Raw genomic sequence first — 72,089 nt, forward strand, 5'->3', positions numbered from 1 at the left:
CGAATAGGCGATAAACCTGGACTAGAGACTTGAGTGTTTAGGCAGGCCGTGGCCGACACCCACGTTGGGCTTCCGCTTGAAGGTTGCCGAGTACATGTCGTGTAAACGGCGGTAAGTGGTGAGAGCGTGTGTGAAGAAGTACACCCCTGCAGGGTTAACCTAATCTATTCGAATAGCCGTGTCCACGGAAAAGGACTTCTGGGTTGCTTATATCAGTTCATAGACAAGTGAAAGTGGATACTCTAAAATACGCAAGATAAGCGTGAGTGCTATGGATGGCGTTCTCGTAGGGGAACGGGAGCGGATCCATAGTGGTGTATTGCTATGGTGAATATGTGGACTCGTGTGCGCCACCTCAAAAGAGTTACATTGCAGTAGTAGTTTAGGATAGCCACCGAGTCAAAGCTGGCTTGCTGCAGTTAAACCCCACCATCCCCTTGTTGAAAATGATGCATATGTAGTTAGTTCTGATGTAAGTCTTGCTGGGTACATTTGTACTCACGTTTGCCTATTTTATGTTTTGCAGAGAGACTTCAGTCTCGCTAGTAGTTCCGCGTGGACTTCGACGTTTAGCTTGATACCTCAGCTACGATCTTGTGCCCTCGGCAGGATCTGATAGATAGTCAGGCTTCTCAGCCTTTTTCATTTATAGATGTCTGTACTCAGACATGATAGCTTCCGTTTGTGCTTTGACTTGTATGCTCTGATTGTTGGGTCGTGAGACCCATGTTTGTAATGTCTCGCTCCTCGGAGCCTAATGAATAATTACTTGAGTCGTAGAGACATGTTGTGATGCCATGTTGTATTTGCACATATCGAGCATATTGTGTGTATGTTATTGAAATGCTTGGTATGTGTGGGATCTGACCATCTAGTTGTTTATCTTTAGTAGCCTCTCTTACCGGGAAATGTCTCCTAGTGTTTCCACTGAGCCATGGTAGCTTGCTACTGCTCCGGAACACTTAGGCTGGCCGGCATGTGTCCTTCTTCGTTCCTGTGTCTGTCCCTTCGGGGAAATGTCACGCTTTGAGTACCGGAGTCCTGTTAGCCCGCTACAGCCCGGTTTACCGGAGTCCTGCTAGCCCAGTGCTACAGCCCGGACCCACTTGCTGATGACCGACACGTTCGAAGCTGGGTCATGGATGCCTGTCCCTGTAAGTCTGTGCCACTTTGGGTTTACGACTAGTCATGTCAGCCCGGGCTCCTTATCATATGGATGCTAGCGACACTATCATATACGTGAGCCAAAAGGCGCAAACGGTCCCGGGCAAAGGTAAGGTGACACCCGTGGGGATACCGTGCGTGAGGCCGCAAAGTGATATGAGGTGTTACCGGCTAGATCGATGTGACATCGAGTCGGGGTCCTGACATTTTGCTACCTTACGTTCCACTATATCGGCTAAGGCGGCACAGGGAGAACTACTGTGATTGTGTCCGGGTTCTTCCAGACGAGCACCTCAGTAGATAAAGCCAAAAACTGACTCTCATGATGCGGCGAGAGCTGGTCGCTGTTCGAGAGGTCTCAAATCCTTAAAGTTTTTTTCCGCTTATGCAAGGAATCGGTCTTTGTCCGATTTAGGCGTTTATAGCGCCCCAAGTTCGGCCTTCCGAATACCAGGGGCTACGCCAAAATTTAAAATTATAGAACTTCTATGGCTAAGTGAGGGTGATAAAGCTTTATAAGTCCGATTGCCTTGTTAGTTGCGCTAAACACCTCCTTAAAGGACCAAAAACTTGGATAAAGAGTGTTTAGATTTATCCCAAACACCCCTGTGCTAGTTACATGGGGGGCAGAAGCCGACGACTTGCCAACTCTCAGATTTTGTAAATGGCCGCACAGGAGGTAAAATTTTAAATCAACAAGCATTATATTGTGCAAATGAACTTGTTTCATATTACAGGATAAAATGAATGTATTCATTCAAATATTACATCCTTTGTACATTGCTCCACCACAAGGCGGGAGCCCTTCAGGACACTGTCATAATATTTTTTGGGTCGGCGGTGCTCCTAGCCCTCCGGTGGCCCCTGGGTCATCAGCTTTTTGGCATCCATCTTCGCCCAGTGCACTTTTGCGGGGGTGAAGGCCATCCGCGCACCTTCAATACAAACCGACCTCTTTATGACCTCCAGTCGGGGGCAGGCACTCATGAGCCGCTTCACGAGACCGAAGTAGCTGCTGGGCATTGGCTCGGCAGGCCACAGCCGGACTATGAGGTCCTTCATGGCTAGTCCGGCTGCCTTGTGCAGCTCCACCAGTTGCTTCAGCTGGTCGTTCAAGGGCATCGGATGTTCTGTCCCAATATATTGAGACTAGAACAACTTCTCTGTTGAGCTCCCTTCTTCGTCTAGGTAGAACTCCGCAGCATCAGATATGTTGCGCGGCAGATCCGCAAATGTTTCTGGAGAACTCCAAATTTGGGTAAGTAAAAGGAATGTCTCCCTCACATGCTTGCTTTGCATAATGAATGCCTTACCCGCTGCAATCTTCTTGGCCGCCTGGATCTCCTGGAGGGCCTTCTGGGCTTCGGCCTTGGCGCCTTGCACGCTCTGGAGGGCCTTAGCAAGCTCGGACTCTTTAGTCTTAGAGACACGCTCCAAAGACTCGTATTTCTGGACGAAATCCTGGAGCTCTTGCTGGACCTCATTCACCCGGGCCTCTTGTTTCTCGCGCTTGGTGCGTTCCTTGGCCGCTTTGTCTTCGGCCTCGGCCAGCGCCTTCTTCAGGGCCGCCACTTCGGTCGTTGCCCCTATGAAAGTTCATGACGCTGCTATCAAGTAAAAACCATCTATACTTTATAAATATATAGATGAGGTATTGCGTACCTTGACTTTCCTCAAGCTGCCTCTTCATGAGGCCGAGCTCTCCCTCGGTCCGCTCCAGGTCCTGCTTTAGTCCAGAGACCTCCACAGTATGAGTGGCAGTGGCCAACAGCGATGCCTCCTTATTTACATAGACATCTTATGATTAGAATCCTGATTATTTGATCCTCTATTTGGCTTTTCTTTCTGAACACCAAACAGAGCATCAGGGGCTACTGTCTACACTGTGATATTTTCTCACAATTTTATTACTTACCTCAAAGCCTGTTAGAAGGCTAGCGCAGGCTTCGGTCAATCCGCTTTTGGCGGACCAAACTTTCTCAATCACCGTACTCATAAGAGTGCGGTGTTCTTCATCAATGGAAGCGCCGCGAAGCGTTTCCAAAAAACTGTTCGATGCCTTTGGATGGACAGAGGTCATCGATACAGGCGGCTTTCCCCCTTTAGGGAGAGGTTGCCTGCTTGAATCCGGAACCACTCGGGTTTCTGGAGCCATATCCAGCTGGGGGCCAAACTGGCTGCGGCCCCAATTATTGGAGTCTGTGGGGATCTTTCTCCCCACGTGTCCGGCGACCGGGGTTTTTCCTGAAGGCGTCTCCGGAACTGTCTCCCCTTGGCCTGGTATCCTTCGGGACAACACCTCGGTGTTGTCCGCGGCCTTGGGAGAGGAGGCTGTCAGAAGAGACTCGCTGGTCATCGCCAACGGGTCCAGCGACCCCTCCGAAGAGGAGGATATCTCAATGCTGGACTGCATGTGCATGTCTGGCACGTTAAGAAAGCGATAAATCAAATATACTGGAAATACTACTGTGTCCGGATACTTACGACTTGGCCAGGGGCTTGACCCTGGGTTCCCACTCCTCGCCGCTGTAGGTGGTTGCGGTGGAATTGTCCGGAAGGAAGGTTTTCCCCTTCTTGGACACCTTGGCCTTCCCCTGCGGGGTGGCCTTCGTCTTCTTTCTCCCCCCACTAGGGGGGATGGGTTTCCTCTTCCTCCTCCTCGTCTTCAGAGGAGTGTGACTTGGTGTCTTCGGACGTCAAGTCCGACACCACCTTGCGCCGGAGACCATCTCTGGTCCCCACGGCCGTCTTCTTAACCTTCTTATCTAGAACCTCATAGGGCGCCGGAAACAGCATCTTCGTTAGAAGAGGCGATTCTGGATCTTCAGGAAGCGGAGCCGGATAGTTAACCCACTCCGCTACCGTTACCCAGGCGTGAAATATTGGCATGGAGGCTTAGGTTCCTCCCGTGGATGTGCTATTAGAAGACATATCTTGTGAATATGAAAACTTACCGGATTGGCTTGGCGTCTTGCACTGAGCCCGCGATCTTCGGTTGTGGATGGTGGTACCTTGTTGGCCTTGAACAACACCTTCCAGACATGTTCGTGCATCGTGTCGAAGAGCTCTCGCAGCGTCTGGTGTATGACCGGGTCGAACTCCCACAGATTGCAAGTCCATCTCTGGCACGGAAGAATCCGGCGGAAGAGCATAACCTGGACCATGTTGACCAACTTGATTTTCTTGCTTATCATATTTTTGACGCACGTCTGAAGTCCGGTTAGTTCTTCCACTGATCCCCAGGCTGCGCCCTTCTCTTTCCAGGAGATGAGCCGCATGGGGATGCCGGATCTGAATTTGGGGGTTGCCGCCCAGTTGGTGCCGCGTGGCTCGATGATGTAGAACCACCCCGATTGCCACCCCTTCACGGTCTCCACAAAAGAGCCTTCGGGTCAGGTGACATTGGGTATCTTGCCCACCATGGCGCCTCCGCACTCCGCTTGTTGGCCGCTCACCACCTTTAGCTTCACATTGAAGGTCTTCAGCCATAGGCCAAAGTGAGGTGTGATGCGGAGAAAGGCCTTGCACACGACGATAAACGCCGAGATGTTGAGAATGGAGTTGGGGGCCAAATCATGGAAGTCCACCCCATAGTAGAACATTAGTTCGCGGACGAACGGGTGGAGGGGGAATCCCAGCCTGCGGACAAAATGGGGTAGGAACACTACGCTTTCCTGGAGCTTCGGGGTAGGGATGATCTGCCCTTTGGCCGGAAGCCGATGCGTGATGTCCTTGGACAAGTATCCGGCCTCCCGGAGTTTCTTGATGTCCTCCTTCCTTACGGAGGAGGCCATCCACTTTCCTCCCGCTCCGGACATGTTCGAAATGTTTCTAAAGAGAAGGTGAGAGCTTGAGCGATTGGGGCTCGAGAATGAGTGAGCAGAGGAAGAAGGAGGCGTGAGTAAAAAAGAGGGGTAACCCTTATCTCTTTATACAGGAGGCGGAAGTCATGCGCCTCCCCACTTGCCCTAAAAACTTGCTTATTTCCCAAGCGACGTGTTGATGGCGCGATTGGGTTACCCACACCCATATTGATGAGAATCCCGTGATAAGGGGACACGACCTCTGCTTCGACAAGACGTGCCAATAAAAACCGCCTCGCAAGATGTGTAGTAGCAGGTTGAGAAAACGGTTCGAATAATAACCGGGCCGCGGCGTGATGTCACGCTATGGGGGAGCTGTCAGCAGATTAGACTCGTGGAATGTTATACTCTCTACGGTGGTATGTGGATTTTTTTTGCAGAGCCGGACATGATTCTTGTGTTCAAGATCTACTTTGGAGTATTCGGAGAAGGAACCCGCCTTGCAATGCCAAAGACAATCTGCGCGTCGAACCCATCGTCGTTGAAGCCTGGTTCAGGAGCTACTAAGGGAGTCCTGGATAAGGGGGTATCCGGACAGCCGAACTATATACTTTGGCCGGACTGTTGGACTATGAAGATACAAGATTGAAGACTTCGTCCCGTGTCCGGATGGGACTCTCCTTGGCGTGGAAGGCAAGCTTGGCAATTCGGATTTGTAGATTCCCTTCTCTGTAACCGACTCTGTGTAACCCTAGCCCCTCCGGTGTCTATATAAACCGGAGGGTTTAGTCCGTAGGACAACAACAATCATAATCATAGGCTAACTTCTAGGGTTAGCGTCTACGATCTCGTGGTAGATCAACTCTTGTAATACTCATATAATCAAGATCAATCAAGTAGGAAGTAGGGTATTACCTCCATAGAGAGGGCCCGAACCTAGGTAAACATCATGTCCCCCGCCTCCTGTTACCTAGCCTCAGACGCATAGTTCAGGACCCCCTACCCAAGATCCACCGGTTTTGACACCGACACCAGCTGCTAGAATCATTTGTTGATTAAGTTGACAAAGCCCTGCGTACACATCTGCTTAGTAGGCCCACAAGCTGGCCACCAAATCTGCCAGGTCCCAGCTGTCATCGGGAGGAATAGTTTTTTTCGCATAACAAGGAGTCACTTCCTTCCGTGCGAAGATACAGCCGGTGGGTCCCAGCTATCAGTGGAAGAAAACAGCTTAATAAGGAGGAACTTTTGTTGCGTGCGACCGTGGACCTCGTGGGTCCCAGCCGTCAGGCTCTCGCATACAATCCTCTTTCGATGACTCTCGTTTGTTGACCACACCGCACCGAGCACAGCAAGGTGGTGGACGACAGCGAGGCCCCAGACTAGAACGACCCGGAGATGGGGAAGACGCGGCAGTGGAGTGACAGACGGAGAGGAGTGGGAAACTTGACTGGTTCAGGTGCGGGGTGGGCCTATACTCGGCAGAGAATAACAGGAGGTGCAGAGTGGAGGGATGGCCTAGCCATCGGCGGGGTAGCATTTCGCTGCGAGGCGCGCAAAACAACACCGCTGGACGCCAGAGGCTGGAGTAGGCGGTCCCGACACCGCTGGGGGAAGAAGACAAGAGATTGAAGAAGAATGCCGGTCGTTGGATGTAAACCCAACGCCTTGCTTAGGCTTCGACCTACTGGCCCACATGTCAGCCAGTCCATTTGTTTTTTAGTCCATTTGGTGGGCTGGGTGAAACAATGATGTAGCATCTATGCAAGCTGTTTATATATATGGTAGAATTTAAAGCCCATTTGCATTTTTCTCGAAATCCGCGACTTGCTGGGCTGGGTGAAAATATCATGTTGGGCTGGATGGAGAAATGTTATAAAAACATAAACACATGATTGCACATCTATTACTGCATTGGTCAGTAAAATCTTTGCAAGCTTATGTACGCAATCACTAGGAGTTAACTTGCCAAGTTATATATAAACAATTATTATTATTAATTTGTAAGAACTTTCAATTTACAAAATAAAATATCATTTTAATTTGATGAGTTAATAGGACATGGGGTATTATTATTTTTTAGGCTAGACGCGGGACAGTTGAGTTGGTTCTAGGGAAAAGTACTGAGAGAAAACTCAGTTTACATCAAAAAAGAAAGAGGAAGAAAATTCAGATATAGGATTAATGAAAATGGTTTAACGGAACCTTATGTTGTTTCTATATAAGGTTCCGTTAACTAGATTCATTAAGGTCTCTCTCTCTGGCAGGAGACTCCTGGCCGAACTATGTCCGGCTAGAGTGGGAAGCTGGCGACGAAGAAATTCGTTACCCACCCACCACCCACTTAATAGCCACGGTCGATGATTTGACCGACGTGCTTAACTTCGACTCCAAAGACATCGATGGTGTAAACGACGATGCAGGAGGAGAACAGGAAGCACCGCCCACAGGGCGCTGGACTGCCACCTCTTCATATGATATATATATGGTGGATATTCCCAAAGAAACCAATGGCGACGAGGCAACAGGAGATAACCCCTCAGGGAAGAAATCAAAACATGGGCGTCATCGGCGCTGCTCCAAGCCCTGCCACAGCAATACCGTCTTTGGAGAAAACAACCCAGATGGCACCGAAGAAGGATACAACCCTTATCAGCCTACCTTCAAGCAGGCCGAACAAGAACACGGGAAGGTCCACCAAGATGAACAGGCGACGGACCGATACTTGGAGGACGATAACTATATGCCTCCTCCCGAAGACGAGGTGAGCCTCGGTGACGATGAATTGGGTGTACCGGAGGATCCCATAGCGCAGGAGTGCTTCAAGCGCCGGCTTATAGCCACTGCAAGAAGCCTGAAAAAGGAACAGCAGCAACTTCAAGCTGATCGGAATCTGCTCGTAGACAGACGGACTAAGGCCCGGGCAACCGAGGAATACGGACTCGAGCGCCGAACAAAATACTACCCAAAGCGCAGGCTACTACCTCAATTCGAGGAGGCAGCACTAAAAATCAAACGTAGGCCTACACTCCGCCGACAGCACACCGCGGCAAGAAGCTGTGCGCAAGACCAGCATTACATACCAAACAACAACATAGCAAGCACCCCGGGCGCATCAGCAGACAAAAACAGAGTCCGCAAACCTTGGTGCAAAAAATATAACTGTCCCAAGGCAAAGAATGATGCCCAGGAAACGGTGATCAACACAGGAACCCATAGTCCTCAACCCGTTGAGCGGGAGAAGAGACTTCAACATCTTAATTCGGGCCCCTCCAACCTGAACCGCATACTTGACGCCCATGTCAAATTCATGGTACCCCAGGAGCGGCAGCCAATCATACCAACAGAGAATGCTGGGTCTTTAAACAAATCGGCAGGCCGACGCCGAAAGAAGCATGAAGAGGTCCCAGGGCAAGAAGCCCAGATTATCAAGTCTAGGGATCGATCACTCAAGGATCAGACCCACCAAAAAACTCATTTTTGAGTGTCATCACTAGGCGCAAAAGCCACTTAGGCCCCGCCACTCCGGAGATGGTCTTCGGATCGCCCAAAATTGCCATACCAAAGAGCTAACTTTCGGCATTACACCTCTAGGCAGTAGCTATTCAGCACCGCCAGGACACACTGCGACTCGACGCATTATCACTCAATGCCCATGATAGTTTAAAAACAAACCAGACCCACGTGATGTAGTCACAATTGCAGGCAAGACCGAGCTTCACCTCGGCGCCGAAGAGTATTCGGCTACTTATTAACAGAAGCAGCGAGTCACGGTTTTTTCAATCGAACTTGGATTCGACAGCCGAACTCCCAGGCACCGATAAAGGAGTCCGAACTACTTCATGATACCCCAGCTTGATCATGGGTCATACAGATCCTCCAGCATAAGCTGGACGGGTCACATCCCACGGCTCAGCCACTGCTCACACATGCCTTTTAGCATTATTTGCAGGTTCGCCTTCGCGCATAGCCAGACCGGTGACTTGGAATCAGCTCAGACACACACAGGGGGAATCTCCACCCCACCTGAATACAATTCGGATGTTCCTCCGGACCCGCGCACAGCTCCCCACCGCCCGGTCCCAACAGGTTTTGCCGTCATGCCTCTCTTTTATAACATGCACCGTACTCATACGCATAGACGTATTACTTAAATACAGCATGTAGAGTCATTTGACGCTTATCTGCTATTATTTCTCAACGACATTTTGTCATAAGGGCATCCGAACATTGTGTTATGCCTTTAAACGCCAGGGGCTTCATTGCACCCGTACTACGGCGACTAAAGTCCGAACACCTTCTCGGTCGTTCGGCACCCCGAACTTATAGCATTATATGCATCAGCTCTGAATCATGTCTTGGGTCATTGGTTGGGTTTTCCTGGCTCCCATGTTTTGGTACCATACGTTCCGCAATATCAGCTAAGGTAGCGCTGGGAGAACTACTGCGATTGTGTCCCGGTTCTTCCGGACGAACACCTCAGTAGAGAAAGCCGAAAACTGACTGTCATGATAAGGCGAGAGCTGGTCAGCTGTTCGAGAGGTTGTAAAATCTTTAAGGATTTATTCCGCATAATGCCATAATAAAATGCAGCGTGCGAAGGATCGGTCCACCGATCAGGCGCTATTAGAGCCCCTCGTGTGGTGTTTCGAACACCAGGGGCTGCTCCTCCCATACTCGAATTCCTATGGCTAAGTGAGAGTAATAAAGCCATATAGTCCGATTGTATGGTTCGCTGTGCTGAACACCTCCTTCATGGACCCAACAATGGGATAAAGAGTGTTCAGGTGTATCCCGAACACCCCCGTAGTTCCTACGCGGGGGCAGAAGTTGACGACTGGCCAACTCTCAAGACTAACATATTAAACGGCCGCGCAGGAATAAAATCTACACATAACAGGCACATACATATAAGTGACTCTGTTTCGCCTTACAAAGGATAGCATAACTGCTTTCAGGGAAAAATAATGTCCTTCGCACATTGCTCAGCCACGAGGCGGGCCCCCTTCAGGACACCATCATAATATAATTCGGGCTTGCGGTGCTCCTTCCCTCCGGCGACCCCTCGGTCATCAGCTTCTCAGCATCAAGCTTCCCCCAATGCAGTTTCGCACGGGCGAATGCCATTCGTGCCCCTTCTATGCAAATCGACCACTTAATGACGTCCAGCCAAGGGCAGGCACTCACAATTCACTTCACGAGCCCAAAGAAACTGCTCGGTATGGGCTCGGTGGGCCATAGTCGGATAACCAAATCTTTCATGGCTAGTTCGGCCGCCTGATGTAGTTCGATCAACTGTTTCAGCTGGTCGACAAACGGCACTGGATAATTCGGTGCCAAATACTGTGACCAGAAGAGCTTCTCCGCAGTTTCCTTCTTCTCAGCTCGGCAGAATTGGGCAGCATCAGATATGCTGCATGGCAGATCCGCAAATGCCCCTGAAAAAAATTAGGCTTCAATGGGTCACCATGAATCTTCCCTGCGAAGGCGTAAGGCGCTTTGAATAAGAAAAAACCCTTACCAGTCGCAATCTTCCGCGCCTCCTTAATATCCTTCAGAGCAGCCTGGGCTTCCTCCCAAGCATCATTCGCGGTCTGGAGAACTTGGGCGAGTTCGGATTCTTTCAATGATAGACTCTGCTCCAAACTCTCGCTTTTCTTTACAGCCTCTTGAAGCTCTCGCTCCACTTCCACGACCCTCGCCTTGTGCTTCTCGCGGAGAGCCTGCTCCGCGGTCGCTTTCTTTTCGGCCAAGGCAACAGCCTTCTTGAGCGCCTCAATTTCAGCATCTTCCCCTGGAGTGCGCGATATATATATGCTTTAAGATAGACACAACTACTTACTTGTGCTAAAACTTACTAAAAGTTTCAAAACATACCTTGTTTATCCTCTAGCTGCTTCTTCACTCGGCCGAGTTCCTCTTCGGCCCGCTCCAAACTCTGCTAGAGTCCGGACACCTCCGCAGTATGAGAGGAGGCAGTCGTTGCAGACGCCTGATTCATAATTCAATAGATCTATGTCATTAGCTGAGTCTCCTGCGGACAGAGCTTTGATCCCCTATCTGGTTCCTGTCCTCTCCGAACAGTGCATCGGGCTGCCATCTATACTATGACAATCTTCCAACAACTCCTAAAACCATACCTCCAAGCCTTTTATAAGGCTGATGCAGGATTCATTCAGTCCGCTCTCGGCGGCCTGAATCTTTTCTATCACCATGCCCATAAGGGTGTGGTGTTCATCAATGATGGACGCACTCTCCAGTGATGTCGATAGGCCGCCCGACACCTTTGGTTGGACGGAGGTTGCAGGTGGAGCAGGATCGCCCCCTCCAGTCAAGAGGGGATGCCTGCCTGACCCCGGAGCCTTAAGGGTCTCCGAGACTGTGTCCAGCGGTGGGCCGAATCCACGATCGCCCCCGCCATCGATGTTCATGGGAACCGCCACTCCTGCGTGTCCGGCCCCCAAGGTACGCCCCCTGGCTCAGGTCCTTTTTGTACGACACCTCGGTGTCACAACCAGGCTTTGGGGAAGGGGCCCTGGAAGGTGTCTCGCTCTCCAAGGCATCGGAGCTCAACGAGTCCTCCGATAAGGCCTGTTGGGCAGGAGACCTCGCCGGACTGTAAAAAGTACGGTGCAAATCAGAATACTACATTCTAGTAAAGAATTGGGATGCATGAATATGTTCAGATTTCATGCACTTACGAGTTTACCAGGGGTTGGGCCCTGGGATCCCACTCCGGCCTGCTATCGGTAGCCGTTGTGGATGCCTCAGGGATGGATGTTCTTCCCCTCTTAGGCGAATCTGCATCTAAGGATGAGGAGGCTGTCCATTTCTTCCTCCCCCTCGTAGGGGACTCGAGCTCCTCTTCCTCCTCATCCTCTCCCTCCTCCTCGTCCTCTTCCTCCTCCTCGTCCTCGCCGGAGGAAGGATGGTCACTAAAATCTTCGGACTTCGTGTCTGAAGCACCGCGATGACGGAGACCACTCCTGGTCTCCTTGGCCTTTTTGTTGGCCTCTTTCTTCGGCACCTCGTAAGGCGCTAGGACCAGCATCTTCGTCAAAAGAGGTCCCACCGGTTCCTCCGGTAGCGGGGCCGGACAATAAATCCGCTCCGCCTTCTTCGTCCATCCCTGAGGTGATCGTGGAAAAGCACGTTAAAAAACATCTCCCTCGGGACATATCAATGAAACATACGGATAGCCAAGACATAATGACGACTTACCGGACTGGCGGGGCGGGACAGTTGGTACCCGCGGTCTGCGGCAGAGTCCGGCCATGGTTTGCCAGACTTGAAGAGCACCTTCCAGATGTCCTTGTGCGAGGAGCCGAAAAGCTCCTGTAGGGTTTGGTGCTCGGCCGGGTAATACTCTCACAAATCACAGCCTCTTTGCTGACAAGGAAGGATTAGGCGGACCAGCATCACCTGGACCACGTCAACAAGCCTGATGGCCTTGTCCTCCATACCTTTGACGCGCGCCTGGATCACTGACAGTTTGTCGGACGACGACCAGTTCACGCCCTTCTTGGGCCAGGACGTGAGCCGCAAAGGGGCTCCAGATCGAAACTTAGGAGCAGCGGCCCACTTTTTGCCACGCGGCTCAGTGATATAGAACCACTGTTGCTGCCACTCCTTGACGGAGTCGTTGAAAGTACCCGTCGGCCATGTGACCTTGGGCATCCTGCTCACCATGGCACCTCCGCACTCGGCATGTTCGCCATTCACCACTTTGGGCTTCACATTGAAGATCTTGAGCCATAGCCCAAAGTGCGGCGAGATGCGGAGAAAGGCCTCGCACATGACGATAAACGTCGAGATGTTGAGGAAAGAATTAGGGGATAGATTGTGAAAATCAATCCCGTAGTAATACATGATGCCGCGAACAAAAGGGTGTAGGGGAAACCCAAGCCCGCGGACGAAATGGGGGAGGAAAACGACTCTCTCATGGGGCTCCGGAGTAGGGACGATCTGTCCCGCCGTTGGAAGACAGTGGCAGATTTTCTTGCCCAGATATACGGCCGCCCGCAGCTTTTTAATATCCTTCTCCTGGATGGAGGAGGCCATCCACTTGCTGCCTGCTCCGGATCCGGACATTTTCGGAGGAACTTTGTTGGTGGGGAAGATGAATGCTTGGGCGCTAGGGCTCGGGTGAAAGGAAAGGGGCGAGCAGAAGGAGAAGAAGGCATGGGTAGAAAGGAGGAGGCCTTTCCCCTTTATAGAGGCGATGAAAGTTTATGCCTCCCCGCTTGCCTAATGGAACCTACTCGTTCCCCACTCACCATAATTGGTGGTACGGTTGGGTTACCCACGACCGTATTGAAGAGGATCCCGCATTAAGGGGACATGATATCTGCTTTGACAAGACGTGCCAAAGAAACCGCCTCGCAATATGTGCGAAAGCAGGTTGTAGAAAACGGTTCGAATAATTGCCGAGCCGTGGCGTGGTGTCACACTACGAAGAGTTGCCAGCAGATTAGATTCATGGATTATTATTCTCTCTACGGTGGTATATGGAATTTATCTTGTAGAGCCGGACATAGTCCTTGTGTTTGGAATTTATCTTGAAGTATTCGGAGATGGAACCCGCCTCGCAATGCCGAAGACAATCTACGCGCCGGACTCATCATCATTGAAGCCTAGTTCAGGGGCTACTGAGGGAGTCCTGGATAAGGGGGTATCCAGACAGCCGGACTATATACTTTGGCCGGACTGTTGGACTATGAAGATACAAGATTGAAGACTTCGTCCCGTGTCCGGATGGGACTCTCCTTGGCGTGGAAGGCAAGCTTGGCGATTCGGATGTAGATCTCCTTCTCTGTAAACCGACTCCGTGTAACCCTAGCCCCCACCGGTGTCGATATAAACCAGAGGGTTTGGTCCGTAGGACACAATAACAACAATCATACCATAGGATAGCTTCTAGGGTTTAGCCTCTCTGATCTCGTGGTAGATCAACTCTTGTAATACTCATATCATCAAGATCAATCAAGCAAGAAGTAGGGTATTACCTCCATCGAGAGGGCCCGAACCTGGGTAAACATCGTGTCCCCAGCCTCCTGTTACCATTATCCTTAGACGCACAGTTCGGGACCCCCTACCCGAGATCCACCGGTTTTGACACCGACAGGAGGTGCTCCAGGTGATGAGGTGTGGAGAGGCAACCAGAACGAGGAAGGAAAAGGGATGGTGGAAAGAGGGATGGCCACAACAATCTAATCATCTCCCTGTCCCGTCCGTATAATAAGCATTCCATCATGAATGGATCACTAACCCGTGCCGCGCACTTCATCGGATCAGAAGAGAGGTTGAGGAGCCATGGGGAACTTCCAGCGATCCCACGCGAACATAACCAAGGAGAAAACCAAGAATAAATCACCGGAGAAGATGAGAGCGGAGGAGGAGATGGCGGGCGATCCCGGCGAAGTCGACATCATTGTCGACGCAATCGAAGAAGAGGAACTGGAAGAAGTTGGGAAGGAGATGCTCGTGCTGCAATGGCTGGACCTGGACGGCGTGGACCTGGTGGTGCCCGAGGCGGAGGCGAGCCAGTGTGGCGTCCAATTAGAGCACATGATCATCAGGTATGAGTACGACACCTATGCCCCGGCCGGCGGAAGCAGCGGCTAGCGCTACCCCGGCGTCCACCTCCGTGCCGACTCTGCTGCCCTCTCCCTGATCCTCCACTTCTCTAGGCATACCCATGCCGACCCGGGATGGGCCACCGTCGGCCCATCCTCGACCACACCATGCTCCTTGACCTCCAAGGATCTCGGCAATGGGGGCCTGCTTGACCATGCGTGCAACACCGTCGCTGGCATGGTGTACGGGAAGTTGTCCGATGAGATCCGTGCCATGTTCAACATCAGGCCCGCCTGCGGCTTCGCTACTCGGCCAGACCCAAAGGTAGAGAAAGCGCTGCTCGCTCTCCACTTTGTCTGCTACCACGGCGATGGCGTCTCCGTGTACGACCCCAAGCTCCGTCGGTTCGTGGCCACCCATTACTGTCGCAACTCACACGGGCATCGCAGGATAAACAATGTAAGTCCTCCTCCTGCGTTCTATTTTATCCACACGAACTAAATAGGGAGGAGAACAAGTAGGCGACATGACGGCTGTGATTGTGACCGCAACGGCGTCGCAGGTGAGTCCCGCCAGCCCCTAAGGGCATCCACAGTGCTTAGAGGCTAGCTTGCCTCTAAGCTGGACCCCACAGTGCTGCCTCCAAGCAATCTCAAAACCACGCAGTGTATAACATTTTGCTTTGGCCTCTATTGTGGGCCCATGATTGATTAAACAAAGGCATGGTAATCTGAATGGAGGAGAACTTTGGTGCATCACATGCATCGTTGGGAGCACAAACCGGCTGACGGGTGGGGCTGCTTGATTATTTAAGTCACAAGAGGCCGTCTCCAAGCTAAGAGGCGATGCTAGAGATTTTTTGCTTAGAGACGTGAAGTGCAGTGTATGGAGGCAACCTCTAAGAAGAGAGAGAGTGCTTAGAGGCAGTAAAAAATGCACACTGTGGATGCTCTAAATCCTTCTTCCTCTCATCCCCTTCTCCATGCCGAACACCTGTACACCCGCCTGCAATAACTCCTCTATTCTTCGCATGTTCAGTTTCTCCTTTACTCAAGAATCTTTCTTTGTGTTTTTCTTTGTATGTCTACTAAGTACAGTAGGTGTACTGAGTACTGTTCTATCATTCTACTATTTTCTTCATCCATTTTTTGTTCTATATACTTCGTTAGTAAATGCCCTAATATTTCTTGTCTAGCCAGCATGTATTTCGTACTACAGTGAGTTGATGTGAAATCCTGCAATATTTTGTAATGATCATCTAATTTTGAGTGGCATTTACTGGCAGGTTTTTTAAAGGAACTTTTGTCAACAAATACACAACTGTCTCATTCAGTGTTGGACCTCTGTTATTGGCAAGAAATACACTGATGTGTAGCTCACTGCTGAGGTAACATCAAATTCGACTAATACTTGTTCTTGAATGTAGAAGTAAAATGCTTTTTCAGAATTTAGTTATTAGTGTCAGTTGATATTCTTCCGTTTAACAAACTATGATTGATTGCTCTTTATGCTAATCTGAAGAAGTTTAGAACCATATTTATTCTGAACATTGGCAAGTCCGCATAAATTCTTCCATTTTGCCATTGCAACGAGAGAAAAAAATATATACATGCAGTGCCAATGGAGAACTTGGACCAATTGATAATATACCCATCTTGGGCACTATACATCTATTTCATATCAATGTTTGCTACTGACGTTGTGATAGTTAATGTTTCATACTCCACATTTGTTTCTTCTTCAGACAAATTGAGAACCATCTACCATATTATTCACCTTCTTGCAAATTTATGTTTTTTTAGAAAAGCTACTTTCTGTCTTTGAGTGCCGGTAAATCTAGTTTAAGTTTTTAAATCCATTTACGTCTTTCTAATACCGCAAATTTTTTAAGCAATCCGATATACGACATTTGTTGGCCGTTCATATTTCAAACTCCAGCTTTTAACTTCATATTGAATCAGTTATTGTAAGTCAAAGCTAAATATGCGTATTGATATATTTGATTCCCAAATTAGGTTTCTCACTGCCGTAAGCTCATAATCTATGCACGTGAATTCTCATATAGGGGTTGTAATATTTGTCAAGACGTGCGTTGCACGTGCACACTTACTAGTATATATATATATATATATATTATAATTATTATTGAAGGGAAAACATAGGTTCAGTTTTGCATTCTTATAGAAAAAATGAACTGAGTTGTGCGTCGTCTCGAAAAAACAAACATAACTTGGGCTGCTAATGTTATAGACAAGCTAGGTTGGGAGGCCCAGAGGCCGCTTGATCCAAAAAATGTTGAAACATGTTGTGGGCTGCCCATGTTAAACAACAAAACCTAGGCCATGGACCTGGTGGGCTCGGGACTGTCAGCCTCTCGACGAATAGTTGTCTCCCGATTCCTCTTGTTCTGCTGACCATGTTGGGAACGACAGAGGGCGGCGCCACGGCGAGAGCACCAAGGTGGAGGACGACATCGAGACCGTGGACCGGATGAACCGGTGCGGGGGAAGACACAGGCAGAAGGGAGTACGAGGGTTGACTTGTTCGGATGCAGGGTGGCCGGTGGAGCTCCTTGGTATCGTTGTCTTCTTTCATGGGCATAGCAGGGGTTGATGATGGTCTCGATGAGGTAAACCATGGAATCCTTCTCCTGCCCGTTGCCGATGATCTTGTATTGCTTCTGGATGTCGACAAGCTTGCTGCACCAGATGGCCGAATCGCCGCGTTCTTCCTTCTCTCCACCGTAGCGAAGGTGCAGTCGGCGCTGCCGATGAAACGGGTGAATGCTCCAGAACCTCTGATGGCCCTATAGCAGTGGTAAACGAGAACCTCATCTCGCACGCATACCTGGGTGACCGCGATCCGCTGGTCCCTGTCAGGAGATGAATGGATGGGCACAAGGTCTAGTCCTACGACCTTGTGCTTTCTCGTCCTGTAGGTACTGCTTGAACTTGGCAAGGCAAAGCTTCACCGAGTCCGGATCGTTGGTGTACATCACATTCAACTTGGTGCTGCCATGGGACTGAATGGAGAACTCAAAGGTGAACTCCTTGCCTAAGTCCATATCCAGCAGGCTCACCCCTCGGATCGCCATTGGAGTCTCTTCAAGTGAACGAGTGAGTAGGCGACAGCAGCAGTTCGTTTTTCAGCTCATGGGGAACTAGATTCAACAGTAAACTGAGTGTGTATAGGCGACAACAGTTATTACCCCTCCTTCACCCGCTGCACGCCCGGTAGAATATGCACCCTCGGTGCATTCAAATGCCTCCATTAAGAAACCTATTTCGGCCACACACGTCGATTCACGAGTGGGTCTGTATTGGTACTGTACTAACAATTGTTAGTGGTCACTTTACTTAAATTTAATTAGCTTTAATTAAAATGTATTCTTAAAACAAGCAATGCATTGCTCATTCTATCAGTGCCACAGGATCAACATGCACAACAATTAGAATTATTATTCTAAGGACGCACATGATAAACACATTTGCCGCACTTTCACACAGAAAATACTACCAAGTTTGAATAGTTTGTTATGGTTGCTGTCCTCTGCATCATCATGTCGTGTTTCCCAGCTTGCAAGATTCAGAACCAACCCATTAGAGCCTTTTGATAAAGTGAATATTGGGATTAAATCCATCTTGGCTAGCCGTGTCATACAACCCAAGAACTTGGCAAATGCTCTTGACCATCACAACATATGTAGTAGAGTATTCATGTTTGCACAGGTAAGAAAGAGCATGGATTTAGGACTCTAGCAGCCGTCAATATGGTTGTACAAACATTAGCCTTTTCTTTTGGCCACCAATTCTATCTATGTTCCTAATGCGTCAATCTTTGACGCACCCCTTGAAATTACTATAATAGTGGCACTAGTTGAAGCAAACTTTATTTCCAAAACGAGAAAAGATTGCGATAGAATAGCTTTATTTAAAAAATGCAACATTGGCACAGCATGACAATGCACAATCATGTTGATAAAGGACAGTATTGACCGGGGTGAGGGGTCCTATGCCGCCACAACTCGATCTGGTGAACTTGCAACTCCACTCGGATGAGGTCAACCTCCAGCTCCATGATTCAATTGGGCCTTTTTCTGCAGTTCACCTGAAATGAAGCAAAGATTGCATCATTCAGCTAGCAAGAAGTACTTGCTCTTGTGAGCTGGCAGGTTCTTCTTTAGTAGTTGCACTAAAATTCAACAACATTGAGGTTGGCTGTCCTGCTCATGTAAGGTGTAACTATAATTTGCTTATCCTTTTGTGCAGTTCCACTAAAATAAAGTGCCATTGTGGTGACAGTGATGGCTCATCTTGCAAAAGCTAATAAAATGTTGTACGAGATTACCAACAGAATTCAATGGAGATTTTGGAAACTCCAATCACCATTTTGTGCAGTTCCACCAAAATTGAGAGATGTTGCCCATGTGATATTTTAGTTGAACTGCACAAGACACTCATTCCAAAAGAAAGTGTTTTGTGCAGTTCACCAAAAGGTCACAATAGCAACAGGTGAAATGGATATCCCTATCTGCACAAAAAGATAGAAAGTAGACAGTTGCTGGTCAATAAGAATATATGAAACATACACGAAATGAAAAGAAGCATATTAATTATGTTCATGGCAATCATGCAAGGACAGTATAATTTTTAAAACGTCAGCAATGCTTCATGTTACCCGAAGCATTACGATCAACTATGACATTCATTAAATATGGGATTACTTTAATGGTGGCATTGTTTGTTTACCAGATACAGCAAATCAACAGCAGCTAAAGAGTTGGTTTAAGGGCATGGGACCATGGGGACACCAGGTCACTCAGCAACGTAAAGAAGCAACTTACTTATCATACTTGGGAAAACAGCAGGAGTACCATTTGTTAACATAGTTTAATTGCATCATATCACTGGAGGCATTAGATTAACAATAACACTGGTTAGACATGTCCTTAAGGTAACAGTGTGATCGCTTCATTTTACATGCGCCCTTACATTAACAACAGCAAAAGGTTGGTATAAGGACATGCGATAGTGGACACATGAGCACAATGTACCTACAAAGAGGCATAAAGTGGTGATGCCGAGTTTGTTCATGCTCTGTGAGGGCAGCAAATATAATCCTGGAGAACCTTTCCTATGTGAGGGCAGCAAATCTAATCCTGGAGACCTTTTACTATGTGAGGACATCATATCTAATCCTGGAGACCTTTTACTATGTGAGGGCAGCAAATCTAATCCTGGACATACCCTGTTGACTTGTCCACCAGCCACCACTTTCTATCCATTTTTCAACACATCATAGATCTGTTCCTTATCCAGTTTGTATTGAGTTTTCCCATTATTTCCCTTTTCAACCAAGAGACCGGGTAGGTACCCGGTCTCTACTACTTTCCCCCTGTTATTTCCTCTTTGAATCAAGTCCTAGATTCAAATGCATGAAGTAGCTTTACCTCTAATAATACTAAAAATTTAGGTGGATTTGGAGGAGCTGATGGAAGTAGAAAAAGATGCACATGCAGACACGTTGGGAGCTGTGGCAGTAGAGCAAGGCCGCTTTCGAAGAACTTGTACTTGAGGTTCGTCAGGATGTCGGCGGCGGCAGGTCCGATCTGTGCACAATACGGCAGGGAGGAAAAAGGGTCGGAGGACCTCCCGAGCCGGTGATGTGTCGGAGAGAATGGCACGGACAGAGGATCGGACCCCGCCGGCAACGGTGGGTTTCCTCCCTCGGCGGCGATGACCGCGTGAACGATGCACCTTTTAGTCCTCTACACACACCCGCCGAAGGGATCCGGCCGGATCTGTGACCAGCGGTGAGCAGAGAGAAAATGTCGCTACCACTGTCTTGTTTAGATCTGGAGAGGATGAGAGAATGAAGAGAGCAACCCTAGTAAAGCAAGCGCTCATGCCCCTGCGTACATATATAGTGGAGTGATTATCTCTTTCTCTCCACAACAAGCGTTTCAATTTGTGTACGTGGCGTCAAAGAAAAGAAACTCTCTATTTAAGGTGACTACTTTATGACTCCTACTTACTACTAGTAGTACTAGTATTGTTCACTTGTGCTCCCCGGCCCTCCATTCATTGAACAACCACACGGGTGAATAAACATATAGTAAGTATTTATATAGAACGAACAAGCTCGAACTATTTTCGCGTAGTTAAAAGTTGAGGGCAGGGCTTTTTCCGGGCAGTACGCGCGACAGTTTTTGGGTAGGCAGTTTGACAGAGAGGCACGGAGGGTGAGCAACTGGCGGATTCTCAAACTTACTGCTGGAAAAGTCGGGCTGTGTGATTTGACGACGCGTTACTTCTGGAAAGACTTGTGATATGACTACTCACTGTAGTCATGAATTACTGGCGCTACGACCGGGGTGATGCCCCCTTCCATTCCGCACTCTAATCTGGTGCATGACACATCGACCCGGATGCTGGCTCTCCCACATGTCGGTGAAGTACGTAGTAGTAAGAAGGAGCAAAGAATGATGCGGTATATACTACTACTACTACTCAGGATGGAGGAGTGCGAACCACGGCAACCCAGTGAACCGGCAGTGCGAACCACAGTAGCCCAGTGAACCAGCAGTAGAAAACAATGTGGTGATATGGCCATAAAAACAATATGCTATGGTCCACACTGTAGCATGTACAATACTACTCCTCTTTGTTTGGATCCCTGAGTTAGAGCTAGTTTGGGTTGAAATAGCCTCAAATTATCGAAACATGAGGGGTTAGTTTGAGCTAGTTTGCTCTAACCCAGCTAAAAAAACTAGCCCGGTGGAGAGGTTCTAATTGGGTTAGTTATCCTCGGGCCCACTAAAAGAGAACTAAAAAAATCTCCCTGCCCACACCAGATCGCTCCCCCCTCTCGCACGACTCCTCTTTGTTCCCCATAGGGCTGCCCGCCCAAGTGCCGCTCGCCCTCTCTCTCCTCCGGCCGCCCTCTCCTTCCAGCCTCCGCCGCCCTACTCCGGCCGCCCTCTCCCTCCGGCCTTCAAAGGTTGCCCTGCTCCCCCTTCACCGTCCGGTTTTCTCCCTCTGTCATGCGCGGCGGCGAGGCATCTACCAGGGAGGTCTCGAGAGGGGTGAGTTTGTTCGTTCCTTCTCTATCTCACAGCCATATCATTGATCTTGCTTGCTCTAGCACTAATTCTGATTTGGAAAAGTAGATCCTGATCAAACTTGGTATAGATTTGTGGTGCACGCATGGAATTGTTTGATGCTACTTGAGGAGGTACTAAATCTTTCTAGAGGCCCAAAGATTCAGTTCACCTTTCTAGGTATTTCAGTTCAGGCTTGCATTATTTCTAGAGGCCCAAAGATTCAGTTCACCTTTCTAGGTGTTTCAGTTTCAGGCTTGCATTATTTCTAGAGGCCCAAAGATTTAGTTCACCTTTCTAGGTATTTTAGTTCAGGCTTGCATTATTTCTAGAGGCCCAAAGATTAAGTTCCCAGTCGGCGGCAAGCGGCCCTGCTACCCATGCCGGTGTCGACCTCAACTCGCAAGGGCCGGCGTCAAAGGGGTTCCCGGGGCTTGGGCTCTACAGAGCCTTCCTCCAGAGCGACGATGACAAGCTCCTCCCTCGGTGCACGAGGGGCTCCGGGCTCCCTCCCTATCGTGAATGACTCTTGGATTGGAACGAAACTTTGCGAGGAATTTTTATAGGAATAAAGATAATTTTTGGGAGAACCACTAGAGGGGGCACCTGGGTGGGTACGACCCACCAAGGCGCGGCACCCCCTCCAGGCGCGCCCAGGTGGGTTGTCCCCACGTGGTGGCCCCGCAGACCCTAAAACCGATGCTATAAAATCCTATTTTTCCAGAAAAAAGTCAGGGAGAAAGAATTATTGCGTTCCACGAGATGGAGCCGCCGCCACCTCCTATTCTTCATAGGGAGGCCAGATCTCGAGTCCGTTTGGGGCTCCAGAGAGGGGGATCTTTGATCTTCGTCATCACCAACCCTTCTCCATCGCCAATTCCATGATGCTCCCCACCGAGAGTGAGTAATGCCTTCGTAGGCTTGCTGGTCGGTGAGGAGTTGGATGAGATTCATCATGTAATCAAGTTAGTTTTGTTAGGGCTTGATCCCTAGTATCCACTATGTTCTGAGATTGATGTTGCTATGACTTTGCCATGCTTAATGCTTGTCACTTTGGGCCCGGGTGCCATGATTTCAGATCTGAACCATTTATGTTATCACCATTATATCTATGTTCTAGATCCGATCTTGCAAGTTATAGTCACCTACTACGTGTTATGATCCGGCAACCCCGGAGTGACAATAGTCGGGACACTTCCTTATGATGACCGTAGTTTGAGGAGTTCATGTATTCATCATGTGTTAATGCTTTGTTCCGGTTCTCTATTAAAAGGAGGCCTTAATATCCCTTAGTTTCCAATTGGACCCCGCTGCCACGGGAGGGTAGGATAAAAGATGTCATGCAAGTTCTTTCCATAAGCACCTATGACTATTTACGGAATACATGCCTACATTATATTTATGAACTGGAGCTAGTACTGTATCGCCCTAGGTTATAACTGTCACATGATGAATATCATCCAACAAATCATTGATCCAATGCCTACGATTTTCCTACATATTGTTCTTGCTAAGTTACTACTGCTATTGTTATTATTGCACTTTCTACAAAACCAATGCTATCACGGTTACCGTTACTGTTGCTACTACTGTCAAAACTATCATACTACTTTGCCACTGATCACTTTGTTGCAGATAATTAATCTTCAGGTGTGGTTGAATTGACAACTCAGCTGCTAATACTTACAAATATTCTTTGGTTCCCCTTGTGTAGAATCTATAAATTTGGGTTGAATACTCTACCCTCGAAAATTGTTGCAATCCCCTATACTTGTGGGTTATCAAGACCTTTTTCTAGCGCCGTTGCCGTGGAGCATAGCTATATTAATGAACAAATTGCTAGAGTAAGACATCATGAGATTGTTCAAACTGGTGAAGAGCTTGAAACTGAAAATCTTGAAACACCTATTAGAACTACCCCTCCTAGATATGAATTGCCTAAGGTACCGGAAGGTTATGTTATGAATGAGGAGACAACTAGAGATATTCTTGCTTGTAAGGATAGAGATGATCTAGAAAACTTATTATGCAAGTATAAAGAAAGGACTTTGAATGCTAAAATGAAATGTGATCCTCAATTTGCTACTTCACCTATCTTTATTGATGATAAGGATTTTGAATTCTTTGTCGACCCAGAGTTGATTACGTTGGTTGAATCTGATCCTTTCCATGGTTATGGAACTGAAACTGTTGTGGCACATCTTACTAAGTTGAATGACATAGCCACCCTTTTTGCTCATGATGAGAAAATTTGTTATTATTATATTCTCAAATTATGTCCATTCTCATTAAAGGGTGATGCTAAAGCTTGGTACAACACTCTTGCTCCTGGTTGTGTGCGTAGTCCCCAGGACATGATTTATTACTTCTCTGAAAAATATTTTCCTGCTCCTAAGAAACAAGCTGCCTTACAAGAAATATTTAACTTTGTGCAAATTGAAGAAGAGAGTCTCCCACAAGCTTGGGAGAGGCTTCTCCAATTGCTTAATGATTTGCCTGATCATCCTCTTAAGAAAAATGAAATACTTGATATCTACTATAATGGACTAACCAATGCTTCTAGGGATTTCCTAGATAGTTGTGCTAGTTGTGTTTTCAGGGAACAAACTATTGGGCAAGCTAAAGAATTATTGAATAACATATTGAAAAACTATGATGATTGGACTCTTCCTGAACCGCCGCCTAAACCCACTCCGAAGAAGAGGGGTATCTTATATCTCAGTCTTGAAGATATGCAAGAGGCAAAGAAATCTATGAGAGAAAAAGGTATTAAAGCTGAGGATGTCAAAATTTTACCTCCTATTGAAGAAATACATGGGCTTGATACACCACCACCACCAAAGGAGGTAGAGGTAAATTCCCTAATGAAATTCAATGATAATGATAATCCTCACAATATGCACCCTAGCCAATGCCTTTATGAGTTTGAAAATTACATTAGAAAGCAAGATCACTTCAACGTGAATGTTATGAAACAATTGAAATACAATTCTGATATGATTGCTCGCTTGAGTGACTTGTTATTTAGAATCTCCAATGATGTTAGAGGTGTAGGAAAACATGCCTCTATGGTTCAAACTCAACTAGAACAGGTTGCTAAATCTCAAAGAGAATTGCTTGATGAAATGAACAACAACATACATGACTTTGCTGTTAGAGTAGCAACCAGAGGAGGTAAAATGACTCAGGAACCACTTTATCCTAAGGGACACCCAAGAAGAATTGAGCAGGATTCACAAAGGAATAATACCAATGCACCTAGTCCGCCTAAAAAGAAGAAGAAAAAGAAAAATGATAGGACTTTGCATGCCTCTAGTGAACCTGAAATAGAAAAACCTCCTGATAATGATAATGATGTTTCTATTTCTGATGCAGAAACTCAATCTGATAATGAACATTCACCTAGTGATTATGATAATGTTCATGAAGATACTCAACTAGACAATGAAAAAGAACCAGATAATGATGTTGAAATAGAACCATCTGTTGATCTTGATAACCCACAATATAAAAATAAAAGATATGATAAAAGATACTTTGTTGCTAGGAAACACGGTAAGGAAAGAGAACCGTGGGTTCAAAAACCCATGCCCTTTCCATTTAAGTCAACTAAAAAGAAAGATGATGAAGAATTTGAATGCTTTGCTGAAATGCTGAGGCCAGTCTTTTTGCGTACTCGCTTGACTGATATCTTGAAAATGCCTCCTTATGCAAAGTACATGAAGGACATCATCACCAATAAGAGAAAAATACCGGAAGCTAAAATCTCCACCATGCTTGCTAATTATATTTTTAAAGATGGAGTGCCTAAAAAACTTGGAGATCCAGGAATACCAACTATACCTTGCTCCATCAAAAGAAACTATGTGAAAACTGCTTTATATCATTTGGGAGCTGGTGTTAGTGTTATGCCTTTCTCTTTATATAAAAGACTTGATTTGAATAAACTCACACCTATTGAAATATCTTTGCAAATGGCTGACAAATCAACTGCCATACCTATCAGTATTTGTGAGGATGTGCCCGTTGTTGTTGCTAATGTTACTATTTTGACTGACTTTGTTATGCTTGAGATGCCTGAGGACGATAACATGTCAACTATTCTTGGTAGACCCTTCTTGAATATTCCAGGGGTTGTTATTGATTGTAATAAAAGCAAGTCACTTTTCATATCAATGGTAATGAGCATACGGTGCACATTCTGAAGAAACAATTCCAACTTATGGGCCATATCTTCCACCGGGGGGTTCGGTATTTCCTTTTCCTTCTTATGGAGGTGAAAAGGCGGAAGGAGAGGGAGTAGGAGAAGGAAAGGTGAGTGGCGCCCCCTTAATTTCCCTAGTCCAATTTGGCCTCCCTTGTGTGTGTGTGTGTGTGGGGGGGGGGGTGCACCAGCCCCTTGTGGGCTGGTTAGCCTCCCTCCCATGGCCCATATGGCCCATATCTTCCACCGGGGGGTTCGGTAACCCCTCCGGTACTCCAGTTTGTACCTGATACACTCTGTAACCCTTCCGGTGTCCGAATACCACCTTACAATATATCAATCTTTACGTCTCGACCATTTCGAGACTCCTCATCATGTCCATGATATCATCGGGGACTCCGAAAAACCTTCGGTCACCAAAACACATAACTCATATAATACATATCACCATCGAACGTTAAGCGTGCGGACCCTATGGGTTCGAGAACTATGTAGACATGACCGAGACACCTCTCCAGTCAATAACAAATAGTGAAACCTGGATGCTCATATTGGTTCCCACATATTCTACGAAGATCTGTATCGGTCTAACCGCAATGTCAACATACGTTATTCCCTTTGTCATTGGTATGTTACTTTCCTGAGATTCGATCGTTCGTATCTTCATACGTAGTTCAATCTCGTTACCGGCAAGTCTCTTTACTCGTTCCGTAGTGCATCATCCCGCAACTAACTCATTAGTCACATTGCTTGCAAGGCTTCATATGATGTGCACTACCGAGAGGGCCCAGAGATACCTCTCCGATACTCTGAGTGACAAATCCTAATCTCGATCTATGCCAACCCAACAAACGCCTTCGGAGATACCTGTAAAGCATCATTATAATCACCCGGTTACGTTGTGACATTTGATAGCACACAAGGCATTCCTTCGGTGTCCGGGAGTTGCATAATCTCATAGTCGGAGGAATATATATTTGACACGAAGAAAGCAGTAGCAATAAAACTGAACGATCATTATGCTAAGCTAATGGATGGGTCTTGTCCATCACATCATTCCACTAATGATGTGATCCCGTTATCAAATGACAACTCATGGCCATGGCTAGGAAACTTAGCCATCTTTGATCAACGAGCTAGTCTAGTAGAGGCATACTAGGGACACGTTGTTTTGTCTATGTATTCACACATGTATAAAGTTTCTGGTTAATACCATTCTAGCATGAATAATAAACATTTATCATGATATAAGGAAATATAAAATAACAACTTCATTTATTGCCTCTAGGGCATATTTCCTTCATTTAGTGAGCACTACCTTCTGTCCCTACCTCTTGTTTTCTGTTTTATTAGTTAAATAAAATAAAATGCCATGTTTTGCCTGTTTTCTGGATTTCCGGTGCAATAAAAAAATGACCCAAAAATAAAAGTTCTCGGAATGCTCTAGAAATTTAATATGATTTTCTCTTATTATTTAAGAATTTTTGGTGCAAATAACATCAGGGGGAGGTGCACCGGGTAGGCACAACCCACCTGGGCGCGCCAGGACCCCCAGGCGCGCCCTGGTGGGTTGTGGTCCCCACGTGGGCCCCCTCACTTATCTCTTCATCCCACATCACCACCTACCTCCAGAAAAATTCACCATTGCTCTCTCTCTCTCTCTCGTGTTCTTGCTCTCAAACCCACGGATTTCGATATCTTTGCTCGAAGCTCCATTTCTGAAACTATTTTGGGGGATTGTTGCTTGATATGTGACTCCTCCATTTGTCAAATTAGTTTTTGCTTTAGTGGTTTATACTTTGAATAATTAGGTACTCTTGGTGTTGTTGTAGATGAGCTTGCATGTTGAATTCTTAGAGTTCTAAGTAGTTTGAATGCTTGTTATGGCCTCTATGTATCCCTATGAGTAGTTGCTTTCAATCTTGTGAAGTTTTGTTGAGAAGAAAAAATTGTGGACTAAAAATTTCAGAATTTTGTTCATAGGAAAAAGATTAGTATCTTTAAGAAGTTTGCTTCCAAGAAGAACTCCAAGGGAGTTATCGGGGAGTCATCTGATAGTGATCTCCACACCCAGAGAATGGCGGAGCTGAATGTGAACAGATTTTTCCCGAGGACATCGTCGCCTACCGGAACAACCTAGCTGCAGCACAGGAGGAGCCTCAGAGTGGGACCCTCAGGTACCCGCTCCCCAGCACTTCAACATAGGACCCCATGGCTTCTTCGAGTGGTGATTACCAAGTTAGGCCAAAAGCCTAAGCTTGGGGGCAGTACATATTCGCACCGACATTATATTCATGTTCACACATTCCATTCCAGTTGTCGGTGTCCACACTTTTTCATTGTATTATTCATGTTAAATTTATTTTCTCGCTTTCTTCTTATGTGTTTGAAAAACTTTGAGAAAATACAAAAATATTTCCTGCTTCTTTTTTATTTTTCTTTCTAGTGTAGTTAGTTGTAGTATCTAAAAAGAAAAACCCAAAAGATTTCCTTGATCTTCTTTTACTTGTTGGGAGCTTTCCCGTGTAAATAATTTTTTTCGTTTTTGCTTTTCTCTTTTATCTGCTTGTTCAAGGAAAACCAAAAACTCCAAAAATATTTCAGTGTGCTTCTCTGAATTTCTTTTGTTTTATTAAGTCATACCAAGGAGAAGACCACGATGAAAATGTTGAGTGGCTCTCATATGCATTATTGTTGATATAATAAAGAGCCCATTTTACCTTGTCTTCTCTTGTTGAATAAAATGTTTGCAGATTCCAGCTTAGTCCACGGCCCTCTTACACTATTATTATTTTCATGTCGTTCGGTCGTGCAAGTGAAAGGTAATAATGATGATATTTGATGAACTGGCCGTGGTAGAGAGAAATGGGTATGAACTCGACTTGTTCTGTTTTTGTAAATATGTTTAACCTAGTATTCATGATTCAGCCTATTATAGTCAAACATGTTTGCAATGACAACTAGTGATTATAGTTTCTCATGCCATGCATGAGTAGCTAGGAGTGGATAATGATTTATCTTGGATTTCAACATTGCGTTAAAATGATTGCAATGTCGTATGATGATATGGTATTGTTGGGGAACACAGTAATTTCAAAAAAAATTCTTACGATCATGCAAGATCTATCTCTAGGTGATGCATAGAAATGAGAGGGGAGAGTGTTGTCTACGTACGCTTGTAGACCGAAAGCGGAAGCATTATGACAACGCAGTTGATGTAGTCGTGCGTCTTCACGATCCGACTGATCCTAGCACCGAAGGTACGTCACCTCCGCGATCTGCACATGTTTAGCTTGGTGACGTCCCACAAACTCTAGATCCAGCTGAGGTCGAGGGAGAGTTTCGTTAGCACGACGGCGTGGTGACGGTGATGATGAAGTTACCGGCGCAGGGCTTCGCCTGAGCACTACAACGATATGACCGAGGTGGAAATCTGTGGAGGGGGGCACCGCACACGGCTAAAACAATTGTCAACTTGTGTGTCCTAGGGGTTCCCCCCTCCCCCGTATATAAAGGAGCAAGTGGAGGGGGTCGGCGGCCTCATAGGGTGCGCCCCAAGGGGGGAATCCTACTCCTAGTAGAAGTAGGTTCTCCCTTTCCTAGTCCAACTAGGAGGGGAAGGAAAGAGGAGGAGGGGAGAGGGAAAGAGGGGGACGGCCCCCCAAGCCCTAAACCAATTCGGTTTGGGCCTAGGGGGCGCGCCCTACAGCTCCCTTGCTGCCCTCTATTTCCACTAAGGCCCATGAAGGCCCATTGACCCCTCGGGGGGTTCCGGTAACCTCTCGGTACTCCGGTAAATGCCCGAACTCATCCGAAACTATTCCGGTGTCCAAACATAACCTTCCAATATATCAATCTTCATGTCTCAACCATTTCGAGACTCCTCGTCATGTCCGTGATCACATCCGGGACTCCAAACAACCTTCGGTACATCAAAACACATAAATTCATAAGACCAATCGTCATAGAATGTTAAGCATGCGGACCCTACGGGTTCAAGAACTATGTAGACATGACTGAGACACGTCTCTGGTCAATAATCAATAGCGGAACCTGGATGCTCATATTGGTTCCTACATATTCTACGAAGATCTTTATCGGTCAAACCGCATAACAACACACGTTGTTCCCTTTGTCATCGGTATATTACTTGCCCGAGATTCGATCGTCGGTATCTCAATACCTAGTTCAATCTCGTTACCGGCAAGTCTCTTTAATCGTTCTGTAGTACTTCATCCCGCAACTAACTCATTAGTCACAATGCTTGCAAGGCTTATAGTGATGAGTATTACGAGAGGGCCCAGAGATACCTCTCTGAAACTCGGAGTGACAAATCCTAATCTCGATCTATGCCAACCCAACAAACACCTTCGGAGACACCTGTAGAGCACCTTTATAATCACCCATTTACGTTGTGACATTTGGTAGCACACAAAGTGTTCCTCCGGTATTTGGGAGTTGCATAATCTCATAGTCTGAGGAACTTGTATAAGTCATGAAGAAAGCAGTAGTAATGAAACTAACACAATCATAATGCTAAGTTAACAGATGGGTCATGTCCATCACATCATTCTCCTAATGATGTGATCATCAAATGACAACACATGTCTATGGTTAGGAAACATAACCATCTTTGATTAACGAGCTAGTCAAGTAGAGGCATACTAGGGACTATATGTTCTGTCTATGTATTCACACATGTACTAAGTTTTCGGCTAATACAATTCTAGCATGAATAATAAACATTTATCATGATATAAGGAAATAAATAATAACTTTATTATTGCCTCTAGGGCATATTTCCTTCAGGTATCCTCCTCTGAATGTTCGAGTGGCTTGACTTGGCACATGTTCATGCATGTAGTTGAATCAAAACCAACATAACCTCTATGATATTTATGTTCATGGTGTTCATATCCTACTCATGCTAGTATCCAATGTTACGTATGCATAATGCATGTTCATGACCGTTGTTACTCTCTAGCTGGCCGCTTCTCAACCTAATTGCTATCCTTCACCTGTACTAAGTGGGAATTCTGCTTGTGCATAAAAAAACCTTAAACCCAAGTTATTCCAGATGAGTCCACCATATCTACCTATATGCGGTATTACCCTGCCGTCCTAAGAAATTTGCATGTGCCACCTCTAAAAACTTCAAATAAATATCCTTTTTGTGTGCCTGGATTGTTCATAGAGCGACAGGAGGTAGTCAATATCTTCCATGCTAAGCGTGTTATTCTCATGATGGGTGTTTATTCACTCGTCATTGCACGAGAGGGGCGGTAATAGGGATTCCCAGTCCCAAATTGCAAAATGAGCTTACAAATAATCAAACAAAAACTCCTACGGAGTCATAACCTTTACTTTTATTGCTTGGAAACCGCCGCTAATGTGTTTAGCATGGAAGATATTGATAATTAATGGTCACGAAGTAAATAAGAAGGGTGAACCTGTCAAAATTGCATTTACCTCTATTTTTAAAACTTGAGCTATGTCACCTCTGCAAATCACTGCTTCCCTCTGCGAAGGGACTATCTATTTACATTTATATTGTGTCATCACCTTCTAAAATAAGCACCAGAACCTGAGAGTACTATTGTCATGCTCATGCATTGTGTGTAGTTAATGTTGGGTGCATCATGACTGGATCTTTTCTACCATGAATTACAATGTTTAGTCACTGCTTGAACTTTGGAGGTGCTCTGCATTTATGTTTTGCGGTCTCAGAAAGGGCTAGTGAGATACCACTATTGTCATATTATATCATGGTTATTTTGACAACGTGTTGTTGTTTGAGATATCTTATTATTGCTCGCTAGCTGATTATGTCATTGATACGAGTTAATATAATTTTTAAGAGTTATTGTTGACATGGTTAGTTATAATCTTGGCTGAAAACATGTGTGTTGTTTAAGCTTATTTATGCAAACGAGAGAAAAAGAGTTCGTAAAAGTTTTTCTTTTTCACTTTCAGTTTATCAACTGAATTGCTTGAGGGCAAACAAAGGTTTAAGCTTGGGGGAGTTGATACATCTCTGTCGTATCTATTTTTCCTAACGCTTTTCCTCTTGTTTTGGATTTGAATGAAACTAACCCGGATTGACGCTGTTTTCAGCAGAACTATCATGGTGTTGTCTTTGTGCAAAAATAAAAAGCTCTTCGAATGGAACGAAACTTTGCAAGGAATTTTTATATGAATAAAGATCATTTCTGGAGCCAAGAACCATCGGAGGGGCACCTAGATGGGCACAACCCACCAGGGCGCACCACCCCCTCCAAGCGTGCCCAGGTGGGTTGTCCCCAGCTGGTGGCCCCGCAGACCCTGAAACCGACGCTACAAAATCCTATTTTTCCAGAAAAAATCAGGGAGAAAGAATTATCGCATTCTATGAGACGGAGCCACCGCCACCTCCTATTCTTCATCGGGAGGCCAGATCTGGAGTCCGTTTGGGGCTCCAAAGAGGGGGATCTTCGATCTTCGTCATCACCAACCCTTCTCCATCGCCAATTCCATGATGCTCCCCACTGGGAGTGAGTAATTCCTTTGTAGGCTCACTGGTCGGTGAGAAGTTGGATGAGATTCATCATGTAATCGAGTTAGTTTTGTTAGGGCTTGATCCCTAGTATCCACTATGTTCTGAGATTGATGTTGCTATGACTTTGCCATGCTTAATGCTTGTCACTTTGGACCCAGGTGCCCTGATTTCATATCTGAACTATTTATGTTATCACCATTATATCTATGTTCTAGATCCGATCTTGCAAGTTATAGTCACCTACTACGTGTTATGATCCGGCAACCCCGGAGTGACAATAGTCGAGACACTTCTCGGTGATGACCGTAGTTTGAGGAGCTCATGTATTCACCGTGTGTTAATTCTTTGTTCCGGTTCTCTATTAAAAGGAGGCCTTAATATCCCTTAGTTTCCAATTGGACCCCGCTACCACGGGAGGGTAGGACAAAAGATGCCATGCAAGTTCTTTCCATAAGCACGTATGACTATTTACGAAATACATGCCTACATTATATTTATGAACTGGAGCTAGTGCCGTATCGCCCTAGGTTATAACTGTCACATGATGAATATCATCCAACAAATCGCCGATCCAATGCCAATGATTTTCCTACATATTGTTCTTGCTAAGTTACTACTGCTATTGTTACTATTGCACTTGCTACAAAATCACTGCTACCACTGTTACCGTTACTGTTGCTACTACTATCAAAACTATCATACTACTTTGCTACTGATCATTTTGCTGCAGATAATTAATCTCTAGGGGTGGTTGAATTGACAACTCAGCTGCTAATACTTACAAATATTCTTTGGCTTCCCTTGTGTCGAATCTATAAATTTGGGTTGAATACTCTACCCTCGAAAACTGTTGCGATCCCCTATACTTGTGGGTTATCAGTCCATTCCATCAACAGATCGGGTTCGATGCGGCTCGGCAGGTGACACATGTGCCTCTTTCGGAGTTGTCGGGCGATGCATGTCGTCGGCAGGTGAAGCCACCGGTGGATGCGCTACCGGCGGATGCTACGCACGACGTCTTATACGGAGACGTCAAGTCATGTCTCTACCTGCAGGTGATGCACGGTGGCTCTGGCGGACATGTCATGTTTAGCCTGTTGTTGTTGGATCAAAGTGGTGCGACAGTAGCGGAGGCAGGCGGTATGTGACGTCTTTGTCTTCCGTTGCCTTCTCGAGAGGTATTCGACTATCAAGGCGTCGGTAGACGGATAAGGGTGGATGGTATAGACGGCTTCAACAACGAGTTTATACACTTCGATGGAAACACAAGATCTCTACTTGGGCTATGTCGCCACGTGCCTATGTCGTGTCATTGCTGAAGGTGGTGGATTGAAACTTGGCTTTGGGGGTGAAAATTCAGAGTTCGCCATCATCGGCGCACGTGCGGCGATTCCTTCTTGAAGATGTAGCCTGGGAGTTGTGTATTTTTCGTTTATGTTGTGTCTTGTATCATAGGGTTAGTCTGGGGGAGTTACTCTCGCAAGGTATACGGCCTCAGAGTTTGTTTTCCGCTTTATTTTCAGGTCGATGGTGTTCGGCTGCTGAGTTTTGCACTATTAATAATATATGGTTGTATGCATAGTCCAGATGCAGAGGCCGGGTTACCTTCTTTCAGAAAAAAAAATCACCTTTATACCTAACAAAAAGATACTCCATCCGTTCCTAAATGTAAGTCTTTTTAGACATTTCAAATAGACTACAACATACAGATGTATATAAACATATTTTAGAGTGTAGATTTACTCACTTTGCTCCATACGTAGTCATTTGTTGGAATCTCTAGAAATACTTATATTTGGGAACGGAGGGAGTAGATGAGTAAAGTGGGTCATGGAACACAAAAGTCATATTAACGGGTTTGTGTAATAAAAACATTTCTAATCATAGCCTGTGAGTTTTGGTCTGACCAAACCACCTCAACGTCACCGGAAAAGCGCACACCTGAACCCAAAGTACCCAGGTCCCAGACCGCCGGATCCTTTGAATCCTGATGCGGAGATGGCCGCCTCCCATCTCAGGCGTCGCCCACCGCCGCGCGGCGTCCGCGGCCGCGGCCGCGGCTACGGTTGCACCCCCCACCGGCGAGCTGGTCCGGCAACACAACCGCTCCCTCGCGGCTCTTCTCCGCCGCGGCCGCCTCGCCGCAGCCTGGCGCCTCTTCGACGCTCTCCCAGTCCGCGACGTCGTGACCTGGAACTCGCTCTTAGCGGCGCTAGCCCGCCGCAGCGACGTAAGCGCTGCCAGCGCCTTTTTCGCCTCCATGCCCGTCCGGGACGTTGTGTCATGGAACACTCTCCTCGCCGCCTACTCCCGCTCGTCGCACTCCCATCACCTCGCCGCCGCGCGCCGCCTGTTCGACGAAATGCCACAGCGCGACGGCGTCACGTGGAACACCCTCCTCAGCGCATATGTGCGCCGCGGGCTCATGGGCGAGGCTGGGAAGCTGTTCGACGAGATGCCGCAGAGGGGCGTCACTTCTTGGAACACGATGGTCACCGGGCTCTTTGCTGCTGGTCAGGTGAGCAAGGCCCTCGACATGTTCAATGCGATGCCTGTGAAGGACTCTGCGTCGCTGGGCACACTGGTGTCTGGGTTAGCCAAGAATGGCCGGTTGCATGAGGCAGAGGAGCTGTTGACAAAGCGCTTGATGGTGACAGATATGGACAAGGCTGTTGATGCTTACAACACACTCATCGCTGCGTACGGGCAAGTTGGGAGGGTGGACGATGCCAGAAGATTATTTGATATGATACCCAGAGGTCAGAATCAGCACCAGATGAGCAATATGAGGGTGTTTCAGAGAAATGTTGTGTCATGGAACACAATGATGATGTGCTATACCAGAACTGGAGATGTTTGCTCAGCTAGGATGCTGTTTGATGAGATGCCGGCTAAGAACTTGGAATCGTGGAACACTATGGTTGCTGGGTATGCCAAGGTGTCCAATATGCAGGAAGCAGAGAAGCTGTTTTGGGAAATGCCAGACCCTGATATGGTGTCTTGGAATTTAATCATACGAGGATTCACACAGATAGGAGAGGTTGAGCATGCCCGTGGATTTTTTGATAGGATGCCAGAGCGTGCAATCATCTCCTGGAATACAATGATATCAGGTTATGAACAAAATGGGGACTATGATGGTACAATTGAGCTATTTTCAAAGATGCTAGAAGTTGGTGGGATGCCTGATCGGCACACCTTCTCTTCAGTTCTAGCAGCATGTGCGTCGATCCCTATGTTGCCCCTTGGAGCTCAGCTCCACCAACTTATTGAGAAGTCGTTTCTGCCAGATACTGCAATTAGCAATGCCCTTATAACAATGTACTCCAGAGGTGGGGCAATAACTGATGCGGAAGCCATCTTCAATCAGATGCATACGCAAAAATGTTTAGTGTCTTGGAATGCACTGATTGGAGGTTATGAACACCATGGTCGTGCAACAGAAGCCTTGCAGCTGTTCGAAGAAATGAGGAGAGCCGGGGTTATGCCAACGCACATAACTTTCATTTCTCTTTTGAGTGCATGTGGAAATGCTGGCCTTGTGTCCGAAGGATGGAGGGTTTTCCACACCATGGTCCATGAGTATGGCATTGCTGCTAGGATTGAGCACTACTCAGCACTCGTCAATCTCATAGGTCGACATGGTAAGCTTGACGATGCATTGGAGGTAATCAATAGCATGCCAATTACTCCAGACCGATCTGTGTGGGGATCTTTCCTCGGAGCATGTACTGCGAAGAAGAATGAACCACTGGCTCACATGGCTGCAAAGGCACTATCCAAGATTGATCCTGAGAGTTCTGCTCCATATGTTCTGATTCATAACTTACATGCTCGTGAGGGAAGGTGGGGAAGTGCATCTGTGGCAAGGGAAGAGATGGAACGGAAAGGTGTTCACAAGCATCCTGGGTACAGCTGGATTGATTTGCACGACAAGGTGCATGTCTTCAACGCAGGAGATACCTCCCATCCCTTTATCCAGGAAATATATTTAGTCCTAGAATGTTTTGACATGTCATCTAGAGATTGGAGCTAGACGGCACGGTGAGATTGTTGTAATATTTATATGCAACAAAGAAAAGGATTTTGCAGTGTAGAAACAAAGACATGTTTTCTGCCTTTGATTCTTCTTGACTTGTACATATCTCATTCATGTACTGTTTGTACCCTTCCCAACTCAGCTAATTTACAAACTCTGTTAATTGAGCTCTTATAGCCATCTGTTACATTTGTTGATCTGTGTGCAATCTCCTAATCAAAATAATCAAAAAAATGTGAGTTGATGCATGAACAGCTAAAGTAGACTATTTAAATGATTTATTTTTTCGACAGTGGGCTTATTTTGCTGGCTTTGTAAGGCGGGAGTTGCACAAGCCAAGAAACATGGGGATGAGCCAGGCAACTCAAGTGAGTTTGTATTACTCCCACTTATCTGGTACACATGTGTTTTGATAAACTTTAAGTGTTGTTTCACATCTGGAAAAGCAAGGTGAAATACGGGGTGGCTGTCTACTATAAGGGATTTCTTTTTCCAAAACCAGATACACTTTAGAATTTGGGGAGGGAGTGCTATACTATTGCTATAATCTTTTTTTTTCGAAAATACTATTGCTGTAATCCACCATCTAGATGAATGAACAAACACCCTTTCCTAATTGTCTGTTGGAATTTGATGAAATCTTGATTTATCAACCAAATGGTCCAAAACTATTCCATGAACATCTCAAGCAATGAACTAATAAATGGGTATTTTTGGCCAAAACTCTACAGTGTTAGGCTTATCTTTCGTTTTTCTGACTGATTAAGGTAGGACGAGTGGAGTACAGAGTATTCCTAGATAGTTTAAAGCCGAACAGGAGCGAAAACAAGTTTCATGAATATCAATTCGATTAAATGTTACTCTATAGGCAATGGATAATTAAAAAATGGAATGGGTGGGTGATGAAAGTCTTACAGTTCCAAGAAGTATAAATATTATCTCTGGAAAACAAAACATGCAGACTCTAGCCGAAAAGTTTTGATTAGCCATACTCAGTGCACGAACCCCCAGGCATGTTCCGCCATTACCAAAACTAATTATTAATTACCACGCAACCCAATCACAGTATTTACTCCCTTTTCTGTAACTCCCGATCCATTAGCCACTCTTTGAATTAATTCCTTGCATGATTCTCAACATTATTAGCCGTTTCCATCTTCCTAGTGATACAAGCATTTAAGAGCTGGGTTTGCCTTTCATCCGCTCCATATATACTCCTTCCGTCTCCCATAAGAGTATTTGGCAGCCCACGTTCTAGATCTCTCTAGAAAGAATGGATTCCAATGGAGAACAAAGGTATCTTTTTTTCTCTGATTTCATACATCATATGGTTTGACAAAGACAGTGGACAGGCGTACATCAGAAAGTAGTGCCTTTGTTATTGCTAAGTTGATCCAGTTCTTCTTTTCATGCACCAGCTTCTGGCCTTATGGGCCATGTGTTTGGCATGATAGTTACCTGCTTGAAGAGGAGGCGCTCCTCTGCAGTCTACCCTTCCCGAGCTACGGCTGCCAACCCTTGTGCTCTATCGGCCCCGCTGTCGCGCAGAGCAGCAGTCTACAAGGTACGTTATGCAGAGCAACTTCTGGAGTATTTGATTTTAGTGCTACTTTCTGAAGTTGTAGAGCTCGCATGCAGCTCCCTGTCTCGTTCCTTGCGACACAGGCGAGCTGGATACAAGCTTTGATGATGATCTGCTGAGGTGCTGGGAGGCTATTGAGCAATCTGATAACAACACAGAAGAGAGTGGGAAGGGGCTGCCACTAGTGTGTTATGGCGAGGAGAACGGAGCAGCATCCAACGCCATGAGAACAGACTGCGTCAGATCAGAGAGGGTGCTGACGTTCGAGCTCGTGTCGCAGTACTTCTACATGCCGATCACGCAGGCGGCTCGAGAGCTGAACGTCGGGCTCACCGTCCTGAAGAAGAGGTGCAGAGAGCTTGGGATTCCCCGGTGGCCGCATCGCAAGCTGAAGAGTTTGCAGGCCCTCATCAACGACGTCGAGGTCCCCTCTTTTATCCATACTAGTTTTCCTATCTCTGATTCTGAATCTGCTAGAAATTCACATCCGTTTCACCATGTAAATGCTCTGCGATGTCGGTCATGGTTGCAGGTCCTGCAGGAGGCAGGCAAGGCGAACGAGGACGGGCAGCTGAGGGCGATGGTGGAGATGCTGGAGCAGGAGAGGCGGCTCCTGGAGCAGAAGCCGTACGTTGAGCTCGAGGAGAAGACGAAGAGGCTTAGGCAGGCCTGCTTCAAGGCCAGCTACAAAAAGAGACGACTCTTGGCTCTTGAACCTGGGGATGCATCCAAGTACTATTGACGCAGAACGTCTCGCATACATAGCCCAAGTGTTTCTTCAGTTACAAATGTTTTATTAGAGTCTTGTGCATTTCAGTTATGATGGCAGAAGAATTGAGCTAAACACCTGCTTGTATGACAAAAATTACTAGTACTAGTTCTATCAAGCATGTGATGTGAGGCACCATATATACATTCATATTTACATCACGCTATATATGCTATCGTCCCACAGCCTGCAATACACAATTCTACTGCTGTGAAGTTTCAAGCAGTGACCATGTCCGTCCTCGCGGCCGTGTCCCTCTGCTCTCTGGCGATGTCGACGTACTCCGACAGGATCGCCCTGAACTCATCGCCGGTGAGCGTCTCCTTCTCCATGAGCACGTCGACCAGCTGGTCGATGGCGGGCCGCGTCCTCCTGACGTGCGCCTTGGCGACCTCGTAAGCTTCGTCGACGATGGCCTTCACCGTCCTGTCGATGTCGGCGGCGAGCTTCTCCGACATGGAGTTCCTGGCCAGCATCCGCAGCACCACGTCCCCGCTCTGCGCCGCCTGGTCCGTCAGCGCCCACGGCCCGATCTCCGACATGCCGAACGTGGTCACCATCTGCCGCGCCACCTGCGTCACCTGCTGCAGGTCCCCCGCCGCGCCCGTCGTCACCTCCGGCTCGCCGAAGATCACCTCCTCCGCGGCCCGGCCGCCCAGCCCGCCGACGATCCTCGCGAAGATCTGCCGCTTGGACACCAGCGTCGGGTCCTCGCCCGGCAGGAACCACGTCAGGCCTCGCGCCTGCCCCCGCGGGATCAGCGTCACCTTCTGCACCGCGTCGTGCCCCGGCGTCAACGTCCTGCAGTTGAATCCATCAGTCTTTAGTGCAATCGAGAGAAATAATGGTGTCAAACGAGAAGAGGGATGGTGCATGTGTGCTTACGCGCAGACGGCGTGGCCGATCTCGTGGTAGGCGACGAGCATCTTGCTCTTGCCGTCGGTCATGCTGGTGCCCTCGAGGCCAGCGACGATGCGGTCGATGGAGTCGTCGATCTCCTTGACGGAGACGCGGTCCTTGCCGCGGCGGCCGGCGAGGATGGCGGCCTCGTTCATGAGGTTGGCGAGGTCGGCGCCGCTGAACCCGGGCGTGCGCATGGCCACCACGCCGAGGGACACGCCGGGGTCCAGCTTCTTGTTGGCGCTGTGCACCCTGAGGATCTCCTCGCGGCCGCGCACGTCGGGCAGCCCCACGGACACCTGCCGGTCGAAGCGGCCCGGGCGGAGCAGCGCGGCGTCGAGGATCTCCGGCCGGTTCGTGGCGGCAATGACGATGACGCCGCTGTCGCCGCGGAAACCGTCCATCTCGGTGAGCAGCTGGTTCAGCGTCTGCTCGCGCTCGTCGTTGCCCCCGCCGATGCCCGTGCCGCGCTGCCGGCCGACGGCGTCGATCTCGTCGATGAACACCAGGCACGGCGCGCTGTCCTTGGCCTTGTTGAAGAGGTCCCGCACCCGCGACGCGCCCACGCCCACGAACATCTCGATGAACTCCGACCCGGACAGCGAGAAGAAGGGCACGCCGGCCTCGCCCGCGATCGCCTTGGCCAGCAGCGTCTTCCCCGTCCCCGGCGGGCCCACCAGCAGAACCCCCCTGGGGATCCTCGCCCCCACCGCCGTGAACTTGTCCGGGAACTTGAGGAACTGCACGATCTCCTGGAAGTCCTGCTTCGCCTCGTCCACGCCGGCGATGTCGTCGAACGTGACGCCCGTGTTGGGCTCCATCTGGAAGTTGGCCTTGGACCGGCCGAGCCCGAAGGGCAGGCTCGGCCCGCCGCCGGGCGTGTTCATGCCCCCCGACGACCGCAGGAAGAGCGAGGCGAGGAAGAGGAGCGGGAAGCCGAGGTTAAGCAGGAGGCCGAGGACGTCCAGCCCGACGTTGGGCTCCACCGGCTCGGCCGCCAAGTCGACGCCTTTCTCCCGCATCTGCCGGACCAGCTCGGCGGGGAGCCCCGGGAGCTGCACCTTGACGCGGCGCGCCCTCGCCAGCGCCGGCTCGTCCACCTCGGCGACGGCCACCGTGCCGTTCTGGAACAGGTCCACCTTCTTGACCGCGCCAGCGTTGAGGTACTCCAGGAACCTGGAGTAGGACATCCGGTTCGATGTCAGCTCCTCCGGCGCCAGCACCGGCGGTTGATCAGCCCGTGCCGGCCTTGCCACGGCGAGCCCGAACCCGAGGCCCAGGCCGGCGCACCGGAGCAGCCCCCGCCTGCCGAGGAGCCCGGCGGCGTCTGGCGACCGGGGCGTGGTCTTGGCGGGAGAGGCCCGCCTCTGCGGCGCCTGCTTGGCGACGTCCTGCGCCTTGCAGACGGACAGGTGGCTCGTCGTCGTCAGCGACATGGCCGTGGGCGACATGCCAAGCTTACTGTTACTGATCGACCAGGCTACCAATTGGCTAGTGGCAACTGAGCGAGCAAAATGTGACAGAGTGTGGTGCTGTTGCCTGTTGCTCACGGGTTTTGGAGGGAACGTAGTACGGCAATTCATTCCGTGTTTAAATAGCTTGAGGTCACGGTGACACACTGACGCGGTGCTCATGTGGATGAGAGATCGCTGCAGTTTGGGATTTCTCCGGTGGTTTCGTGAGGGTGTTGGTGAGGTTGTCGTGTTCGTCTTCTCGTAGGATCCAGAGACGGCGGTCGGATGGAGAATTCTGGCGCGCAATCGAGGCGGGGCAGCCAGTTGGATGGCCCGCGTCCGGTCACGGCGGCGCACCGTCGTTGTCCCCCGGGTCCGGCGGCGCTATCCACGTCGCGATGCAGTCGCACGTTGGGCTCGGCGCGCTCATGGGATGTACACTTGCCCGATGGTTGCTTTTTTTTTAGGATCATGCCCGAACATGTTCATGAGGCCTTTTCTATTAAAAAACGAATTTCATAGCCAACCAACCTGTGGTTAAGATGGTTAGGTGGACAGGGGTATACTAACCAGTCAGGGTTCAAATCTTGGTGCTCGCATTATTCCTGAATTTATTTGAGGATTTCCGGCGATGCGCTTTTAGTAGGAGGAGACGTGCGTGCGTGCCTTCATGGGGTGAGTTTATGTGTGTGTATGAGCGCTTGTGTCTGATGCTTTTAAAAAAAGGAATTTCATAAAACAAATTGAAGGAATGAAATTCTTAGAAAAAAAATTATATGTTGGTTGTTTGATTAGTAGGTGTCGATCCTATAGCAATTTGGAAATGTTTATACATAACCGTTTATACTACATTTCATGGTTAATCTAACATCCGCTCTAATTTCTTGAAAATAATTCTTTGTTTTTTATGTAGTCATCAAATAAACTCAAATCCGATAGGATTTGCATGCACATGACATTCCATTCATGTGTTTTGCATTCCTATGTTTTCATTGCGAAGCAGGGGGGCCTAAAGGACAAAAGCTAGGCATAAATTACTCTCCTAACATGTTATGAACCTTGAGAGCAATTTTTTCTTTTTTGTGAAACCTTGAGAGTAACTTTATCCAATATAGCAGCGAAAAATCACAATCACACCCATAAGTGGTAGAGATTTACCAACTAGAAAAAAAATCTCAAGATTAAGAGTGAGAAATCATGGTCGTAGGCCGACTGGCGGACTCGGCTTCGACTGAAAATCAATAGGCTCTTTGGAATATCAAGAGATTTACAACACTCTCATCACGTTGCCCGCCGACAACAATGCAAACAACTACAAAAGACAATTAACCAAAGAGAGGCATTGTAAACTTTGGTTGTTCTATAATCAGCTCGTCTCTGTTGAATCACCAAATTAAGCAAACAACACAAATCTTCTGCATCCAAATAGTTGTCCCCACTAACATATTGCAAGTAGGCCACCTCAATAGGCAATCATATGCATAGAAAATGTTCATCTCAACATGCAAACATGCATGAAAATTTCTATTCTAATGTGCTATTTATATTTGATAAATATTTTTAGTTCTCGTTTCATCAACCAAATCTCGATTAAAGTATATTGCAAAACATTCCTGCAACAACATGTGGGATATCATCTAGTTTTAGTGGATAGAGAACAGTGAGTTATCAACAAACCAAACGTATTCCACCTTAATCTATCGTTGTTTGCCTATGCACCATGTTCTTTAACTGAAATACACTAGCCTCTGATCGCCAACTTGAGGGCAGTCTGCTTTGGTGCCATAAAATATTAAAAAAATAACATATCTTCTTTTCTCCTTTCTTATGGGTTGTGGTTTTTCTTTTGTGTTTTCTCATCCTCTCACAGTGGCATTCGCGTCCTTCTCTCACATACCACTGCAGGAGGCTATGGATTTCTTCTTCCACTTCTATAAAGACATCATCTCAGTCTTTACATTTTTGTAAGGCATCTCAGTCACTAGATGCAACAGAAATTAATGATTCACATGTATTGGACTTGTGGGCTGAAGTTGGGCTCCCAACAAACCACCATATGGAGGATATTAACCCAACAATGTGTATGAATCGTTGTTGTACCTCGTATGGGGTAGAAACTTTGTGTACTAGATGATACCCCACACGTTGTTGGGGAATGTATTGCAATATATTTCAATGATAATTTTTTGTATAGAACATGAATATTGAAACAATACTATTAAAACTAAAGTTGAAAATACATATGGTTTATTGTGTTTGATTAGTACATAATATAAATATCATAATACAATGCAGATTCTCATACATATTTTCATGATGTGGTGGCTTCTTATGCATGGTTGCATGTTGAGGTGAGTCTTTTCTATACATGTTAAATGCTAAGTTGGTATGGTTGCATGTTGAGAAAAATATGTTAATGAGGGATAGCTATTTAGATATAGAAGGTATGTGGGCCACATTAGACATCCATGAGGTAGAGAAGAGAAAACCAACAATCTTTCTTAACCATGTGTGTTCCATTCAATTGAACCTCAGATATTCTATGTGTGTCTTACACTTGTCACTGCTATGTTTTTCTAGCGAGTATCACTTTCCTTGCTGCTGCATTTGGTTGGGTTTGGGCCAACCGTTATCTTATGTAAGCCTCCATAGGAGCTATCATGTCGCGCAAACGACATACATGTTGGGTCCTGTTGTGAAAAATAAAGTGTTGTCCTTGGTGGCGGAGAAGATGTAGTTGTCACTGGATAGTTTTTTGAAACCCACACTCTGCAAAGGAATGACAAAACTAGGAGCTGTTTCCAATCGTGACTAGTTTTTGAAATAATTTTGTAGTCATGCTCCTTCGATCTAGTTAGAAAGTTATTGACACATGTATCATGGTTTCCTTTGCAATGATGACTGAAAAAGTTATTAACACTTCATCCACCATGGAGATTGTTTCAAATAGTTTTGCGGTAACCTTAGAGATAACATTATAAATGTTCTACTACATACAAACAAAATTAACAGTTTCAACGCACGAACATCATTTCACATAAATGAATGAGAAGTACCAAAAACCCAAAGCTTAAATTGATGTCCACCTTCACCGAGGCATTTTGGTACAAGAATCACATCGCCAAAACTGAAAACATTCATCCCATGCAAAGTATATCCTGCAACGAACAACCTCAACTTTTTAGCTAACTCTAGCTCTCCCATCTATCTCCGGATCACACCGTCCATGCAAACAAGTTGCTCTAATGCTTAAAAGAAGTTAACTGGCTGGAATTGAGAATCAAATCAAACATATAAACATGGTTGTGCTACCCGCCATTCTACAGCCACCGCGTGTGCTATCGTCGTTGGGCCGTTGGATTGTTTTCCTGTAGCTCACTTTTGGCTACTGAGGTGTGGTGAACCGTTAATTCTTTTTTTTACATTCGTGTTTGCCTCGTGAGTGCCTGCCAGATGGGCCTCGTTACCCATGGTCCAATTAACCGGCTGCTTTTTACTATGGTGTGTGATACGTCTCCAACGTATATACTTTTCCAAACACTTTTGCCCTTGTTTTGGACTCTAACTTGCATGATTTGAATGAAACTAACCCGGACTGACGCTGTTTTCAGCAGAACTGCCATGATTTTATTGCGCAGAAAACAAAAGTTCTCGGAATGACCTGAAAATCCACGGAGATAACTTTTGGAAAATATGAAAAATACCGGCAAAAGATGAAGACCAGGGGGCCCACACCCTGTCCACGAGGGTGGGGGCGTGCCCCCTCCCCCTGGGCACGCCCCCTGTCTCGTGGGCCCCCTGGAGCTCCACCGACCTCAACTCCAACTCTACATATTCTGTTTCGCGGAGAAAAAAATCAGAGACGAAGTTTCATCGCGTTTTACGATACGTAGCCGCTGCCAAGCCCTAATCTCTCTCGGGAGGGCTGATCTAGAGTCTGTTCGGGGCTCCGGAGAGGGGGGTTCGTCATCGTCATCATCAACCATCCTCCATCACCAATTTCATGATGCTCACCACCGTGCGTGAGTAATTCCATCATAGGCTTGCTGGACGGTGATGGGTTGGATGAGATTTACCATGTAATCAAGTTAGTTTTGTTAGGGTTTGATCCCTAGTATCCACTATGTTCTGAGATTGATGTTGCTATGACTTTGCTATGCTTAATGCTTGTCACTAGGCCCCGAGTGCCATGATTTCAGATCTGAACCTATTATGTTTTCATGAATATATGTGAGTTCTTGATCCTATCTTGCAAGTCTATAGTCACCTATTATGTGTTATGATCCGACAACCCCGAAGTGACAATAATCGGGATACTTCTCGGTGATGACCATAGTTTGAGGAGTTCATGTATTCACTAAGTGCTAATGCTTTGGTCCGATTCTCTAGATCCAACAACCCCGAAGTGACAATAATCGGGATACTTCTCGGTGATGACCATAGTTTGAGGAGTTCATGTATTCATTAAGTGCTAATGCTTTGGTCCGGTTCTCTATTAAAAGGAGTCCTTAATATCCCTTAGTTTCCACTAGGACCCCGCTGCCACGAGAGGGTAGGACAAAAGATGTCATGCAAGTTCTTTTCCATAAGCACGTATGACTATATTCGGAATACATGCCTACATTACATTGATGAATTGGAGCTAGTTCTGTGTCACCCTATGTTATAGCTATTACATGAGGAATCGCATCCGACATAATTATCCATCACTGATCCAATGCCTACGAGCTTTTCACATATTGTGCTTCGCTTATTTACTTTTCCATTGTTACTGTTACAATTACTACAAAACTATCATCTTTACTTTTGCCACTATTACCGTTACTATCATACTACTTTGCTACTAAATACTTTGTTGCAGATACTAAGTTATCCAGGTGTGGTTGAATTGACAACTCAACTGCTAATACTTAAGAATATTCTTTGGCTCCCCTTGTGTCGAATCAATAAATTTGCGTTGAATACTCTACCCTCGAAAGCTGTTGCGATCCCCTACACTTGTGGGTTATCAAGACTAATTTCTGGCGCCGTTGCCGGGGAGCATAGCTCTATTCTTTGAGTCACTTGGGATTTATATCTGTTGAGCACTATGAAGAACTTGAAAGACGCAAGAACTCAGATTTTTCCCTCAACTACGAGGGGATGTAAGGAACTGCCATCTAGCTCTGCACTAGATTCTCCTTCTGTTATGAGTAAGATTGCGACACCTAAACATGCTACTGCTATGAATTCTGATATGTAGCATGTTATTGATGATACCACTTCTGCTATGCATGATACTTATGATGAAACTACTTCTGTGCATGATACTACTGTGCCATTAGGTGAATTTCTTGATGAACAACTTCCTAGGGTTAGAGAGAATGAAATTATTGAAGATGCTATTACTGATGATAGTGATGATGAAAGTTCTCCCCCTGATTATGAATTGCCTGTTGTTCCTAAGGGTTATGTTATGGATAAAGAAACTGCTAGAGATTTTCTTGCTTGCAATGATAGATCAGATCTTAAGAAATTATTAGCTAAGCTGAAACAAAAGACTCTAAATGCTAGATTGAAACATGACCCTGCTTTTGCCACTTCACCTATCTTTGTTACTGATAAGGATTATGAATTCTCTGTTGATCCTGATATTATTACTTTAGTTGAATCTGATCCTTTCTATGGCACTGAATCTGAAACTGTTGTGGCACATCTCACCAAGTTGAATGATATAGCCACCCTGTTTACTAATGATGAGAAGTCTCGCTATTATTATATCCTTAAGATATTTCCATTCTCATTAAAAGGTGATGCTAAGACTTGGTTTAATTCTCTTGATCCTAGTTGTGTGCGTAGTCCCCAGGATATGATTTATTACTTCTCTGCTAAATATTTTCCTGCTTATAAGAAACAAGCTGCCTTGCAGGGAATATATAATTTTGTGCAAATCGAAGAAGAGAGTGTCCCACAAGCTTGGGGGAGGATTCTCCGATTACTTAATGCTTTGCTTGATCATCCTCTTAAGAAAAATGAAATACTTGATATCTTTTATAATGGACTAACTGATGCTTCCAAGGACTACTTGGATAGTTGTGCTGGTTGTGATTTCAGGGAAAGAAGAGTAGATCAAGCTGAATTACTATTGAATAATATGTTGACTAATGAAAATAATTGTACTCTTCCTGAGCCAATTCCTGAGGCAATTCCTGAACCAATTGAGCCAACTCCTGAGCCTATTCCTAAACCTACTCCGAAGAAGAGAGGTGTTCTATTTCTCAGTCCTGAAGATATGCAAGAGGCAAAGAAATCAATGAAAGAAAAAGGTATTAAAGCTGAAGATATTAAGAATTTACCTCCTATTGAAGAAATACATGGTCTTAATCTACTGCCTGTTGAAGAAACACATTGTCTTGATAACCCGACACAGGTAGTAAAGGTAAATTCTCTCTATAGATATGATAAAGTTGAAATTCCCTCTACTAAATTTCATAGCCCATGCTTAGATGAATTTGATGACTTTATGGCTAGACAAGAAAGTTTTAATGCTTATGTTGGTAGAGATTTAAAGAATAATTCTTTCGAGATAGGACGCTTGAGTGATTATATGGCTAGAGTTAAAGGTGAACTTAAACTCATTAGCAAATATGCTTCTATGGTTACCACTCAAGCTGAGCAAGTACTTAAAGCTCGAAGCAATTTGCTCGATGAATTAAATAATAAACATGATTTTGCTGTTAGAGTGGCTACTAGAACTGGTAGAATGACTTAGGAACCTTTGTATCCTGAAGGCCACCCTAAGAGAATCGAGCAGGATTCTCAGAGAAATAATTTAGAGGCACCTAGTTCTTCCAAAAAGAAGAAAAAGAAAAATGATAGGACTTTGCATGCTTCTAATGAACTTGTTGTAGACACACCTGAGAATCCCAATGGTATTTCTATTTCTAATGCTGAAACACAATCAGGTGATGAACATGAACCTAGTGATAATGTTAATGATAATGTTCAAGTTGATGCTCAACCTAGCAATAACAATGAAGTAGAGATTGAACATGCTATTGATCTTGATAACCCACAATCAAAGAATCAACGTTATGATAAGAGAGATTTTGTTGCTAGGAAGCACGGTAGGGAAAGAGAACCATGGGTCCAGAAACCCATGCCCTTTCCTCCTAAACCATCCAAGACAAAGGATGATGAGGATTTTGAGTGCTTTGCTGAAATGATTAGACCTATCTTCTTACGTATGCGCTTGACTGCTATGCTTAAATTAAATCCTTATGCTAAGTATATGAAGGATATCATTACAAATAAAAGAAAGATACCAGAAGCTGAAATTTCCACCATGCTTGCTAATTATACTTTTAAGGGTGGAATACCAAAGAAACTTGGAGATTCAAGGGTACCAACCATACCATGCTCCATTAAAAGAAACTATGTTAAAACTGCTTTATGTGATCTTGGAGCCGGTGTTATTGTTATGCCTCTCTCTTTATATCGTAGACTTGAATTGAATAAGTTGACACCTACTGAAATAACTTTGCAAATGGCCGATAAATCAACTACCATACTTGTCGGTATATGTGAGGATGTACCTGTTGTGGTTGCAAATGTCACTATCTTAACGGACTTTGTTATTCTTGATATTCCCGAGGACGATAGTATGTCGATTATCCTTGGTAGACCCTTTTTGAATACTGCAGGGGCTATTATTAATTGCAACAAAGGCAATGTCACTTTTCATGTTAATGGTAATGAGCATACGGTACACTTTCCGAGGAAACAATCTCAAGTTCATAGCATCAATTCTATTGGAAAAGTTCCAACTATTATTATTGGAGGTTTTGAATTTCCTCTTCCTACTGTCAAGAAAAAGTATGATATTCTTATTATTGGGGATGTTCATATCCCCATTGAGGTAACCTAGTGTTATTCGAAATTTCTCCGGTTCCGTGTTATTCGGAATGAGTTAGTTAACAAGACTTGATCAACCTTGTTAGTGGATTCATTTTGATGATCATGAGATGGATGAAACTAGAAGGCACAACCTTCTGTACCCTCTTTTTACTTTCTGTTATTTAGAATAAATAAAGCAAAAATAGTATTATCTATCTATTTTCTGAATTATTCGTGCAATAAAAAATATCCCGAAAATAAAAGTGTTCCAAATGCCCTGCAAATTTAGTATGATTTTTTATGGATTATTTGAGGATTTTAGGCACTGAAAACACTGCAGGAGGGGCAAGCACCTGGCCACGAGGGTGGAGGGTGCGCCCACACCCCCTGGGCGCGCCCCCCCTGTCACGTGGGCCCGTGGTGGCCCCCTCCACATATTCCTGCACATACACTCCATCTTATTCCCAAAAAAAATCCTCATCGAGCTCAAGCATGAGTTTTAGCTCGTTTTGCTACGATTTTTGATCTCCTTGCTCAAAGCTCCATTCACAAAACTGCTTTGGGAGATTGTTGCTTGGTATGTAACTCCTCCATTGGTCCAATTAGTTTTTGTTCTAGTGCTTTATTCATTGCAAATTTTTGCTGCATAGGTGGCCCTGTTCTTGAGCTTGCATGTCAAATTTATGAGGTCCCAAGTAATTCTAATGCATGATATAGACTCTAGGCACTTGTAGGAGTAGTTGCTACCAATCTTGTTTAGTTTTATTCACTTTTATTTTGAAGTTACTAAAAATTTCAGAAATTTTCAGAAAATGATAAGGAGATTTTTGAGGGGCTCTTCTAGCCAAGGCTCCCAGGATAAACAAGCTAAAGAGAAGGAAAAGGCCAAGTATAATCTTCCTCGCGTAGCAGAAGTACGGCCGTGTGAATGGCCATGCGATGATTTCTTGAGAGAAGTCGGTATTTATGAAGACTTTTATTCCTTGATTGAAAATGCTGGCCTCACCGACTTCCTCCACGACCGGATCGATCAGTATCTCTTACTCACCAATACTTTCATGCAAAACTTTTATTATTATCCTAAGAATTTACCTCCATCAGTTTCATTTCACTTATATGATGAATTCAAGGAAATGTCTTTACGTAATTTTTGCGCAGTATGTAGAATACCCTTTGAGGGCAGATTAGATGAACCACGTCGTAAAGATGTGGATGGCTTTGTTAACACCATTACTGTAGGGGATCCAAAGAAGGGTACTAATGCGAGAATCACTAGCATATACTTTCTTGTTTTACGCTACTTTGCCTTATTTGCTAGTCGATGCTTAATTGGTCGTGGAAATAGTGGAAACCTCAGTGTTCCTGATATTATTATTCTATTCCATCCCTTGTTTGGTGATAATAGTTTTAGTATGGGTGCCGTTATTGCTAAACGTCTAAACCTGGATCGTACAAAAGGCCCCATCTTTGGAGGCATCTATGATGCACGTCTTGCTAAACATTTTGAGATACCTATTAGGCACCATGAGAAAGAGGAGACAATATTGCCTCCTTACATTTTAGATTACAGGAGCATGGTAGAACATGAGTTTATTGTTCATAATGATGATAAGATGCTCATGTATAACTTGAGATTTAATAAGAAACACAATGATACTATTATTCTGCCTGCACCTCTGTTGTTTGATTTGACTGCAGATAATTATCTTGTCACGCCGAAAGCGGTGTACGCTCATCGAGGCCAAGCATCCACTCCAGAGGCTGAGCCCGAGCCGGAACCTTCACTGGACCCTTATCGTGCATCATCTTACCAGTGGGATCCGGAGGAGATGGCCAGCCAGTGGTATCCTGATTTCACCCCTCAGTACACCGGAGAGAGTAGCCGCGATCCTTGGCATTAGACCAACTTAGGCCAAAAGCCTAAGCTTGGGGGAGTACGTATTTCCCACCGACTTTACATTCATGTTCACACACTATTCTAGTCGTCGTGCTCATACTCTTTCATTGTATTATCCATTCTAGTTTAATTTATTTTTCTAGATTTCTTCTTGTGTGTTTGATAAACCTTAAGAAAAAACCAAAAAAAAATAGTTAGTTTAATTTCCATGCTTGTAGTAGAAATTAAAATGAAAACCCAAAAATATTTCTCGTTCTTCTTCTTGCTTGTTGGGAGCTTTCCCGTGTAAATAGTTTTATTCCTTTTTCTTTCCTTTGGGGGTCGAGAGTAGAAGACCATATTGAAAATGCTTAGTGGCTCTCATATGCATGATTGTTGATTTAACTAGAGCCCATATTACTCTGTCTTCTCTCTTGAGTTGAATGCTTGCAGATCCCAGCTTAGTCGAATGCACGTGCACTATTATTATTATACACATCGTTCGGTTGTGCAAGTGAAAGGCAATAATGACGATATATGATGGACTGATTCAGATGAGAAAAGCTGGTATGAACTCGACCTCTCTTGTTTTTGTAAATATGATGAGTTCATCGTTCCTGATTCAACTTATTATGAAGTAAACATATTTGCAATGACATTTAGAGATTATAGTTGCCTGTGCCATGCTTAATTAGCTATGAGTTATAATGGTTTACCTTGCGTTCCAACATGCTATTAAAATGATTGTGATGTGGTATGATGGGATGGTATCCTCCTTTGAATAAATTGAGTGACTCAATTTGGCACATGTTCACACATGTAGTTGAAACAAATCAACATAGCCTTCACGATATTTATGTTCATGGTGGATTATATCCTACTCATGTTTGTACTCGGTGTGAATTAATTTTAATGCATGTTCATGGCTGTTGTCGCTCTCTCAGTTGGTCACTTCCTAGTCTTTTGCTAGCCTTCACCTGTACTAAGCGGGAATATTGCTTGTGCATCCAAACTCCTTAAACCCCAAAGTTGTTCCATATGAGTCCACCATACCTTCCTATATGCGGTATCTACCTGCCGTTCCAAGTAAATTTATATGTGCCAAACTCCAAACCTTCAAATGAAATTCTGTTTTGTATGCTCGAGCAGCTCATGTTTCAACTAGGTCTGCCTGTATCTTCCATGCTAGGTGGGTTATTCTCAAGAGGAGTGGACTCTGCTCCTCACTCATGAGAAAGGGCCGGTAACTGGGATGCGAGTCCCATGATCCAAAAATATCAAAGCAAATCAAAATAATTAAACAAAACTCCCCCAGGGGTGTTGCTAGTTGGAGGCACTCGTTGTTTCGAGCAAGCCATGGATTGATGCTTGTTGGTGGTGGGGGAGTATAAAATTTTAGCATTCTGTTTCGGAACTGCCTATAATGCATGTAGTATGGAAGATATAGCCATCTCATAGTTGTTGCGTTGACAGTAAAAGTATGCCGCTCAAAATGTTATTTATCTCTATTTTAAAATCAAGCTCTGGCACCTCTACAAATCCCTGCTTCCCTTTGTGAAGGGCCTATCTATTTACTTTTATGTTGAGTCATCACCTTCTTATTAAAAAGCACCCGCTGGAGAGCACACTGTTATTTGCATGTATTACTATTGGTTTATATTGGGTATGACTTGACTGGATCTCTTTTACCATGAATTACAATGTTTAGTCAGTCCTTGATCTTTAAAGGTGCTCTGCATTTATGTTTTGCGGTCTCAAAAAGGGCTAGTGAGATACCATCTTGTTATATCATATTATGATTGTTTTGAGAAAGTGTTGTCATCCAAGTTTTATTATTATCGCTCGGTAGCTGATTATGCCATTGATATGAGTAAATGTGAGACCTAAGTGTTATTGTGAGTATGGTTAGTTCATAATACTTGCTGAAAACTTGAATGCTGGCTTTACATATTTACAACAACAAGGGCAAATAGAGTTTGTAAAAGTTTTTCTTTATCACTTTCAGTTTATCAACTGAATTGCTTGAGGACAAGCAAAGGTTTAAGCTTGGGGGAGTTGATACGTCTCCAACGTATCTACTTTTCCAAACACGTTTGCCCTTGTTTTGGACTCTAACTTGCATGATTTGAATTAAACTAACCCGGACTGACGCTGTTTTCAGCAGAACTGCCATGATGTTGTTTATTGTGCAGAAAATAAAAGTTCTCGGAATGACCTGAAAATCCACGGAGATAACTTTTGGAAAATATAAAAATACTGGCAAAAGATGAAGACCAGGGGGGCCACACCCTGTCCACGAGGGTGGGGGGCGCGCCCCCTCCCCCTGGGCGCATCCCCCTGTCTCGTGGGCCCCATGGAGCTCCGCCGACGTCAATTCCAACTCTATATATTCCGTTTCACGGATAAAAAAAATTAGAGAGGAAGTTTCATCACGTTTTACGATACGGAGCCGCTGCCAAGCCCTAATCTCTCTCGAGAGGGCTGATCTGGAGTCTGTTCTGGGCTCCGGAGAGGGGGGTTCGTCGCCGTTGTCATCATCAACCATCCTCCATCACCAATTTCATGATGCTCACCGCCGTGCGTGAGTAATTCCATTGTAGGCTTGCTGGACGGTGATGGGTTGGATGAGATTTACCATGTAATCAAGTTAGTTTTGTTAGGGTTTGATCCCTAGTATCCACTATGTTCTGAGATTGATGTTGCTATAACTTTGCTATGCTTAATGCTTGTCACTAGGCCCCGAGTGCCATGATTTCAGATCTGAACCTATTATGTTTTCATGAATATATGTGAGTTCTTGATCCTATCTTGCAAGTCTATAGTCACCTATTATGTGTTATGATCTGACAACCCCGAAGTGACAATAATCGGGATACTTCTCGGTGATTGTCGGTATCAAAACTGGCGGATCTCGGGTAGGGGACCCCGAACTGTGCGTCTAAGGCTAATGGTAACAGGAGGCTGGGGACACGATGTTTACCCAGGTTCGGGCTCTCTCGATGGAGGTAATACCCTACTTCCTGCTTGATTGATCTTGATGATATGAGTATTACAAGAGTTGATCTACCACGAGATCATAGAGGCTAAACCCTAGAAGCTAGCCTATGATTATGATTGTTGTTGTCCTACGGACTCCGGTTTATATAGACACCCGGAGGGGGCTAGGGTTACACAGAGTCGGTTTACAGAGAAGGAGATCTACATATTCGAATCACCAAGCTTGCCTTCCATGCAAAGGAGAGTCCCATCCGGACACGGGACGAAGTCTTCAATCTTGTATCTTTATAGTCCAATAGTCCGGCCAAAGTATATAGTCCGGCTGTCCGGATACCCCCTAATCCAGGACTCCCTCAGTAGCCCCTGAACCAGGCTTCAATGACGATGAGTCCAGCACATAGTTTGTCTTCGGCATTGCAAGGCGGGTTCCTCCTCTGAATACTCCATAGAAGATTTTGAACACGAGTATCGTGTCCGACTCTGCAAAACAAATTCCACATACCACCGCAGAGAGAACAGTATTCCACAAATCAAATCCGCTGATAACTTTTGTAGAGTGACATCACACCACGGCCCGGTCATTATTCAAACCGTCTTTCACAACCAGCCACTGCACATATTGCGAGGCGGTTTTATCGGCATGTCTTGTCGAAGCAGAGATCGTGTCCCCTTATTACGGGATTCTCATCAATACGGGCGTGGGTGACCCAACCACGCCATCAACCATGCATGGCGCTTGGGGAATAAGCGATTCCAACGGGCAAGAGGGGAGGCACATGGCTCCTACCGCCTTTATAAAGAGATAAGGATTCCCCTTTTTCACCCACGCCTTCTTCCTCCATTGCTCATCCGCTCTCGCACTCTCGAGCTCCAGCGCCCAAGTTCTCACCTTCTCCATTAAGCCATTTCAATCATGTCCGGAGCAGGAGGCAAGTGGATGGCCTCCTCTGTTATGGAGGAGGACATTACGAAGCTTAGAGAGGCCGGATACTTGGCCGCAGACATTGTGCACCGGCTCCCGGATGAAGGGCAGATCATCCCCACTCCAGAACCCCACAAGAGGGTTGTATTTCTCCCCCACTTCGTCCGCGGATTGGGATTTCCCCTCCACCCGTTTGTCCGCGGGCTTATGTTCTACTACGGGATAGTTTTTCATGACCTGGCCCCAAATTTCGTCCTCAACATCTCGGCGTTTATCGTCGTGTGTGAGGCCTTTCTCCGCATCCTGCCCCACTTTGGCCTGTGGCTAAAGATCTTCAACGTGAAGCCGAAGATAGTGGGGGTGAGCAAGCAGAGTGCGGAGGCGCCATGGTGGGAAGGATGCCCAATGTCACCTGGCTTGAAGGCTCCTTCTTGGAGACCGTGAAGGGGTGGCAATCGGGGTGGTTCTACATCACCGAGCCGTGCGATGCCAACTGGGCGGCGGCCCCCGAATTTCGATCCGGCATCCCCATGCGGCTCACCTCCTAGGAAAAGAAAGGCTTGGCCTGGGGTGCCCCTGCAGAGCTGAACGGACTCTTGAACTGCATCAAGAATATGATGGGCAAGAAGATCAAGCTCGTCAACATGGTTCAGGTCATGCTCTTCCCCCGGATCCTCTCGTGCCAAAGACGGGCGTTCAATATGTGGGAGTTTGATTCGTCCCAACACCAGATGCTGCGAGAGCTCTTCGACACGATGCATAAAGACGTCTGGAAGGTGTTGTTCAAGGCATCCGAAGTCCCCCTCCCCTCACCAAAGACCGTGGACTCAGCGCGAAGCGCCCTGCCAATCCAGTAAGCCTTCCATCTTTCAAGACGAGCCTTTCAGTATATTCGCAGGGGGGCTAAGCCACCATGCTGATTTAACAGGAATATGTGGTGACGGCAGAGCGGATCAACTGTCCAGCTCCGCTACCTGAAGATCCAGAAACCACTCTCCTAACGGAGATGCTAGTTCTGGCGCCTTACAAGGTGCCGGAGAAGAAGGCCAAGAAGAAGGCCACGGGGACCAGGAAAGGTCTCCGGCACAAAGCCGTGTCGGATGCATCGTCCGAAGACGTCGAGGCGCCCTCCTCCAACGAAAATGAGGAGGAGGAAGAGGAAGTCCCTCCCCCAACCAGGGAGGAGAAGAAAAGGAAGGCCGCCCCTTCTGGGGAGGCCGAAGGGTCCAAGAGGGGAAGAACCCTTCCTCCGGACCAATCCGCTACCGCCGCCTATAACAACGAGGAGTGGCTGCCCAGGGATAAGCCCCGGGCGAAGTCGTAATTGCCCGGATACTATCTTCCGGTATATTTCACTTTATTTGCTTTCTAACATGTTAAACATGATCACGCAGTCTGTCCAAAGCCCATATAGGTGCATCCTCCTCGGATGGGTCTTTGAGTCCGTCGGAGATGAACAACTATTCGCTCCCGACTGCCACATCCCCCCGGCCCACGGATGACATCGAGGTGCTGTCCCAGAGGATACCGGAGCAGGGGGAGATGATTCTGGAGACACCTCAAGGCAAAATCCCAGGCGCCGGGCTCATGGGGGGAAAGACCCCCATGGATCTTGACGACGGGGGCTACAACAAGTCCGGCTCCCGTCTGGAAACTGCACCAGAACCCCGAATGGTTCCGGTCTCAGGTAGGCAACCCCTTGCTAAGGAGGGCGAGCCGCCTGTTATGATGACCTATGTCCAAGCAGAGGCATCGGACAATTTGCTGGAAGCGCTTCACGGCGCTTTCGTTGATGAAGAGCACCGTACTCTCATGAGTACAGTGATTGAGAAGGTTCGGTCCGCCAAAAGCGGGTTGACCGAAGCCTGCGCCAGCCTCCTAACAGGATTTGAGGTAAGTAATCTCATTAAGAGGAAATATCATAGCATAGATAGTAGCCCCTAATGCTTTGTGTGGTGTTCGTTAAGAAAAGCCAAACAGAGGATAAAAAAAATGTTCGTAGGAGTCTAATCATGTTATGTGAATGTGAATAAGCAGGCCTCACTGTTGGCCGCCGCCGCCCGCACTGTGGAGGTCTCCAGACTGAAGCAGAACCTGGGGCAGGCCGAAAAAGAGCTCGGCCTCATGAAGAGGCAGCTCGAAGAGAACAAAGGTAAGTTATATCCCGTCCGTAAGTTATATAAAAGAAAATTATGGATGCTAATGGAAGCAATGTGAGTGTTTAATAGGAGCCACGACCGAAGTGGCGGCCCTTAAGAAAGCGGTGTCCGAGGCCGAAGACAGAGCGGCCAAGGAGCGCATCGAGCGTGAGAAGCAAGATGCTCGGGTAAATGAGGTCCAGCAACAGCTCTAGGACCTCATCAAGAAATGTGAGTCCCTGGAGTGTGACTCTAAGACGCGAGAGTCCGAGCTTGCGAAGGCCCTCCAGAGCGTGCAAGACGCCAAGGTTGAAGCCCAAAAGGCCCTCTAGGAAATCGAGACATCCAAGAAGATAGTGGCGGGTAAGGTGTTCATTATGCAAAGCAAGCATGTGAAGGAAACTTTCCTTTTACTTACCTGAATTCGGAGCTCTCCAGGAGTGTTCACCGATCTGCCACGCAGCGTGTCGGATGCCGCGGAGTTCTACCATGCGGAAGAGGGGAGCTCGACGGAGAAGCTGTTCTGGTCCCAGTATATTGGGACCGAACATCCGATGCCCTTGAATGACCAGCTGAATCAATTGGTCGAGCTACACAAGGCGGCCGAACTGGCCATGAAGGACTTTATAGTCCGACTATGGCTTGGCGAGCCCTTGCCCGACAGCTACTTCGGCCTTATAAAGCAGATGGTGCATGCATGTCCGTCACTTGAAGTCATTAAGTGGTCCGTCTGCATTGAAGGTGCACGCAGGGCCCTCGCCCGTGTAAAAGTGCACTGGGCGAAGATGGATGCCGAAAAGCTGGTGAAGGAGGGGCCGTCGAAGGACAAAGAGCATCGTTACCCTGAGAAGTATTATGACGGTGTCCTGAAGGGTGCCCACCTTGTGGCGGATGAATGTGCTAAGGATGTGATATTTGAATGAAATGTGATCTTGTCATCCTGTAATATGAAAACTAGTTCATGTGCGTTATGCAACACTTGTTGATTTAAAATATTACCTTCTGTGCGGCCGTTTATCAAATCTGAGAGTTGGCCAGTCGTCGGCTTCCGCCCCCGTGTAGCTAGTACCAGGGTGTTCGGGATAAATCTAAACACTCCTAATCCAAATTTTGGTCCTTTAAGGAGGTGTTTAGCGCAGCGAACAAGGCAATCAGACTATATAGCTTTATCACCCTCACTTGGCCATAGAAGTCTACAATTTTAAATTTTGGTGAAGCCCCTAGTATTCGGAAGGCCGAAGTTGGGGCGCTATACACGCCCAAATCGGACAAGGCCGATTCCTCGCCCGAAGCGGAAAAAATCTTTAAGGATTTGAGACCTCTCGAACAGCGACCAGCTCTCGCCGCATCATGACAGTCAGTTTTCGGCTTTCTCTACTGAGGTGCTCATCCGGAAGAACCGGGACACAGTCACAGTAGTTCTCCCTGCGCTACCTTAGCCGATATAGTGGAATGTAAGGCACCAAAACAAGGAAGCCGGGCAAACCCAACTATTGACCCAAGACATGATTCGGAGCTGATGCATATAATGATATAAGTTCGAGGTGCCGCACTGTCGAAAGTGTTCGGACTTTCCTCGCCGTGTTATGGGGTACACTGAAGCCCCTGGCGAACTGAACGTACCAAAGTGTACGGGTGCGATATGCAGTAAATAAACAGTATAATGTGGAGTATGAAGAAAATGCGATAATAAGCTGACACTGTATGTTTCTTCCACTGTTATTCGAATGATACGTCGAAGCGTATGTATACAAGAAGTGTGATAAGCAAAATAGTACTATTTCACATGTCCTAACCAAGGGTAAGCTACGTACGGGTATATAAAACAGGTATAACGATTGTTAACAGAGACCACCTGGGTATTTCTTTGTACGTCAAAGCTTCTAACCTCCTTGGTTTTTCCTTTCCATGATGAGTCCGATAGTCCGGCTATTAGAAAGGGCTTCTAGAAAATTGGGCCCTGAAAGAAAGAAAAATGATGAAAGGATATGGGTCCCATGGCAGTTGAGCCGCATTGTGGACCTCGTCATAGTTGTGCCTCTGCTTGTGCCCATGGTATTTTTAATGCGTAATTATATACGCGCAACACAAATTTTGCCACTTGGTTGGGACTAGGACGGAGGCCGAATTTCTAATCGAGCTCTGGACGTGCCGGATGATCCTGCTACGGGGTACTCCAGACTCACTTGACGGTGTCCGGGTTCTTTGTCGCCGAATTGGATGTTTGCCTAAGAAGGCTGCTTTGTACTTCGGCCGCTAGGGTCGCCGTATGCTCCTTAGTATGCAAGGAGCGCTCTGTATTTCCATTAATTGTTATAACCCCGCGAGGTCCTGGCATCTTGAGCTTGAGGTATGCATAGTGCGGCACCGCATTGAATCGAGCAAATGCGGTTCATCCTAGTAGGGCATGATAACCACTACGGAAGGGGATGATATCAAAGAGTAACTCCTCACTTCGGAAGTTGTTCGGAGATTCGAAGACTACTTCCAATGTGATTGAGCCCATACAGCAGGCCTCTACACCTTGTATTACACCTTTAAAGGTGGTTTTGGTGGGTTTGATCCTTGAGGGATTGATGCCCATTTTGCGCACTATGTCCTGGTAAAGCAGGTTCAGGCTACTAGCGCCGTCCATGAGGACTCGTGTAAGGTGGAATCCGTCAATGATTGGGTCTAGGACCAATGCGGCCGAACCGCCATGATGGATACTGGTAGGATGGTCCCTGCGATCGAAGGTGATCGGACAGGAAGACCATGGGTTGAACTTTGGGGCGACTGGCTCCATCGCATAGACGTCCCGTAGTGCACGCTTCCATTCCCTCTTGGGAATATGGGTTGCGCATATCATATTCACCATTTTTACCTGGGGAGGGAATTTCTTCTGTCCTCCTGTGTTCGGCGGCCAGGGCTCCTCGTCATCATCGCTATGTAGCCCCTTGTCCTTGTATTCAGCGTTCGACTTACCGGCCTGCTTAAATACCCAGCATTCTCTGTTGGTATGTTTGGCTGGTGTAATGCCCCGGATTCGTTGCGCCAGGTGTCCGCCAGTTATTCGCCGTCGTTGCCTTGTCATTTGCTTGCATGTTGCATTTTGCCATGTCATCATGTGCATTGCATTGCATACGTGTTCGTCTCATGCATCCGAGCATTTTCCCCGTTGTCCATTTTGCAATCCGGCACTCCTATGTCCTCCGGCGTTCCCCTTTTGTCTCTTGTTGTGAGCGGGTGTTAAACATTCTCGGAATGGCCCGAGGTTTGCCAAGCGGCCTTGGTATAGCACTGGTAGACCGCCTGTCAAGTTTCGTGCCATTTGGAGGTCGTTTGATACTCCAACGGTTAACCGGGGTACTGTAAAAGCCCTTCTCTTTGCAGCCCAGCACCCCTTCATCACAGCCCACTAACCCATCCTAACCCCCTCTATGCTCTCAGTCATTCGATCACGATCGTGTGGGCGAAAACCGCTCCTCATTTGGACTCTCCTAGCTCCTAGAATCTATAAATATGTGTCCATCCCCGTCCAAATTCCGGATGAACCCTAGCCCTCTCCCTCCTCGCGCCGCCGGACATGTCCGCCCGGCGGCCGGACACGTCCACCCCCGCCCAGCCACGTCGCCCGACCTATCACCGCGCGCCACGTCACCCCCGCCGCCTCCTGGGCCAATCTCCGCTTGCCACGTCAGCGCGCCGCCTCTCTCTCTCCCCCCGCGCCCGTCGCGGCCCGCCAGGCCCGTGTCCGGCCCCCGCGGGCCCAGCGCCGCCGCCCACCGCCGGGGATCTCCCGCGCCGCCGCCAGGCCCGTCCCCGCTGCCAGTGTGCCCCACCGCCATCCTCCGGCTGGGCCGCCGCCTGCGGCACCCGCCACCGCCGCCCGCGCCTCCATCCTCGCCCTGCCGCCTCAGTCGCCGAGCTCCGGCCTCGCCGCCGTCGACCTCCATGCCGGAGCCCGCGGCGCGCGTCTCCCGCACCGGCCGCGGCCGCCGCCGCTGCGCCTCGCCGGAGGCCGCGTCCTCGCCTCGCCGCCGTGTCTCCTCCATCGCGCCGCCGCGCCTCCTCCCGGCCTCCTCCCCGGCTCCTCGCCGCCCTTCCCCTCGTCTCCCGCGTCGTCCTGCTGTCCCGCCGAGCTCGCTGGCGTGCAGCTCCAGCGATCCTCGCAAACCGTGCCCGATCCAGATCTGGATCCAGGTTGACCCCGATTTTCTTCCAAGTCCCTGATATTTTGACATTCTGATGCCCTGTTCATTGCATCATAACTCTGCATCCGTAGCTCCGTTTTGCGTGAATAATATATCAAAATGTTCGTTGTGAGATTCTCTTCATTTCATTACATTGTGCCATGCTTTTTTGAGTTCATCTTGATGCCCGAATCATCGTTGCAAGAGTGCTATATGATGTTAATCTGCTGAAACTGTTATAACTTGGTGATTTGTCATTTTTGTTGCATTTTGTGTGTGCATCCTATGACCATGAGCTCTACATGTGTTTTGAACTAAATCATGCCATCTTTACAGTGGTGCCATCCATGTATTTTTGTGAGTCTTGTAGTGAGTTCATCAAGCTTGTTAAGTAGGGTACTTGCTGTTGCTATTTTCATAGGCTGATTCTGTTATATTATGATGCTATGTAAACCTGCTGCTACAAGTCATTCTATGCATAATCTGGAGATGTTCACTAAGGATGTTTTGTTATATATGTCATGCTCTATCCATCCATGCCCCTGGTTGCATTTATAGCTTGCTGTACCTTGTTGTAATCTTGCTCTCAAGTTGCTAAATAATGTTGCTGTCAGCCTGTTAACATTAAGTTCAGTTTGTGCCATGTGTTTTTCTAGTGATCCATGCATCCTATGAACTTTCTCTTGCCATGCTTAGCTTCATAAACATGTATTCTTACTGTTAGTCACCTTGTCATGCCATGTATTTCTCTGTGGTGAGTGGTTCAAGCTCACCAACATGCCTACTTATTGTTGTTCCTGCCATGTTTGAATCTGTCATATCATTTGCCATGTTTACATGGGTGCCATCATATCTTCTGATCCTTTTTGGCTAATGTTCAGTAAAGGACTTTTGTTCTATGCAATTAGCAGATTCATTCCATGCCTTAAGTTTCTATGATATGTTCCTGTAACATGTTGTTTGATAGCTCTAAACATTGAAACCTGATGTTATTTCTGCAAAGTCTGAAACTGTTATTACTTGCAATCTTGCCATGTGTTTTGGAGCATGTTCTAGTGATTTCTGGAGATAGCTCAGTGTTCATGTTTTGTTATGCTTTACCTGTACATCATGTCCATGCCTTTTTTTTATGTTGTGATGCTGTAGCATGTTGTTTTGATGCTTGCAATATGCCTAGTTGTTGTTTTGGACAGATTGTTGCTATAACTTGTATAGTGTGTGTGTGTTGAACCGTTGCTCCGTTTTGAGTGTGCTCTATATGAAACTTGCTTGATTTTGCATGTAGTTTCATATTATCTTGTTGCATCCATGTTTTGAGGTGTTTGCTTGATGTTTTTATGCATTATGCTTCAATGCTGTGTTTAACTTGTTTTGCTCATATCTTCTGGGCCGTAGCTCCGAACTAAATGAACTTTATATGTAACTTGACTAGAATCTCGTGTAGATCATCTTGGTGCATTTTAACTTGCTGTTTAACAACTTCAACTTAATGTGTGTTCAGATCTAGACCAATTTCGAAATTTGCATATGAGGACTTACCGGATTAGTTACATGTTGTTTCCGGCCTCATTTAAACTTGTTTTGATGTGTTGCTTTTGTTTGCATCATCTCTTGCCATGAGTAGCTCCGTGTAGCTTTGTCATGCATCATTCTTGTTGTGCATCATTTCTTGTCTATGCGTGGTGTGTTTACCATGTTGTGTGCTTCTTCTCGATAGTTCCCGTTTCGTTGCGATCGTGAGGATTCGTTCGTCTACGCTTGGTTCGGCTTCATCCGTTCGTCTTCTTCATGGACTCGTTCTTCTTCCTAGCGGGATTTCAGGCAAGATGACCACTACCCTGGATCTCACTACTATCATTGCTATGCTAGTTGCTTCGTTCTATCGCTTTGCTGCGCTACCAATCATTTGCTCTTCAAGCCTCCCAATTTGCCATGTCAGCCTCTAACCTTTTCACCCTTCCTAGCAAACCGTTGCTTGGCTATGTTACCGCTTTGCTCAGCCCCTCTTATAGCATTGTTAGTTGTAGGTGAAGTTGAAGATTGCTCCATGGTGGATAGGATTATGTTGGGGTATCATAATATCTCTTATTTAATTAATGCATCTATATACTTGGTAAAGGGTGGAAGGCTCGGCCTTATGCCTGGTGTTTTGTTCCATTCTTGCTGCCCTAGTTTTCCGTCATACCGGTGTTATGTTCCCGGATTTTGCATTCCTTACACGGTTGGGTGATTTATGGGACCCCCTTGACAGTTCGCTTTGAATAAAACTCTTACAGCAAGGCCCAACCTTGGTTTTACCATTTGCCTCACCACCACCTACTTTTCCCTTGGGAGTAATTAACCCAAGGGTCATCTTTATTATAGCCCCCCCCGGGGCCAATGCTTGTCTAAGTGTTGGTCCGAACCAGAGCCACTTGCAGCGCCACCTCGGGGAAACTTGAGGGCTGGTTTTAGTTGTACGTAGTGTTCATCTGATGTTGCCCTGAGAACGAGATATGTGCAGCTCCTATCAGGATTGTCGGCGCATCGGGCGGTCTTGCTGGTCTTGTTTTACCATTGTTGAAATGTCTTGTAAACCGGGATTCCGAGTCTGATCGGGTCTTCCTGGGAGAAGGTATATCCTTCGTTGATCGCGGGAGCTTATCATGGGCTAAGTTGGGACACCCCTGCAGGGTATAAACTTTCGAAAGCCGTGCCCGCGGTTATGGGCAGATGGGAATTTGTTAATGTCCGGTTGTAGATAACTTGACCCCAGATATGAATTAAAACACATCAACCGCGTGTGTAGTCGTGATGGTCTCTTTTCAGCGGAGTCCGGGAAGTGAACACGGTTTTGGGTTATGTTTGACGTAAGTAGGAGTTCAGGATCACTTCTTGATCATTGCTAGCTTCACGACCGTTCCATTTGCTCTCTTCTCGCTCTTATTTGTGTATGTTAGCCACCATATATGCTTAGTCGCTGCTGCAACCTCACCAGTTTACCCCTTCCTTTCCCATTAAACTTTGCTAGTCTTGATACCCATGGTAATGGGATTGCTGAGTCCTCATGGCTCACAGATTACTACAACAACAGTTGCAGGTACAGGTTATGTGATGTTCATGACGCGAGAGCGATGTTTGTTTGTTTTGGAGTTCTTCTTCTGCTTCTTCTTTGATCAGGGGATAGGTTCCAGGTCGGCAGCCTGGGCTAGCACGGTGGATGTCGGTTGAACTTCTGTTTGTGGTTCATCCGTAGTTGGATGTTGTTCTAATGTAAGATGATGTTGTATTCGTGTGGCATTGTATGCCTTTTGTATGTATCCCCATCTATTATGTAATGTTGATGTAATGATATCCACCTTGCAAAAGCGTTTCAATATGCGGTTCTATCCTTAGTGGGACCTTCGAGTCTCTTTAGGATATTATCGCATATTGGGCGTGACAGCTGGTTTGTCAGGGGTGCCATGAATTTGACATGAGCGACTGAGTATGCGGTCTAAGCTGGACGAGCCCGGATTGTTTTTTTTTGAACGCCTTTTTCTGCTCACCAGATTTCGAGCCTCTGAATCCGGTGTTGACTGCCGTGTCTTCGACATTGTCACCAATGTTCTGGCGCTTATGTCTATTGCGTCGTGGCTTGCCGTTGCTGTTTCTGGCGTCTGAATCGCCGGAGTTTTTTGGATTGATGTTGCTACGAGCCAGCCAGCTGTCCTTGCCTATGCAAAAGTGGGTCATGAGTGTCGTAAGGGCTGCCATGGACTTTGGCTTTTCTTGGCCAAGGTGTCGGGCAAGCCATTCGTCACGGATGATATGCTTGAAAGCGGCTAAGGCTTCGGCATCCGGACAATCGACGATTTGGTTCTTTTTAGTTAGGAACTGAGTCCAGAATTACCTGGCTGACTCTCCGGGCTGTTGTGTTATGTGACTTAAGTCATTAGCATTCGGCGGTCGCACAAAAGTGCCTTGGAAGTTGTCGAGGAATGCGTCTTCCAGGTTCTCCCAGCTACCGATGGAGTTTGCTGGCAAGCTATTCAGCCAATGCCGAGATGGTCCTTTGAGCTTTAGTGGGAGATACTTGATGGCGTGTAGATCATCTCCACGGGCCATGTGAATGTGTAGGAGAAAATCTTCAATCCATATTGCAGGGTCTGTGGTGCCATCATAGGATTCAATGTTTATGGGTTTGAACCCTTCTGGGAATTCATGATCCATTACTTCGTCAGTGAAGCATAGGGTGTTGGGGATATAACTATTTGTGTAAGCCGCCCAGGAGGGGCCGGGTTACGCAAAGAAGACTCATCAGAAAGAAGCCCAAGACCAAGCATGAAGATGGCAGTTCAATAAAGGGTCTAAGGCCCACCAACGACTTGAGGCCCGTCATAGTAAACCGCCATAATGGCATGAATTGTATCATAAGGTATATTTAACTAGTCACCGAGCCAAACACTGTTTATGAGCCGGCCGGGACTCTGTAAGCCGCAGGGCGCCAACCCGTGTATATAAGGGGGCGACCCGCTGGTGGCTGAGGGAAAAAACAACTCATCGAGAACCGGGCATAGCGTATCCCACTCCCTGGTCATCGAAACATCAAGCAATACCAACCCAACTAGACGTAGGCCTTACCTTCATCATAAGGGGCCGAACTAGTATAAACCTCTCATGTCTCTTGTCCTAATAACCCCTTCAAGCTTCCTAGTTGCGATGGCTCCATGATTAAGTCCTTTCACTAGGACATCTGACGTGACAATTCCGTGACAGTTGGCGCCCACCATGGGGCCAGCGCACGGTGGATTTGAGTTCTTGAAGGGCAACTTCGAAGGGCTCAAGGGATACGCAGTGGGCCAGATGACCAAGAGTCATCGTGGCAAGATCTACATCAATGATGAAGGCTGGGGCCCTGACGCCGGCTCAATTGAGTACGGGTACCGGGTCCCCTTCGGCGGAATCCACGTCTTCATCGGCCGGATTGGTGAGCCGGGCCCTAAGCCGGACAACTGCACTGACCTCGTCGAGACGGCACAGCGTGCAAGACCCGCCCGAGTCCAACCCGACATGAAGCTTGTCTTTGTGGGCTGCGTCCACGGAGAAGAACGTTCTGAAGGATCTGAAGATGGTGGTGAGATGGCCGTCCTCTCCAACGGTGATTCGTCCGCCGGTTCAACAGATTCGCTTTATCAAGTGCAAGATGGCGTGCTTGAGGGCTATTCCGATGGCTCTAGTATTCCGGACCCCTATGAGTCGCCAAACTGGGCAGGAGTTTTCATGGCTGGGACTCAACCCGGCCAAAATTCTACAGCCGCTGCTGCAATAATGTCCGGAATAGGAGCGGCCGGGCAGGAGGCCCTGTGCGCCCGACGGCTCAAGTGCTGATAGATCTCATGGATAAGCTTACGGCCCTGTTAACCGCTATGGTTATTCCTGCAAATAAAGATGAGCATGACGTGGAGGTGGCACGGGTGCGCGAGGAAATAGCTCGGGCCAAGGAGGCCTTAGCAACTGAGGACACCAGGTTAGCCACGGAACGGGCGGCTTTGGGTGCACGGGCGCAGCAGCTCCAGTCAGAGGCTTTCAAGCTTATGATGAGCCTGAACGCATCTAATGAGGTGATGAGAAGGAGGCATCAGAAAACTCAATCCTGTTTGCCTCCGACTTATGACCCTCAGACTCTTTTCGCTACACCCGGAGCCGGCCCAAGTAACCCGCCAGATGCAAATCAGTTTATGACAGCCGGAACAGGAGGACCGGCTCAGCCTCGGGAGATGACACCTCCTCATGGGAACATGGCGTCGCCCCATTACGTACCGATACCGCCGGGTCACTTTTCGAGCCCCATGGAGAACTTAATCGCAGCATCGGCGCGTTTGGCAGCTCTCCCAGTGGACGGTGATGATCCAACAACGGTGGAGACCTGGAGGATCAGGGAACTTGTCCAGACGGCCCTGGCGCAGCAAGAGACTTATTCTTATAGTCGGGACAGGATTCATTCGACTCCTCCGCCTTGGTTAGCACCGCCTCGCCAAAACCGGAGTCCGAGTTATAGCAGGCACATGGAGTCAGAAGCTTTGTCAAGAAACGCCCAGTGCCAGAACCAGCCCGGTGGCTATAACCCAGTGTAGGATCGGCTACGTCAGGAGAACGAGTGGGCGGCTCAGCTAGCGGCTCAATAGATGGCTCATCAAGATTTCCCAGAGTATCCGATGACTTCCGTTGAGACGGGAGTGGCTACTAGAACCGGTGGCGTTCCTTGTTTGGTGTCGGCTCTGCGTAATGTATGCCTACCCAAGGACTTCAAAGGACCTCGAAAGGTGCCGAATTACACGGCCGATTAACAACCCGGAGCATGGATCGAAAGTTATGAGATGGCCATGGAGCTGTTAGAGGTCAACAACGCAGCAATGGCTAAATACTTCACCATGATGTTAGATGGAATGGCCCGGTCCTGGTTAAAGGGCTTGCCACCCAATTCCATTAATTCGTGGGCAGAGCTAAAGGCCCGTTTCATCCAGAATTTCAAGGACACTTGCAAGCAATCTATGTCGATTGTGGATTTGACAAATTGTAAGTAGGAGGAGGGTGAATCCACGGCTCACTAGGTACGCCGGGTCAAGGAGATAATACATTCGTTTGACAAGATGGATGCTGGCTCTACAGTCCTTATGTTGGAAAAGAACAGCCGCTTTGAGCCGCTGAGATAGAAATTGGGGCGCCTTAAGCGTGATTGCAACGATATGGGTACGCTGATGGCAGCTTTAGTCAAATATGCCGATTCTGATAGTACCAAGGATCCCGCGTCTGATGAGGAAAAGACAGGGGAGGGAAAGACGAATGGCAAAGGAAAGGGTCAGCAGCATAACCCGATGAATCAAGGTGGTAATAAGCGCAAGGCGGAGGGTAACCCAGAGTTTGTAGCCAACGCCAATGCACAGGGTAACAATCAGAGACATAAGGGTAAACCACCCCGATCTGGCGGGTCAGGCCCATCTCTTGAGCAGCTACTCAACGAGCCGTGCCCGAGACATGGCACCCGGGAACAACCCGCCACCCACTTATGGAAAGATTGTGTGATCATGAAGGCTTTTAAGAATTCCAACATGTTTGATGGCAATCATGGGTCGGGCGGCGGCTCAGGAGCTGGCGATTTTCATGGCCTGGGTGGCGGTTCAAGTTTTGGCTTTCAGGGACATCAGGGCGGCTATAATCAGCAGCAATCTGGTCAAGGGGAACAACAGCAGCAGCAGTCGGGTTATCAAAGCCATCCGAAGCAGCTGAATAGTGGGCAGTATCACGTGTTTACCACTAGCTTCTGCAAACGTGACCAGAAGGTTCATAAGAGGGCTGTAAATTCTATTGAGCCGGCGGTTCCTCGTTATTTGAGGTGGTCAGAACAACCCATTGTGTGGAGCAGGGAAGATCACCCCATCCGGGTTGATAATCCGGGTCAGTTAGTCTTGGTGGTAGCACCTCAGGTTGGTGGATATAAATTCACTAAGGTACTCATGGACGGGGGTAGCAGCATCAATATCCTCTATTATGAGACCTTTCGACGCATGGGGTTAACTGATAAGAATTTGAAGACGTCCAACACTGTTTTTCATGGAGTGGTCCCTGGTAAGTCGGCGTACCCAGTTGGCAAGATTGAACTGGAAGTGGCTTTTGGAGATGAGTATGACTTCAGAGCTGAAAAATTAACCTTTGAGGTGGTCAAAATCAGGAGTCCATATCATGCTCTGTTTGGACGGCCGGCTTATGCCAAGTTCATGACACGGCCGTGCTATGTTTACCTGCAGCTTAAGATGCCGGGTCACAAGGGTACCATTACCATGCATGGAAGTTGAAAGGTAGCCCTGGAATGTGAGGAGGGCGACGCGGCTTATGCTGAGTCTGTTTGTGCAGCGGAGGAACTGAAGTTTTATCAAAACAACATTGACCCGGTAGATATGACCTCTCTAAAGAAGCCAACCACCGAGCATGACCCGACGATGAAGTTTAAGTCAACTGCTGAAACCAAGCTTGTGGATTTCAATCCGGGTGATTCATCTAAGCAGTTCAGCATCAGTGCCAATTTGGATCCTAAATAGGAAAGCGCGATCATCGAGTTCATCCTTGAGAACCGGGACATCTTTGCATGGAAACCTTCTGACATGCCAGGTGTACTGAGAGAACTCGCTGAGCACACTCTCAATATTGATCCAAAGTATAAGCCGGTCAGGCAGTTTCTTCAACGGTTCAACGAAGAGAGGCGGAAAGCTAGTAGAGAGGAAGTCGCCCGGCTCTTAGCAGCTGGGTTTATTGTTGAAGTTTTTCAACCGGAGTGGTTGGCTAACCCAGTGCTCGTGCTCAAGAAGAACGGCACCTGGCGGATGTGTGTGGATTACACGGACTTAAATAAGGCTTGTCCGGCTGATCCCTTTGCTCCCCCCCCCGTATTGATCAAATCATTGATGCTACGGCGGGTTGTGAGCGTTTAAGATTTTTGGATGCTTACTCTGGTTATCATCAGATCAAGATGGTAGTGAAGGACCAGGAGAAGACGGCTTTCATCACTCCCGTTTGGAGCCTTCTGTTATGTACCTATGCCATTTGGGCTCAAGAGTGCTCAGGCGACTTATCAGCGATGTGTACAGAACTGTCTCCATGATCAAAAATTGGGTGCAATGTTCATGCTTATGTGGATGATATCGTGGTGAAGTCTAGAGGGAAGGAAACCTTGATATCTGACCTGAAAGAGACCTTTGATAATCTCCGGGTTTATAAAATGATGCTTAACCTGGAAAAGTGTGTATTTGGTGTACCTGCAGGCAAGCTCTTGGGTTTCTTGGTTTCAAACAGAGGCATTGAAGCTAATCCGGAGAAGATCAAGGCAATTACCTCTCTGGCTAAACCGGCGTGCATCAATGATGTTCAGCGACTGGCGGGTCGTGTTGCTGCTTTAAGCCGGTTCATAAGCCGGTTAGGTGAGAAGGCCCTACCGCTATATCAGATGATGAAGAAAACAGACACCTTTGTCTGGAGTGATGCTGCTAATACTGCCTTTCAAGATTTAAAGAGACAGTTGTCTGAGCCACCGGTCCTTGCGGCTCCCATTGATAAAGAGCCGCTGCTGTTATATGTGGCTGCTAACTCACGAGCCGTCAGTGTCGCCATCGTGGTGGAGCGTAAGGAGGCAGGCAAGGAGCATCCCGTTCAACGGCCGGTTTACTACATCAGTGAGGTGCTCATTGAGTCTAAGCAAAGATATCCACATTGGCAGAAACTTGTTTACGGAGTGTTCATGGCAAACCCGAAGCTGAAGTAGTACTTCCAAAGTCATCCTATAACGGTTGTAAGTTCCGCCCCTTTGGGAGACATCATTCAGAACAGGGAGGCCACAGGACGAATCGCCAAGTGGGCTATTGAGCTTGGGCCCTATGGTTTGAAGTATATGCCACATACTGCTATTAAATCTCAAGCCTTGGTGGACTTTATCAATGATTGGACAGAGTTGCAGGCACCTGAGGAGAATCCAGATAACACATATTGGACTATTCACTTTGATGGGTCCAGGCAGTTAGAAGGCTCAGGGGCTGGAGTTGTTTTAACTTCCCCTCGAGGTGACAAATTTCATTATGTGCTCCGGCTTATGTTTCCCTGTACTAACAATGCAGCTGAGTACGAGGCCTTGCTCCATGGTCTCCGGATGGCCAAAGAGATGAATTTGAGCCGGGTAAGATGCTTGGGCGACTCAGATCTCGTGGCTCAACAGGTGTCAGGCAAGTGGGACTCCAAGGATCCCCTTATGGAGGCTTACCGTCATGAAGTAGATGTTGTGGCTGGGCACTTCAAAGGTTATCAAGTAGAGCACATTGATCGAAGGAAGAATGAGGCGGCTGATTGTTAATGGCGAGTTACATCACCTCAGTGTCACGGGGGCATTTCAACGTTGTGTGTCGCCTACGGAGAGTCAAGAGATACTTTGTGAGATCCATGAAGGAGATTGTGGTCATCATGCCAGCTCAAAATCTCTTGTGGCCAAGGCTTTCCGTCATGGTTTCTATTGGCTGGCGGCTCATGCTGATGCAAAGGATCTAGTCAGCAAATGTGACGGATGTCAAAAATTCTCATGATGAGCTCATGTGCCGGCTCAAGAGTTGAGGATGATTCCAATTACTTGGCCGTTCACAGTCTGGGGGCTTGACATGGTTGGACCTTTCAAGAGGTCTAAGGATAAAAAGACACACCTCCTGGTGGCAGTGGATAAGTTTACAAAGTGGGTTGAGGCAGAGCCGGTCAGTAAGTGTGATGCAGCCTCCGCGGTTCAGTTTATCAAAAAGGTGATCTTTCATTTTGGTTTTCCACACAGCATCATAACTGATAATGGCACAAATCTCTCCAAGGGTGCCATGGAAGAGTTCTGTCAACGAGAACATATCCGGCTTGATGTTTCGGCTGTTGCTCATCCTCAATCCAATGGTCAAGCAGAAAGAGCTAATCAGGAGATCCTGAAGGGTATCAAACCACGGCTCTTGGTCCCCTTACAGCGGACTCCGGGTTGTTGGGTGGAGGAGTTACCCTCTGTACTGTGGAGCATCAACACTGCGCCTAACAAATCCACGGGTTACACACCTTTTTCATAGTTTATGGAGCAGAGACAGTCCTGCCAAGTGACATCCGGCACGACTCACCCCACGTGGCGGCTTACGTTGAGGCTGATAACGAAAAAGCTCGTCAGGATGCACTTGACTTGTTGGATGAGGAGCGAGACTTGGCAATAGCCTGCTCGGCGATTTACCAGCAAGACCTTCGTCGCTATCACAGCCGCCGGGTTAGAAGCAGAACCTTTCAGGAAGGCGACTTAGCGCTCCGGCTCATCCAGGATCAGTCTGATATGCACAAGCTATCCCCTCCTTGGGAAGGACCCTTTGTGGTCAGCAAGAATCTGAACAACGGGTCATACTACCTCATCGATGTTCGAGAGCACAAAGACTCACGTAAGTCGGAGGAGGAGACCCGCCGGCCGTGGAATATC

At 47.0% G+C, this 72,089-nt stretch overlaps 2 protein-coding genes across 6 annotated transcripts; one reads left to right on the plus strand and one right to left on the minus strand.

Moving 5' to 3' along the window:
• Window positions 1-34,277: 34,277 nt before the first annotated feature.
• LOC123159941 (pentatricopeptide repeat-containing protein At1g62260, mitochondrial) lies at window positions 34,278-38,296 on the plus strand. 5 transcript variants are annotated; one of them, XR_006479927.1, is made up of 4 exons: window positions 34,278-36,318; window positions 36,714-36,788; window positions 37,839-37,984; window positions 38,059-38,296. XR_006479927.1 is itself a non-coding variant. In XM_044577749.1 (3 exons), exons 1-3 carry the CDS (start codon window positions 34,372-34,374, stop codon window positions 37,585-37,587), a joined length of 2,025 nt encoding a protein of 674 aa, XP_044433684.1. In that variant the 5' UTR covers window positions 34,278-34,371; the 3' UTR covers window positions 37,588-37,973. The 5 variants fall into 5 exon arrangements, 3 of the variants coding, with proteins under 3 accessions (XP_044433684.1, XP_044433682.1, XP_044433683.1); XR_006479928.1 differs by lacking the exon at window positions 38,059-38,296 and having other exon boundaries at window positions 34,278-36,425; window positions 37,585-37,973; XM_044577749.1 differs by lacking the exon at window positions 38,059-38,296 and having other exon boundaries at window positions 37,585-37,973.
• A 523-nt stretch (window positions 38,297-38,819) lies between these two features.
• Window positions 38,820-41,221, minus strand: LOC123159943 (ATP-dependent zinc metalloprotease FTSH 6, chloroplastic). Its single transcript, XM_044577750.1, has 2 exons — window positions 39,657-41,221; window positions 38,820-39,572 (listed from the first exon to the last, which is right to left on the minus strand). The coding sequence occupies exons 1-2, from the start codon at window positions 41,120-41,122 to the stop codon at window positions 38,990-38,992; spliced, it is 2,049 nt and encodes a 682-aa protein (XP_044433685.1). The 5' UTR covers window positions 41,123-41,221; the 3' UTR covers window positions 38,820-38,989.
• Between the last annotated feature and the right edge of the window lie 30,868 nt (window positions 41,222-72,089).

The sequence above is a fragment of the Triticum aestivum genome, chromosome 7B, assembly GCF_018294505.1.
Source record: "Triticum aestivum cultivar Chinese Spring chromosome 7B, IWGSC CS RefSeq v2.1, whole genome shotgun sequence".
Taxonomy (NCBI): domain Eukaryota; kingdom Viridiplantae; phylum Streptophyta; class Magnoliopsida; order Poales; family Poaceae; genus Triticum; species Triticum aestivum.

What these genes read in the sequence shown, in the direction of transcription:
- LOC123159941 (XM_044577747.1), top strand. Translation starts at nt 34,372, where the DNA reads ATGCGGAGATGGCCGCCTCCCATCTCAGGCGTCGCCCACCGCCGCGCG. An exon ending in GGATTGATTTGCACGACAAG is followed by an intron (nt 36,319 to 36,713) that starts GTGCATGTCTTC and finishes TTTTTTCGACAG; the next exon opens with TGGGCTTATTTTGCTGGCTT.
- LOC123159943 (XM_044577750.1), bottom strand. Translation starts at nt 41,122, where the DNA reads ATGTCGCCCACGGCCATGTCGCTGACGACGACGAGCCACCTGTCCGTC. An exon ending in ATCGGCCACGCCGTCTGCGC is followed by an intron (nt 39,573 to 39,656) that starts GTAAGCACACAT and finishes ATTCAACTGCAG; the next exon opens with GACGTTGACGCCGGGGCACG.